The sequence below is a fragment of the Ruditapes philippinarum genome, unplaced genomic scaffold (genome assembly GCF_026571515.1).
Source record: "Ruditapes philippinarum isolate M1 unplaced genomic scaffold, ASM2657151v2 ctg2960_1_1_1_1, whole genome shotgun sequence".
In the NCBI taxonomy this organism is placed as follows: domain Eukaryota; kingdom Metazoa; phylum Mollusca; class Bivalvia; order Venerida; family Veneridae; genus Ruditapes; species Ruditapes philippinarum.
Genome location: NW_026862374.1, coordinates 121832 through 187632, shown reverse-complemented (window position 1 = coordinate 187632; position 65801 = coordinate 121832). Strand labels below are relative to the sequence as shown.

The window sequence follows — 65801 nt, the reverse complement described above, 5'->3', positions numbered from 1 at the left end:
TTTAATAGTTAAGATGGTCACCATTAATTTTCATATTAATTTAGTTTATCAAAAAATCTTTAATTAATTGTTTAATTCTGAAATAAATTAAGCCTGATTTATGTTAATATCATTGGTGTTACTTTTGTTTAACTTAAGGTCCATTTTAACATCGACATTTGAGCCGCGTCACGACAAAACCAACATAATGGGTTTGCGACCAGTATGGATCCAGACCAGCCTGCGCATCCGCGCAGTCTGATCAGGATCCATGTTGTTCGCTGTCAGTTTCTCCGCACTTGTCGAGTTGGTAAGCGAACAGCATGGATCCTGATCAGACTGCGCGGATGAGCAGGCTGGTCTGGATCCATGCTGGTCGCAAACCTACTATGTTGGTTTTGTCATGACGCGGCTCATTTTTCCCTTTTTGAACGTGTTCGAAAACAGTTTTGATCAGTTTTACATGCACTGGTTGTGTGTTGTTAAGTTATCAGGTCTGGGATCCCGCAAGCTCAGAACGTTCGAATCCTGAACTAATGAAACCGATGATATTCCAACACTTTTTACAAGTTCTTTTATGTTAAAGTCACATCATGTTTCGATTGTGTAGAAACCTTAAATCTTATAGACACAGTCTTGAATTCGTTCCTGGAACAACAACTACTGAGCAATGAAGTGTTTCTTGCTCAAAGGAACAACAGCTCGTCACTAATGGGGTTTGAACCCACGTGTAAAGCGATCCCGATAACACTAATCCGTCGCCCTAACCACTCTGCCATGATTCAATACATTTAAACTTATATATCAATCAAATAAATGAATAAAAAATGAAACAAAGGAGTGTCTCCTATCTAATTGAACTGTCTTAAATGGTAAAATTAATTGTAGCACATTTATTCGTGTGTAATGAAATTTAAGGTGTACGCATTTTAGTGAAAATGCAGGAGTATACGAGTTTCTGGAACTATCAACTGGCTGTTCTTATAAATAAATACATCGAAAACATTTAATAACTTACCCCATTTTTATTTAGGTAATTGGGGTATAAGCATTTGTGTATCTGCATATAAATACTTCATGTAGGTAAAATTTATATCTTTATAAACAAATATATTGTACATTGTTTTGAAAATCATTTACAATATAAGTGCCCTTAAAGTTAACATAGCTAATAAAGTATTAAAAAACATTGATTTTCTTGATAAAACTTACATTTCTGTTATAAATTACCTACTTGATTCTATTCGATTGAACACTTTTTATCTTGGATATGTGAGCTTGGTCAGTTAACATTAACGTGTGCAATCTATCTAGGAGTATAAAACATTTGAGTGGTCACAAAGTGGTCACAAAGTGGTCACATATCAAAATAAAAACAAATCAATGCACATCATAACAGTTTATTATCAAAAAACGTTATTGTAAAAATGTTGTACAAGTCGTGATATTATTTATTGCACAATACATATATTTAACAAGAGCTGTCGGTAGGACAGCATGCTCGACTATTCTAAGTGCTTGATAGTAAAAGATCCTTGATAATGTTAAATTTTTTAAGTTCACAAAAGGGCTAATTTTTTTTTATAAATTCATGTTATAGGCCTTAGAGAGAGTCTAATTATACAGAATTGGCTTGACTATTCGGAAGGTAATGTCACAAGGGTTTTTTACTGAGTATAATAATACTAATGTAACCTATGAATACATAAATTTGACAGAAAAGGTACAAAGGCTTGTTATTAAGATGTTTTATCAAGTAAATCACTGCTTTATTATTATGAATGCATAAAATTGTCCCAAAAAAGGCACAAACCCTTCAGTAGTTATTGAGATAACAGCTTACAAGCAAAACTTTACCATGAATTTCTAAGTTGAAAAAAGGGAGAAAAATCAGCCTAAATGCAAGATAGAATTATGGATCTTTGTCAGTGACCTACAATTATGACCCTAAATGCATATGTGAAGTTTTAAATAAATATCTTTCATAGTTATTGAGATATGTAAAACTTGCATGTAAAGATTAACCAAGAGACTAAGTAGAAAAGGGGATATGAATCAGCCTTAATGCAAGATAGAGTTATGGAACTTGGTCAGTGACATACAATTATGACCCTCCAATTATGACCCTAAGTGCATGTGTAAAGTTTCAAGTAAATATCTTTAAATACCTTTAACCTTTAACCAAAATTTCTAAGTTAAAAAGGGGCAAATAATTCTGCAAATATTGCAGACAGAGTTATGCAATTTTGCAAACTGATGTACATTGTTACTATAAATAAGTATTTTAAATGAATATCTCAAGCAATAATTGAGATATTTGACTTTACAAAAAAACTTAAACCAAAATTTCTAAGTTCCAAAGGGGCATAATTCTGTCAATATTGTAGGCAGAGTTATCCAACTTGTCAATCTGATGTACCTTGTTACTATAAATAAGTATTGTAAGTGTCAATTGAATATCTCAAGCAATAATTAAGATATTTGACTTTACAAAAAAACTTTAACCAAAATTTCTAAGTTAAAAAGGGGCACAATTCTGTCAATATTGTAGGTAGAGTTATCCAACTTGTCAATCTGATGTACCTTGTTACTATTAATAAGTATTGTAAGTTTCAATTGAATATCTCAAGCAATAATTGAGATATTTTACTTCACAAAAAACTTTAACCAAAATTTCTAAGTTAAAAAGGGGCATAATTCTATCAATATTGTAGGCAGAGTTATCCAACTTGTCAATCTGATGTACCTTATTACTATAAATAAGTATTGTAAGTTTCAATTGAATATCTCAAGCAATAATTGAGATATTTGACTTTACAAAAAACTTTAACCAAAATTTCTAAGTTAAAAAGGGGCATAATTCTGTCAATATTGTAGGCAGAGTTATCCAACTTCTCAATCTGATGTACCTTGTTACTATAAATAAGTATTGTAAATTTCAATTGAATATCTCAAGTAATAATTGAGATATTTGACTTTACAAAAAACTTTAACCAACGCAGACTCCGACGCGGACGCTGACGCCGACGTCGGGGCGACTACAATAGCTCTCATATTCTTCGAATAGTCGAGCTAAAAACAGAAAATTATCCCTAAATTAACACAAGAGGGCCATGATGGCCCTGAAATCGCTCACCTGTATATAGGCCCCTGGGGTAGGGCCAATTTTAACCAAAGGGCTTTTATTTGAACAATTGTGGTAGATACCTATTAGAAGATGTTTCATGATAAATATCTAAGCTCTAGCGCTTTGGAATTTTTAAAAGAAAAAGAGGATGTTTTACCTGGGGCGGGGCCAATTTTGACCATAGGGCTTTTATTTGAACAAACTTGGTAGACACCCACTACCCACTACCTAAAATATAAGCTATAGCTATTTGAATTTTTTAAAAAAGATTTTTTAAGTTTTTACTATATACATGATATACAAATAAGAAAAATCAATGACCCCCCGGGCAGGGCCTCTTTTGACCCTAGGGCTTTTATTTGAACAAACTTGGTAGACTCTGACTAGATGATGTTACATGCCAAATATTTAAGCTCTAGCTCTTTTGGTTTTTTAAAGAAGATTTTGTAAGTTTTTTCTTCTGCATGGAATTAAATTCTTTGAACAATTTTTACAGTTCACTACCAAAGGAACATTCCTGTGAAGTTTGGATGAAATTGGCTTAGCTGTTTATGAGATGTCGTTTAAAGAAAAAGTTTACGGATGGACGGCCGGACAAAAAGCAATCACAAAAGCTCACCATGTCATGTGACAGGTGAGCTAACAACACACTCATTTGCAATTTCATGAATTAAATAATTTTTATCTTGATTACAGATGCAACCAATCAACAATTTTACTTACAGATGCCTTCATTCAAATTTTCTAAACTTACACACAGATTGTTAAATTCAAACACTCCAAACTTACAGATGCCTTCATTCAAACATTCTAAACTTACAAATGATTAAATTCAAACACTCCAAACTAACAGATGCCTTCATTCAAATATATCTTAACTTCCAGATGCTTTCATTCAAACATTCTAAACTTACAGATGCTTAAAGTCAAATACTACCAAGTTGATTCCTACAAACTTAATTCAAACGTTCCAAACTTACAGATGCATAAATTAAAGCACACAAAACTTACATAATGATGCATAAATTCAAATACTCGAAACATTCAGACATCTGAATTCAAATTAACAGGAGAATATAGCCTTCCCGACATAAATATAACATTCAGCTAAAGGCTCAGGTCATATTTATTCTCCCGTAAACACACCAAGCTACTTGCATTACTTTAATATACTTTTCTGACTGGAACTACATACTTTACACCGCATGCTTTATAAACAAAGATGTCATTCTGCTTCATTTATAGCTTTTTTATAAACAAGATGATATCATTTCATAAAATATATGAATATTGTTTAAACAAGAGATAATATTTCATACAATGTACATGTATAAAAAATATTTAAAATAATTAAATATTGTTCAAACAACCTATGGAAAATGTAAACCACAACATATTTTCTTAAAAAAAGGATAAACAATTGTTTGTAAACGTATAAAATTAATTAGCTATTTAGCTATGATATTATTTTTTTACTTCCTTATTTAGATATACAACATATTAGCTATTTGTAAATTTCTTTTTCATAATACATCTTTGCATAATGCATCTTAAGTTAATTGTAAAGTTTTCATCAAGACATAAACTATTTCTTCTTACAAAACCAAATATATTTCCTTGCATCTACTTAAATGTATTATATAAATGTTTTATATCAAAGCATAAAAATAAATTCAGCATTTGTATATTTTTTATTAAAGCAGCATGCTTGCAAATATGTAAATTTTGAAAATGTTAAATATTGTGAAACAAACATAGCAAGTAATTTAAACATGGCAAATGGCACTTAAAATTTGCATGAATTACCAAAAAGACGTCAAAATTATTAAATATGCAAATAAAAGGCTTATTGCATAGGCCACACAGTAAAAGTATGGTGATAAATATTACAAAATCAGTTCTTAATCGCACACAACCTGTAAGTTATTACTTTAATCTTGAATATTTTCATTTTTTCTTAAAATCTAAGTACATTTTTCTCAAGTTTGATTTTCTTGGCTCATTTGGAGGCATGCAGCTTTGAAGCTTAGAACATTTAGCAGTTTTCTATTATATTACATGCATTTTTCATTTTAACTTTGACATTTAATCATCTTTTATTGTCTCTAAAAATTGAAGGTAGGAAGACACAACTCCATTTGGATATTCCCATTGTGGGTAATGTCCTATATCAATTGGTAACACTTCTATATGTGGGTTTGGAACTACTTTCCTGAAAAAAAAAATGAAATAGAAATACAGAAGTTATTAGAAACAGTTAGTAACTAAAAGAAGAATACATTAACCTTTATAATGTGGGATTTTAAATTGTACAATTACAAGTAATTTGCTTGGAACATCTGTAAGAATTACAGGACTGTATAATGGTAGGTTGATACTGGGGGTAGGTGGGTGTTAGTAGTTTTACCCCCTGAATCATGATGGCGAGCTATGTTGAATTCACTAGATCATAGTTCAGCCACAATACCTTTCCTGGGCAAGCTGTCAGGCAGTTTATCAGTACTAGATGCCTTAACTTTCGCAAGGAACCGATTACTTCTGTGCATGCAAGACCAGAGGTACAGTGCAAATGACAGTATGAACAATCACAACAGTGAACAGCTACAGTGAAACACTAGACTGACATGTACTAGTCCTATAATTTACACCATCAAACATTATCATTACACACCATCCAGTCATATAACAGTGCACTGACACTAACTTGACAAGTTTCTGTCCTCTAATTTAGACATTTTGTACAGCAAGCATGCAAAAGATATACTTGTGATGCCTTGTATACTAATCTTTCTTATCACATAAACCGCAGCCAGTGTAATAAAGCCATTTAATAAAAACGATATTACACTGGTGTAATAACACTTTGACGTGACGTCATTTGCGCTATATGGAAACATAGCGTTAAAGCGCGCTAATGTTAGCATTACACTATGGGCGCGTCATTGAAAAATTTCTCATTTTAACAGTTTACTGTTCTTATTTTACATATGTGATAAATAGAATATTATATTCGTGTAGATTTAATACTAAATTTATTGAACTCGTTGAATAAAACGATATTATGCTCGCCAGAGGCTCGCATAATATGATTTTATTCAACTCGTTCAATAAATTTAGTATTAAACTACACTCATTCAATATCCTCTATTTATGACCTTGTTGAGATTTAAATCTAAAACCTCAGAATACAACTAGTTGCTGTGGATGCACCACATAAATAACATATGAGAATATTACAACTTACTTATAATGGTCAACAAATACAGGAGGGTTCACAGGATCAGCTGGACCATAAATCATATGTACTGAAACAGTGAAATATATCATACATAATTCATTGATAAACAAGAGGGCCATGATGGCCCTAAAGTCGCTCACGTGTATATAGGCCCCAGTAGCGGGGCCAGTTTAAACCCCACAGCTTTTATTTGAACAAACTTGGTAGACACCCATTAGAAGATGTTTCATGCGTAACATCTAAGCTCTAGCTGGTCAAGTTTTTTCTTTAAACATATAGTTAAAAACAATGACACACCTGGGGCAGGGCCAGTTTGGACCAAAGGGCTTTTATTTGAACAATCTTTGTAGACACTTACTAGAAAATGTTTCATGCTTAATATCTGCACTCTAGCTATTCGGATTTTTCGAAGAAGATTTTTAAGTTTTTGCTATACACATATAAGGAAAATCAATGACCCCTGGGGTGGGGCCAATTTTGACCCCAGGGCTTTTATTTAGACAAACTTTGTAGACACTTACTAGAAGATGCTTCATGCTTAATATCTAAACTCTAGCTATTTGAGTTTTTTCAAAGAAGATTTTTTAAGTTTTTGTTATACACATATTAGGAAAATCAATGACCTCCGGGGCGGGGCCAATTTTGACCCCAGGGCTTTTATTTGAACAAACTTGGTAGACACTCACTAGAAGATGTTTCATGCTTAGTATCTAAACTCTAGCTATTTGATTTTTCAAAGACGATTTTTTAAGTTTTTGCTATACACATATAAGGAAAATCAAAGACCCCCGGGGCGGGGCCAATTTTGACCCCAGGGCTCTTATTTGAACAAACTTGGTAGACATCCATTAAAACATGTTTCATGCTAAATATCTTAGCTCTAGCTCTTTGGGTTCTTTAAAGGAAGATTTTTTAAGTTTTTACTATATGCATTTAGGGAAAATCAATGACCCCCTGGGGCGGGGCCAATTTTGACCCCAGGACTTTTATTTGAACACTTGGTAGACACCCATTAGAAGATGTTTCATGCTAAATTTCTTAGCTCTAGCTCTTTGGGTTCTTTAAAAGAAGAATTTTTAAGTTTTTACTATATGCATATAGGAAAAATCAATGACCCCCCGGGGCGGGGCCAATTTTGACCCCAGGGCTTTTATTTGAACAGACTTGGTAGACACTCACTACAAGATGTTTCATGCCAAATATCTAAGCTCTAGCTCTTTGAGTTTTTTAGAAGAAGATATTTAAAGTTTTTTCATTTGGTTGCCATGGCAACCAGAGTTCCGCTGGGAATTAAATTCTTTGAACAATTTTCAAAGGTGACCACCAAAGGAACATTTCTGTGAAGTTTGGATGAAATTGGCTCAGTGGTTTATGAGAAGATGTCATTTAAAGTAAAAGTTTACGGACGACGGATGACGGCCGGACGCCGGACGAAAAGCGATCACAAAAGCTCACCCTGTCACTTTGTGACAGGTGAGCTAAAAAAATACTGAGGTCAAAGGGTAAATGAATAACACAAACTCCTGAAAAAAATATTCATATGAAAGTGTTTCTTTCATAATTTCATTTTAATCTGAATAAAATCAGAAAATGTCTTGGACCAAGCTGTTATGTTTGCAGAGTTTTAAAGTAATTGGTCTATAACAAAAGGTCTGTGATACAATAAAAAATTAAGTTGATAGTATCTAGTATCACATATAACAACAAACCACAAAATAATTATTCTGGGGAGTTGTTGGCATGAGCAAATATTACATATATCTATACTGGTTGGGGACCACCAAAACCGGACAACCATCAAAACCGGACGGCCCCGAAAATGCTTAAATTTAGTATTTTCTATGTTCAGTGGTTGTCAGTCACTTTTTCATCAATAAATGTATGTTTCTTCTAAAATTAAGTAAATAAATTTATTTCAACCTCCGTAAATGGTAATATTAAATGTCTATTTCAAGAGTGTTGACGTTAAAATTTGGGGGGTCCAGAAATCAATGGCTGACCTCAAATACCAGTTATAATCATTTGCAGGGTAAACAATAGAATATCCAAAACTTCAGCATTTGTTGCTGAAATATTGTATATCATGTTAAAAATCAAAACACCCAAGCTTTTACCTGATTTAAAACAAGTAATGTACAAATCTGTCCGGACACATGGTCCTGTAGTGTAGACAATTTAGTTAATTTTGAGACCCCCCTTGTCGAGCCTCAGATATTAGTGTCAATACAATCAGAAATAAACAAACTAGTTTGTTAGTTAGAAAAAGAACCTAGCTGAACTGTGCGAAATATTTTAATCTCTAGATTTAAAATTATGAAATATGTACGGTAAAATGCTCAAAAAGTGTCCGGTTGATGGTCCCCGTCCAGTATAGCAGATAATAAAGTGTTCATGTTAAATCACTTACAACTTAATTAACATTTTTCCTTTTAGGCAATATTTTATAAGAATATCATTATGATAGATTTCTCTAGTTTTTATCATTATTGAAATACTTATAGAAAATGTGCTCATTGTAGACCAATTCACTTTAATCCTTCACAGTCATTAAATTAATTCTTATATAGACTTCTATCAAGTAGAGTAGCTACCAATACCAGTCCATCTATTGTAATCTATAGGTATAAAAGACCTCCAAGTTATCCATGGTAATGCATAGGTATAAAAAGTATCTATAGTAATCCATGAGAATCTATAGATAAAATGGCCAAATTACTTACCTGGTACTTTTGTTTTCTGCAAGGCTCCTACCCAACGTTCCTTGTTCTCATTTCTCTGAGTAATGTAATGTATCAGTCTTAAATAGAGAAGTAATAAGGTATTTTACACCTGACAATGCTGAATTCAAAAACAATATTAAACCTACTTAAATGACAAGAATTGGGAAATTTGAAAGGTGATCTTTGGTGAGAGCTGATCTCCGGAAAGGTTAATTTATCCAAAGTAAAACTACAATACTGGCTTATAGCAACAGGTTTTTCTACACATGGCCTGTATGCTGAAGTGGTTTCAAAGTACATTGCATATCATAAATTACATAAAAATCAGTCTTATATTATATTTTAAATATATTATTCTACCCACTTTTCATAATCAAAATTTCTGCAAACTACAAATAAATGAATTTCAGTTGTTTAACACTAGTGTAGTAGATGTTTTTAAACTAAGATACCACACTCTCCTAAACCTTTATTTTAGCAAAGTTCTATCCAGGTTCAAGATGATAATTGATTGAATTAATGTACAGAAAGAAATGCCTAACATTATGTCACATATAAAGATGAAGTCATCATTCAAGCTTAAACTGATAACCTGCTGGCACAGAAAGTATTCAGCCTTTGCAACCAGTATAGAGCCAGGCTAACCTGCACATACCTACAGTCTGACCAGGCTCTATACTGTTGGCTGACCAAATTTTCAACTTGATATCCTTAACATTGATATACTTGACATATTTACCTTGACATGACAACATTTCCCTCTTTGTATCTTAATACTGTATAGAAATCTCTCATATCTGTCTCAGATGGCTGTGTTTTGGGGCCAAATGTACTCCCTAATCTAAACAATGAATTACAAGATATAATATACCGTATAAGTGGTTTTTTCTGCGGGCTCCAAATTCTGCGGTTTTTCAAAATTTTGGCATGTTTTTATTTCTGCGGACTTAATTTCTGCGGCACATTCTTTGGACAAAATGTGATTTAAATTCTGCGGCTCATCTTATCAAAGTCTAAGTCACATTACTTTACCTATTTTATTTGCATGTACACATTCGCATTAAAATTTTGTTTACCGTCGTCACCGCAGAACTATATTATATAGTAATTACAAACAATTATATTGTTTGCTTGCAAACAAATATAATGTGCATCAATAGACAGTTTGCATCTTTAATTAGTGTGAAATGACGTGTGAAAAATATACCACGGTAGTATCTTTAATTTTATAAAATTGATAGACGTTTATCGTAAATCAGACAACAATTAATGTATACGACGATTATTTAGCAGTATAAGGGTTTAAATGGTTTTAATGATTTAGTGGTAAACAAACCCTTTAGCGTACAGGCAAACACTATGATGTTTGAATTTCTTTGTTCATAAATTGGCATAATTAACAACAATTACATCCTTACATGCACATATTGCATATTTAGCCGAAATCAATTTTATATAACTCGATGACCCGCTAACCGTTATAATCCGTTAGTCTTTATTCCTTTAAAGGAAACAGGTCATAATGTAGGACTCATTTCTTTAAAAAAAAAACTAGAAATGTGTCCATAGGACACGGATGCCCCCACACGCCACTGTTCTGTCAATCTTATGACTCTAGGTCAAATATTTTTTGGACTACATGTGCCACAAGTTGAAAACTAAAAATCAACAAAGGGCCATAATTCTGTAAAATTTGGTCGCAGCAAAAATTCCTTCCTTTACTACCATCTACACATTAAGGTTGTTAATCCCTGGAAGTTTAAGTAAAATCTGCCATCCAGTTTAAGAGGAGTTGCGTTCACAAAATTTCTACATAGTATATAATGAAAAAATCAACAAAGGGCCATAATTCTGTTAAATTTGGTTGCTGCAAAAATTCCTTCCTTTACTGCCGTCTACACATTAAGGTTGTTCATCCCTGGAAGTTTAAGCAAAATCTGCCATCCGGTTTAAGAGGAGTTGCATTCACAAAATTTCTACATAGTATATAGTGAAAAAATCAACAAAGGGCCATAATTGTGTAAAATTTGGTCGCAGCAAAAATTCCTTCCTTTACTACCATCTACACACCTTAAGGTTGTTCATCCCTGTAAGTTTAATCAAAATCTGCCATCCGGTTTAAGAGGAGTTGCGTTCACAAAATTTCTACATAGTATATAGTGAAAAAATCAACAAAGGGCCATAATTCTGTTAAATTTGGTCGCAGCAAAAATTCCTTCCTTTACTACCATCTACACATTAAGGTTGTTCATCCCTGTAAGTTTAAGCAAAATCTGCCATCCGGTTTAAGAGGAGTTGCGTTCACAAAATTTCTACATAGTATATAGTGAAAAAATCAACAAAGGGCCATAATTCTGTTAAATTTGGTCGCAGCAAAAATTCCTTCCTTTACTACCATCTACACATTAAGGTTGTTCATCTCTGTAAGTTTAAGCAAAATCTGCCATCCGGTTTAAGAGGAGTTGCGTTCACAAAATTTCTACATAGTATATAGTGAAAAAATCAACAAAGGGCCATAATTCTGTTAAATTTGGTCGCAGCGAAAATTCCTTCCTTTACTACCATCTACACATTAAGGTTGTTCATCCCTGTAAGTTTAAGCAAAATCTGCCATCCGGTTTAAGAGGAGTTGCGTTCACAAGATTTCGGGACGTACGGACGGACAGACTGACGGACAGACTGACGGACAGACGGACGGACGGACGGACGGACAAGTGCAACGCTATATGCTCCCACATTGTGGGGGCATAAAAAAAAAACGTGGAGAAATATTCTGCGGTTTTTATTTCTGCGGTGCTGAAACTGACCGCAGAAAACGCAGAAATAAAGTCACCGCAGAAAAAACCACTTATACGGTATCTATCATAAATATTAAGGATGTTCACTTTAATATAATGAAAACTGTTTCACAGGATCTTTGCATGGTTTTAGAATATGACAAAAGAAACATAATTGGGGGTCAATAATTTTGTTTCCGAGTTTCTGTCCTTGAATTTGAATTAAACATGAACACAATTTTTAAGCCATCTTGATAACTGTCACTGACTTAATGACCTTAAATCAAATAGTTGTCATCACCTTGCCATGGGCGATGTCCTAACAAGTTTCACAAACATAGGCTTCCTCCAGTAATTGATCAGACTTGGATTTTCCACTCTGTGTCACTGTCACCTTGACCTAATGACCTCAAAATCTACAGAGGTCATCAACCTGCCATGTGCATTGTCCCTACAAAGACTCACCAACCTAGGTTTATTTCTTATCAAGTCATTGAGCAGACAAGGATATTACACTGTCACTTTGACTTTCAATTTTGAACATAAACCAAAAGTTCATAAACCAATATATCTGACCGTTCTGACAGATGAACAGCAACAAGTTACCTTCAGGCAAAGATTATATTCTCTTCATGCAAGTGTTATTGATTGCTGCACACTAGTGTTTAATGTTCATTAGCTATTCATGACAAGGTTCTCATTATTATTTTTATATTAAAATGAGATTATTCTGATATTAAAAATGAGATTATTTTGATATACATTTATTTTATACAAAATCAATTTTATTGTCGCAGCAATATATGTTCATTCTCCAATATACTGTAAATCTTTGAATTATATCATGTGTTTATATATTTATATTATTTGATATGTTTAATGTAACAAGATACTGTATTGTATACGTTACGAAATAAAATTTCTGTTCTGTTCTGTTCATTATTTTATACTTTTATGGGGCATGTCCTCTTACAAAGGAAATATGCTTAAATAAACAAATCATGTGAGAGTTAAGTACATGTTTCTTATGCACTTTACCATCAAATTATATAAAGTAACCATTTATACAAACAAAAAGATGTTTTACCCTCGTTTCAATGATCCATAGAATGATAAATGGGAAAGAAGGTCTCCTAGGACAGGTACCAGAAGAGCCTGAAACAAATACATATAACAACATTTAATAATCTACAGTTAACTACCGATACTTCTTTCACATATTTCCACAATCTGGGATAATATGAAATTTTTAAACAGATGTTACTACCCTGTCTCACTAGAACAATTAACTAGTATTTACTGAAAATAGGTGTGAAAATCACTTGTTACATTGCTTGAGGAAGACCTTAGGTGCAACTTCATCCATTATTTCAGGAACAAGCCTGAACCCAAGTAGAACCACTCATCTCACAGAAGCACACATGAAAGAATCCAAAGACCCTAACTGACCTTTGTCAAGACATCTTTGTTATTTCATTAGGACCTTATGTTGAGTTTATGTAAGTCAGTTTAATATACAAACACCTTCCCATTATTGCGAGTGGCCTCTATATCAAGTGGTTTAGTTTTTGGAGTCACTATTATGGGTTTGAATGTTTGGTATGTTAGAAAGCTAACACAACAAGCAATTTCAAAATGATATGTTGGTGCATATAATTATACATACATTTATTTAACTAACCTTTTGAGTAAACAGTGGGAAATTAGTTTCGGGAAATACCCCTGAAATTAAAAAAGTTAAATAATGAGTATAAAATCTTCTCTGAAAGTCTTACTGACCTTTTGAATTAACCTTGGATAATATGTTTCTTGAAATAGCCCTGGAAATATACTGAATATGTACATTATTATGTACTTACATATAAGAGAGAAATCATTTGATTTGTTGTAATAAAATATGGAATATATCCCTACCAGGAGTGAACAATTTTCACAAAAGACATTTAGATTGAGTGAATTATAATCATTCCATCTCATTTCATGTCAGATGTATTCCATTATTTATACAAAACAATCATAATATTTCATTTTCAGAAATATACCAAATAAAGAAAATCAGTTATCTTGTTTATTATGAATTAGTTCAGTGAATTGTATAAACCATATCTCACAGTTAAGATTCCAGCAATTAAACATAGCATAGGAAATGCACTGAAAACTCCTTGTAAGGGAATTCATTGTAAAAACCCATATTATATAACGAGAAATACATTGAAGAACACTTGTATGAGAAATACAACATTAAAGAAAATGTCAAAATCATTAAAAAAAATGTTCACTGAAAGAAACAGAAAATGCACTGTAAAACTTAAAATATGTTAAAAAATCTCATAAATATTTTATTGTCAAATGTTATAGTCAAACTTCTAAAATGAAAAAAGACTGTCAGATTTTTTTAAAACAGAATTGAATATCAACTCAATGATTTATCATTCTCCAAATGAAATATATCATATCACATCATATGTCATGTATTCATTAGATGGATTGACATCTGTAAATACCCAGTGTTGATATATAGTGTTAGTGGTATAAATAATGATAATTTATTATAATGATTAACAGCATGCAAAAAACGAAAGTACATGTATCTACATCTAACACATACATAGAATAAAAACCAATGGTGTCCAATTTGTGACACATTTTGTTGCTTTAAATCAGAATTTGCCAACCAGCCTTCTTCAATCTAATAACAAGTATTTTCTTTCCGAAAATCTGCTTAATTATGTTTTGTATTTTATATTTTTACTTTTAAGAGAAAAAAATTAAAGTGGTTAATCATAAGGCAAAATTTTAGGTAGATCATTTTTTTCAGGTCATCAAAATTTTCTATTAACACCAGGCAGTTTATATCTATTTAACATATAATGACCAAACAGAAATAAGTAAAACTGACCGCCATTCAACATGCACAATGAATTCACCTGCATATATCCACTTCCTGTATTGTGCCTGTAAATGGACATAAAAAGAGGGGTTATTAAAATATTACATATAAAATTCACTTTGCAATTAATTAATAAATACATCATCAAAATCAATACATTTATGTATAGGTTTGTGTTTAAAAGAAAGCATTAATGAAATTAAATCTGTCACGAGGGGCACAGATGTTCAACAGATTTAATGGAATTAATATTGACTTAACAAACAATAACCTACTTTGTTATTGACATGATGTTTTAAATATTTACACTGTGCAAGTATGATATGCTGATTAAACAGAATAGTATTTAATGACAATTTAGTGCTGATTCAATTAATTAAATGTACCAAAGAATTTGAAATATGGAACAATCTCATTGGACAAATTATACATGTAATTTCTAGCACTTGACGCTTCCATATTGAATTTTGATGATGAAATTTAATAGTTATATATGTATCAAACAAAAAATATTTAAGTGAACTGATCAACTTTTTCAAAATCAAGAATTAATGGTCACATTTTTTCTGTTAAAACATCAAAATTAATGATGTTGTAACAGTTGTAAACCTGAAAATAAATTTCCATCTCTTTTTTGTTTAGATTTTCAGTCACAAAAACTCTGTAATGGCCATATTGCAACTTTAAAAATGGTACACAAGTAGAACTAAGGACCATCCAGAAGTTAGCTACATGACCTCATTACTATTTCAGGATTCAAATCACCAAAAGGATTCGAACTCACATTATTACATAGAAACTGTGCATGCAGTATACATTATTGATGTAAACATGTTCTACAAGCTTGGGCTTTAAATGTGTCCTCATGCTTTTACAGATGTAGACCTTAACTGTACTTAAAATGCTTTGTTTAACAATTTGATAATTGCCAAAAAATTATTTCTCTTTTACTACAGAGCAAATATTTTCCTTGAAGTAATTACATCGAAAATTGTTACCGGTAAAGAAATTCTATAGCAAACGTTACCTGTGAAGTAATTCCAGGGCAACTGTATCACCATAATCATGTGACATAATATGCACATCTTTAACTGACAGAGATTTTAATACTGCTTCTAAAATGTCTGCCTGCTCAGTTATCAAGTAGTCATACTGTTTCTAGAATATAAAAAATAATAAACTAAATTCACTTTCACACATGACAGAACAGCACTAATTTCAGAATGTTTCTCCTTCATCAAGCATGAAAATGAAAGTGAATAATTTAATTAAGTGAACAATAAGTTGACAGGGGTAATTGTTATATACAATTGTGTATTATTATATATTAAGAAATCTCATGTGGCAACACTTAAGCTTAACTGATGGATGAAAACTTTTTAGGGCATTATGATGGTGGTAACAGCACTGCAATGTACAGTAAAAGCATGGAAGTAACATTACAACTTCATAAATATGGTGATTGTAGAAACAGGACAATGCAATGATTGTTGCAGGGCTGCATCATACAGGCTGTGTATGGTGATGGTGGAAGCATAATGATGGTTGTAGCATAGTGATGGTTGTAAAATGTTGAAGGTTGTAACATGATGAAGGTTGAAGCATAGTGCTGGTTGTAGCATAGTGCTGGTTGTAGCATAGTGATGGTTGTAGCATAGTGATGGTTGTAGCATGTTGAAGGTTGCAGCATAGTGATGGTTGTAACAAAGTGCTGGTTGTAGCATAGTGATGGTTGTAGCATAGTGATGGTTGTAGCCTAGGGATGGTTGTAGCATATAGTGATGGTTTGTAGCATAGTGATGGTTGTAGCATAGTGATGGTTGTAGCAAAGTGATAGTTGTAGCATAGTGATGGTTGTAGCATAGTGATGGTTGTAGCATAGTGATGGTTGTAAAATGTTGAAGGTTGCAGCATAGTGATGGTTGTAACATAGTGATGGTTGTAGCATAGTGATGGTTGTAGCATGGTGATGGTTGTAGCATAGTGATGGTTGTAGCATGGTGATGGTTGTAGCATAGTGATGGTTGTAGCATAGTGATGGTTGTAACAAAGTGCTGGTTGTAGCCTAGTGATGGTTGTAACAAAGTGCTGGTTGTAACATGGTGATGGTTGTAGCATAGTGATGGTTGTAGTAACAACACTCATCAAGCTACAACCATCACTATGCTGCAACCTTCAACATTTTACAACCATCACTATGCTACAACCATCACCATGCTACAACCATCACTATGCATGGTGATGGTTGTAGCATGGTGATGGTTGTAGCATGGTGATGGTTGTAGCATAGTGATGGTTGTAACAAAGTGCTGGTTGTAGCATAGTGATGGTTGTAGCATAGTGATGGTTGTAGCATAGTGATGGTTGTAACAAAGTGCTGGTTGTAGCATAGTGATGGTTGTAGCCTAGTGATGGTTGTAGCATGGTGATGGTTGTAGCATGGTGATGGTTGTAGCATAGTGATGGTTGTAGCCTAGTGATGGTTGTAGCATAGTGATGGTTGTAACAAAGTGCTGGTTGTAGCATAGTGATGGTTGTAACATGGTGATGGTTGTAGCATAGTGATGGTTGTAACAAAGTGCTGGTTGTAGCATGGTGATGGTTGTAGCCTAGTGATGGTTGTAGCATGGTGATGGTTGTAGCATAGTGATGGTTGTAGCATGGTGATGGTTGTAGCATAGTGATGGTTGTAGCATGGTGATGGTTGTAGCATAGTGATGGTTGTAGCATAGTGATAGTTGTAGCATAGTGATAGTTGTAGCATAGTGAAGGTTGTAGCTTGATGAGTGTTGTAGTATAGTGATGAATTTAACATATTAATGGTTGTAGCATGTGATGGTTGTAGCATGGTGATGGTTGTAGCATAGTGATGGTTGTAGCATGGTGATGGTTGTAGCATAGTGATGGTTGTAGCATAGTGATGGTTGTAGCATGGTGATGGTTGTAGCATAGTGATGGTTGTAGCATGGTGATGGTTGTAGCATAGTGATGGTTGTAGCATGGTGATGGTTGTAGCATGGTGATGGTTGTAGCATAGTGATGGTTGTAGCATGGTGATGGTTTGTAAAATGTTGAAGGTTTGCAGCATAGTGATGGTTGTAACATAGTGCTGGTTGTAGCATAGTGATGGTTGTAACAAAGTGCTGGTTGTAACATGGTGATGGTTGTAGCATAGTGATGGTTGTAGTAACAACACTCATCAAGCTACAACCATCACTATGCTGCAACCTTCAACATTTTACAACCATCACTATGCTACAACCATCACCATGCTACAACCATCACTATGCTACAACCATCACTATGCTGCAACCTTCAACATTTTACAACCATCACTATGCTACAACCATCACTATGCTACAACCATCACCATGCTACAACCATTACATATTAATGGTTGTAGCATGGTGATGGTTGTAGCATGGTGATGGTTGTAGCATAGTGATGGTTGTAGCATGGTGATGGTAGTAGTATAGTGATGAATTTAACATATTAATGGTTGTAGCATGGTGATGGTTGTAGCATGGTGATGGTTGTAGCATAGTGATGGTTGTAGCATGGTGATGGTTGTAGCATAGTGATGGTTGTAGCATAGTGATGGTTGTAGCATGGTGATGGTTGTAGCATAGTGATGGTTGTAGCATGGTGATGGTTGTAGCATAGTGATGGTTGTAGCATGGTGATGGTTGTAGCATAGTGATGGTTGTAGCATAGTGATGGTTGTAGCCTAGGGATGGTTGTAGCATAGTGATGGTTGTAGCATAGTGATGGTTGTAGCATAGTGATGGTTGTAGCATAGTGATGGTTGTAGCATAGTGATAGTTGTAGCATAGTGATGGTTGTAGCATAGTGATGGTTGTAGCATGGTGATGGTTGTAGCATAGTGATGGTTGTAGCATGGTGATGGTTGTAGCATAGTGATAGTTGTAGCATAGTGAAGGTTGTAAGCTTGATGAGTGTTGTAGTATAGTGATGAATTTAACATATTAATGGTTGTAGCATTGTGGTGGTTGTGGCATGGTGATGGTTGTAGCATGGTGATGGTTTTTGTAGCATGATCATTTTGCCATTGTGATGGTTGTAAAAGGATTTTGTCATGCAGGACATGCACAGTGATGACAGAATACTTACAGGTTTATCTGTGAATCCAAAGCCTAGCATATCAGGTATAATAATCCTACTGTACTGTTCCTTCATATCATCCAAAATCTGGAAAGAAAAGCACAACAAATGGTTATGAAAACACAAACATACCCTATCCTAGTCTAAGTTATGATTAATATAAATTATGTGCAGGACCACAAAGTAAAGCTACATGTACATGCTGATTCAATAGCTATGATCTTGTCATTCTGGGTCTTTCTAATTGATTTTTAAAGACCCTGGGTCGTTGTAGATTCTGAGAAATTTCAAACTAAGTGACCTTGCAGTTGGGTCTTTTTTACCCGGGGGCATTATTACGGTAACTTTGTAGAAGTCAACAAGGCAATACTACAAGCCACATGTCTAAGCCTTTGGTATTGTCATTTTACACAAGCAGATTTTGTAAAGGTTTAAAAAATGGTGCTACATACCTAATATTAAAGCTCTAATCATTTTAATTTCTGGGGAGATGTAAAATAGTTGACCCACAGGGTGGGACAATTTCTGGCCCCCATTAGCATGATTTCCACAAATTGTGAAAAGATCCACCGGGCATCATAAAATGACAACTTAAGCTATGGGCAATTGGAGTTTCATACAAAAATATTTAAATATAGTTTCCTATATAAGTCAATTACACGTCTATCTAATCTATGTGATCAACAAAGCAGGGATTTTTATATTGGGTTTTACATCATACCAAAATAGACAAAAAAACGCCCTAAATAACACCCAAAATGACAAAATTGAAATGTTGAAGGCTTGGTTTGATTGAGCCAGTTCATGGATGATACTGGAAAATATAAGTTTCCGTCCACACCCCCTAGCACCAGCTTAAGCAGAATTAGAAATGTTTTGTAAGCTTTAAACAACTTTTTAGGACAAAAAATAGTGCTACATATCAAATATCTAAGCTCTGGTAATGGCACTTTGAGATGATTTTTAAAGTTGTTGTTTTTTTTTGTTGAGTATTACATGGCACAACTATGTAAAAGTCATATGGCAACTTTCCAGCAATACTGTTCGAGGAATCCTCATGTGTCCTTCAATGCATTATTTCAGAACAAAAAGACACTTTAGAAGAACCATCAATGTTCTGTAACCAAGTTGGATAGCTTTCTCACACAAAAGAGTCTGAAGTCCCTGGTGCAATTTGAACCCATAGCATGAGGGGACAGTCGTTTACAGTTGATGTACTTAACCGCTCAGTCACAAATGACCATTTTTTCAAGTCTGTTTTCTATGTAAGTCTGAGTAAACTAAATGTAAGTGACCCCAGAGCAACTCCATTTCTAATATTTATATAAATACCTGCCAAATATCTTAGCTCTGGGCATTTTAGTTTCTTCGGAGAGGATTTATAAAGACTTTATTTTTAAACTCAAGTTTAAGATAGATTATTTAGAGAAATTGACCCCACCTTTATCCAATCATGACTTGAAGTTGGGAAACCATGAATCAACAACAGTGTGCTGTCATCTGTTAAAATACCATCTTCATCTGTGTAGAAAAAGAGCAATTACATATTTATATCAACATATTATATTACCATTTATATAAACTGAAAATATGGCTCACAGATGTGCAGTCATTTTGTGGTAATTATAACAGAGTTGGGACTTTAAGATATTTTGAATAAAAATTAATACTCATCTAGAGGTAAACATATTTAATTAACAATTATCTTGCTCGAAACAGTGACAAGTTTTTGGCACTAGTAAAGTGCCAGGCCAGGCTCTATTGTGTTGGCTTATACTAGACTTTAAATTATCATCTTAATATCCACAAAATTGATAGTGGACTGTTCCAAAAATAAAAGCTGGAAAAGTCCATTACACAAATTCAGCAGGTTACTGGCTGGTACAAATTAGCTGTAACATGATTTACCTATGTAGAAAATATCAAATTCTTTATATTTCATAAAGTTGCCTTTCTTGTACCAGGTCTTGAGCCTTGGGGATAGATCTGGTGGTGGAATGTTCAAGTAATATACAGTAACCACGGTTACAAGAATAATCCACAAAATCATCATGTATCCCATTTTGTTTTAAGATGTAGATTTTAGTCTATGGCTTCAATAAAGTCTTCTTGATGAAAGTGCATCTGAGGATCTGGAAAGAAAAACAATGCTTTTTATATCAATCTTCATATCAGTAAAAACTTGATTGACTTGAACCGGAAGTGATCAAGCTTTGCCACCAGACTGCATAATTATATCAAAGCTTTGAAGTTAAAATTATTACTACCTGTAACTTTTTTCTTATTTTGGTACAATGAAATCCCTTAAATCTGAACTGACTGTTCCAATTTCAAAGTATGGCAATCCATTACAAGATCTAGTAGATTTAAAGGAACTTCACTGAAGTCCAAAAGTCTAAAACATATTTTTTTGAATTTTTACATAGATCAGCTTGGGCAGTTAAAACAGAAAGATATGAAAATCAAGAAATAAACCTCAGACATAAATTGAAAATTTTATTTTTGATCTATTCCTATACAGATTTGAGTTAAAAGGCACTGCAACACTTTCAAATTTTGTCATTTTTCACAGTTCACATAATAATTCTGGAAAAACCTGAATGAACAGTTGATCTGAAGGTTTACACACAAGTTTATTTTGTCTAGGAGAATTAATCTTAAAAATTATTTCCAGTCCCACCATGTCAAAAAACTTCATTGGAGTCACTTTAAAGGTTAATAAATCTGATGAATCATGTAGGAATGTTTATTTATTTCATTACCTCGAAAGCTAACATGTAGCTACTGTATACAGACTTTATCTATGTTTACATATTACACTCAACTTAAAAATATACCAGCCTTGAAAATAGGTTTTCCTCGAAATATGCCACTAAATTTCTTACCAAAATTTAAGGGTAACATATATACAAAATACTTTTTTATATCAAAGATAAAATAGATGTTTAATTATCTAAATTTTTACAATTTGTTATTTTGTTGATGTTTATACTGTATATAATGTACTAGTCAGGACCTGAACACTTTGAGACAACATAACAATCAACATTCAAGTATATTATTTTATATCTAAATGTCTTACGAAGCCAATTTAAAATTTGTTGACATAAAGTTGACATAACATTACATAATTCCCCATTTAGTAGCTAAATTTCAACAGTATAGAATTATTATATTATAGGAATATCTTAACAAATAATAACATTATGATGCTACGTACTTTTTACAACTCAAAGGGGCCTCGGACAGAAGACTGGAAAATAACATTGTACAGACTGTAAACAACCAGACCATGATGGATCTTATAGAAAAGAGATAACCTAGCATCTATATGTCTGTGTTCCAGTTTATGAAGCTTAGTATATAATATAGGTGTGAAGCATGTCCGTGACGATAGAAGTCTGACCATAATCTAGCTTGATCCATCGGGCCGCTCTTCATTGGACATTTTTAATTTGATCTATTTGAATTTTGGTGTGGGGAGACCATACTTGATTTTGTCCAAGAATATTTATAGAGATTAAAAATGAAAAAAAAAATGTGGAAATGTATAATGTTTATAGTGTAATGGACACATTACTTACGGTTAATAATAAGCTGTTTTAGTTACTTTAAACGGACTGATGTTGGCATGAGATGCTATACTGAAATAATGGTTGGCATACTAATATGAAGTTAAATGTATTACTATTAGCACGGATTTATATTACAATATTGTAATATCAGGGTTAGAATTTAGCAAAATTTTCTACTTGCAGATTTTTGCAAGTGATCAAATGTTTAACTGGCAATATGAGGTAGTCAACTGGCAATTCCATGATCACGTATCTTATTATTATTATGATTTTTATAATACACATTGACAAATTATGCGTATTTTGAACATCTGGTATGACAAATGATAATAAGTTTGAATGTCTATTGAATATCAGAAACATCTTTTTCACTGGTAAACACAGATGTCTTCTTGTAACGAAACAAAAACATTTCAACTCGTTAATTTATAAATGTCATAAACAATTGTTTAGGGATCAGATTAGATATACCAGAGGAACACCCACTGGTGCCAATGTACATTTATAAACTTGTTCATGTTATGTAATTAATTAGGACCTTCATTAATTTTAAGATATTTTGTACTTGATTACACCAACAGCCTGAAAACTCAGAGGCACTGATCTACTATTTCAGCTTAAAAGTAAACACTTTACAGAGGAATGCTACAAATTTACATTGGACCCTGATATAACATCTTGGATGCTCTAACCAATAGTGTTTGGCTGTTATACATAGTCCATCAAAATATAGTCACAGAAAGAATAAATAGAGCAACCAAAAATTGATTTTTAAGTTTTTAAGGTTACTGCATCTGGCACAGTAAACATCAGTTTCTACAGCGGGCAGTTGCCAAGCATCATCATAAGCTATGAGATATCAATTATGTAAACGTCCAAAATGAACAGTCACTTGCAAATAAATGCCAGCTAGAGTATTTTTTACTGGTATTATTAGATTTTAACTGGCATTTTGCCAGTATGCCAGCTTAAATTCGAACCCTGAATATAAATCCGTGCTATTAGGTATGTCTGCATCTGTCATATAGCTAATAAAACTTGGTTTATACAGAATTTATTTTTTGTTTGATTGTGTAGGAAGCTATAAGCTTATAGACACACTTTCGAATCCGTTCCTGGAACCAACCAGTACTGAGCAATGAGTGTAAAGTTTCTTGCTCAAGGAAACAACGACTTACCCCCCCCCCCCCACCCCGACAGCCTTTGAACCCATGCATCTAGTCCCAAGCGTTAACCACTCGGCCATGCTGCCACTAATTAAACTTATTTCAACAGTTTACAAAAACATTTTACAAAAAGGACAAAACAGTCTGTAAAATGGTTTAAACTTGTGAAGTGCCTCAATCACCATTCTTAAATTGACGGGTGAACTGCCCGAGGTCTGAACTGTCTACAAAATAATGGCCTAGGGTGAAGTGTCAGAGGGGTAAACTGTCTGTAAATCGTCGTAAATTCGTAAAGCCTTTGAATCAAACTAAGTTTTGGTGGTTCAATATTTTCAAAAAATGTGATAAATTTACGTGTAGATCTTCTACGTTACTTTCATTTTCATTCAGGGGTTTAGCAGTGATTATCTATCTATCTATCTTCCATATAGTCAAACCCCTGCTGGGGACCTAGACTTGACGCGCGTCAACTGACAAGAATGTTAGTAAAAGAGTTGAAATAAAAGAATATAAAAGTAAAGGAAATGAGTATATTGTTAAAAACAGGTTAAAAACAGAAAAGGTATTTTTAGGGAGACGTATGTTCAATCCGGCTTACAGCCAGACTGAACTCGGGGCCAGACAAGTTTATGATTTCAGGTGGTAAAGCATTCCAGTGGACAATTGTTCTTGGGAAAAATGAATATTTATAGTAATCAGTTTTAGTTTGGACTTGTTGGAATGCATGGAGATGGGATGTTCTAGATGATCTTGTAAGAGGGACGATATACTTTGGGAAAGGAATAGCCACCTGGTCATGCAGGATGTTGTGAAACATGACCAACCGTTGGTCAATACGCCGAAGGTCAAGGCGCCTCCATTGAAGGGAAGTCAACATGTCAGTGACACTTGACATACGGCCAAAGTCATGTTTGACCCACCTAGCAGCCCTTCTCTGGACTGACTCTATCTGGTCAATGAGAGTTCCTGTGTAGGGGGACCAGACCGTGGAGCTGTACTCAAGCTGGGGTCTGACAAGTGTCTTGTATGCGGTTGACTTTAACCTTTCTGAGTGAACCTTGATGTTTCGGCGTAGAAAACCAAGTGTTTGATTCGCCTTTGTTGTGATGTTGTTTATGTGTTTGTTCCATGTTAAATCATTTGATATTGTAATGCCAAGGTATTTTGCAGATGGAACTGTTTCTAATGTGGTGTTATGTAGGAGGTATTTTGTTGGAATGACTGTTTTTCGTTTTGTGATTTGGATAACCTGGCATTTTGATGGATTAAATTGCATGTCCCATTTTGTTTCCCATTGTTCAAGTTGGTGTAAGTCATGTTGAAGTAAGCTAGAATGAGAAGCGACAGTCAGAGATAGATAGATGGCTGTGTCATCAGCAAATAGGCGGACCTTAGAGGATTGGACATATTCAGGAAGGTCATTTATGTATATAAGAAATAAGAGAGGTCCGAGGACCGAGCCCTGGGGAACACCGGAGGAGACTGGTATGGAGCTGGATGTGGAGCCATTTACCACCACGGACTGTGACCTGTTATCAAGAAAACCTTTGATCCATTTAAGAGTCTGACCCCTTATACCGTAGAAATGCAGCTTATACAGGAGTTTTTCATGGTTGACCATATCAAAGGCCTTAGAGAAGTCAAGAAGGATTAAGTCTACTTGGCTTCTCTGATTTACTGACTGTAGGATATCATCTATAAGCATTAATAATTGGGATTGACATGACCTTTTTTCTCGGAAACCATGCTGCAAATCATAGAACAAGTTTGATCTAGTAAAGTGCTTTGTTATACTGGAGGAGACAATGTGTTCCAGGGTTTTACACAAGATACAGGTAAGAGAGATAGGGCGATAGTTGGCTGGGTCTGACTTGCTACCTTTTTTAAAGACAGGGGCGACATTTGCCATTTTCCAGATGTCTGGTAGAGTGCTGGACTGCAGTGATTTCTGGAAAAGTTTGGACACTATAGGGGCTAATTCTTTACTGGTATTTTTGAGCACAATGCGTCTAATTTGATCAGGTCCTGCAGCCTTATGGGGTTGAGGTTTTTTAAAAGCTTCTCAACACCTTTTACAGAGATATCAATATCACACATGAGGTTATGTGGGCTAAATGATGTGTGGGAAACCTCTCTACCTGTATCTGCCTGATCCTGTACCTTCATATCAGCAAGGAATTTAAGAGAAACAGGGGATTTAGAAGTGAAAACTGATTGAAATTGTTCATTTAGTACTGTTGCCTTGTCTTGATCTGATGTATACAGTTTATTGTGTTTTTTCAGTGAGTCAATGCCAAAAGAATCTTGTTTTGAATGTTTTAATAGTGAATATAGCTTTTTGGTGTTTGGTCTGGTTTGTGTTTGTTCATGTTCTTGAGAGATGTTGTTGTTAATGTTTAGTATATCTTCTAAGTAATTTTGATAGGCTAACTTAGTTTCTTTTCTGCAGAGATGTTTAATACTGAGATATTTTTCTCTAGATTTATTTGAGTTATGGCTCTTGTACTGCTTGTAGGCTTTGTCCCTTTTCCTGTATAAACGTTTGAGGTTAACCTTGATCCAGGGGAGTTTATTTTTGGAGGATGACCATTTTGATGGGATGAAAGTATTGACCCCTTCCTCAATTGAGCTGGATATTGTTTGCCATAACTCTTCCACTGATTTGTTGGAATAACTTTTTGACCTGGTAAGAGAATCATGAAGGTTGGACATATGTAACCTAAGACCGTCCCAGTCTGCCTTATTATATAAGTGGATCTTACGTGGTTTTTGGAGCTTTATGCGGGCGGAGGTATTTGTGTCGACCAGGACAGCATCGTGATCACTGATACCTGGGATTACGTTGGCTCTGTTAACAATGGAGGGGTTATTTGTCAGGAACAGATCTAAGATATGGTTTTCTCGGGTTGGGTCTTTGACTACTTGAGTAAGGTTATTATCAAAAAGAATGTTAATAAAATCTCTATAGTGTGACTGAAGTTTGCAGTCTGAGGTTGGAGTAATATTTGACCAATCAAGTTTTGGCATGTTGAAGTCCCCGCCTACCCATACTGTTGCATTTGACTTTGTAGCCATGGATAGAGATTTATTGAACTCATCCAGGCTATAGGGGTCATTTTCTTTAGGTTTGTAGTAAGAACCTACAAGCAGTGGTTTGGAACCTTGCATTTCTATTTTGACCCATATATTTTCACAATCAGTTTGGAGGTTGGTAGCTTCTTGTGCTATAATGCAGTTTTTAACAGCAATAAATACTCCTCCCCCAGCCTGCTTCTTCCTATCTCTTCTGTAGGGGGTGTAACCTAGGTCTGGATGAAAGATTTCATTATCAAAATGTTTAGGTTTTAACCAAGACTCGGTTCCAATTATAATATCTGGGTTTGTTGATGTTACCATATTTTCATACTCTAATTTTACTGTCGGAGTTACTTTCCAAATTATCTCTTTTCAAGTTTTTATTCTTACTTTTCTTTTTAATGGTAAAAGGCTTAGTTAATTTCATAATATTATACAATTACGATTTCTAAAAGCAGTTAATATCAACCATGTTACACGAATTTTAACCTTTGTCTATTGGTTGTTGTTGTAAATTGGATTTTTCTAAGGTTTACAGCACGTTCATTCGGAACATCCTCCCAATCTCAATCGCAACTTTTCGGCCCTTTCCGTCAGTCTTCGGATAATGAAATTATTGCCGATTGATTTCGCGGACTTATCTCCCTTTTCAATATGGCTGCGCCCATGTTTTAAGTTTTATTTTCTTTCGACAGTTCAACTCAAAGAAGGGAAAACTGATAGCTGATGTTGTTTTGAAAATATATCGATAAAGGTAGATAATAATGAATGACAGAAGTTACCCCCTCACCAGGGGCACCAGTTCCTCCGTGACAATAGACAAAACATAAAAGAAATTAGTGGTGAGGGTGAATTCGGCCCTATATAGGATAATTAGTCCTTCATTGAAAGACATCTTCGAGGGCTCAGCGCAAGACTATTCTAACTCAATATTTTTCAGAAAATGGTTTTTTGACATTTTCTTGTATAAATTCCTTCAATGCATGTTCTGTTAAAAAGACTTAATTAATTTCCCACTAATTTTTAAGTTTTACACATTTTAAGAAAATATTCTATGTGGTGATATAATATATTCAGTGCAAAACTATTCTAAGTCAAGTAAGAATAGTTTGACAATCACTTTAAAGTTAAAAACTTGATATTCTTTTGTGCAAGACTATGCTAACTTCAGTTAGAATAGTCTAGCGAAATAAAAGATGCTGTTAACAGGAGTTATTGCAATTGGAACTATTCTAACTGAAAATAAACAAAGTCTGATGATGTCATCACAAGCTTTCATGATGTCATAAATTCCAAGAATATTTGTGACACTTTTTCTATGATCATATTTTACAGAATTTTACAGTTTTAAAACATATTCTGATGTGTTTTTGCCTGTTTTTTCGTTGTTTTCAAGATGAAGAAAATTTGATTCCTAATTTATTTATACCAAGTGTAACAATCAATTTCAAACACTTGTAAAGATTAATTTATTTTACTGACTCCATGACATTTCAAATTCTCTGTACAAAGAATAAAAAAAATAAAAAATCAGAACTCAGTATTATACAATTTTAGAAGAAATTTTCCATTTTTAGTCTGAAAATTTTACTTTTTATAGTAATGATGAATATTAAAGTTGCTTACATTTAAAGATTTATGGTTTATGGCCAATCAAGTTCACTTGATGGAGAAAATAGGGAAAAACCCAAAAAAAGGGTAACAAACACAATTGAAAATTTTTGGAGGCTGGGTTTGATTGACCTTTTCTGGAGGGTAGGGGAAAGTGAATTTTAACCGTCCACCCCCCTAAACCGGTTTAAGAGAATTCAACATTTTTTACACAAAAATTTTTGAATTTTAATTTAAAAACACCCAGATGTTTTTAAAACGGAGTTATAAAAATTCAATTTGAACTTTATTTCCCTTTCCCTTTAAAAACCGGCTTTGGTTAGAAAAGAATGTTTTTCCCCCTAAAAAAGGGAAAAAAAAGGGCCCGGAACTAAAAAAAGGGGTTTAAAAAGGGGGATTGAGGTTTATGAAGCTGATATACAGAAAAGACGTCAAAAGACAAATTTAAAAAGCAGGCAATAAACTAAGGGTGATTATACAGTATTCAAGTAGGGAATACTGATTAAGAAAGTGATATTTAAATGTCCCCGAACTGGCTTTCAGTAAAGTTTAAATACAACAACAGAAGAATAAAAACAAGCTTATCTCAATACAATCATTGCAAAAATCATCCTCTGAATTTAAATCTAAATTCAAAAATAAAAAAAATATATTATTTGAATTGAAGTGGTGCAGGTATTTTAATAATGACAAAATTATTAACCTTTTAGTTTATTTTAAACGAAGCTTTGAAAGTGTATTAAAAACATTTCAAAATTACTTGGGTTAAAGGAGACGACTTGTAAAATACACATATCTTGACCAAAACACAAAACTGTTTCAATTATTTGTGTTGGTCTAGGACAATCACAACAGATTGGTAACAAGGCCAAAAATTACCTCGTTGATGAAACAGATTAAAGCATTCACATCCATATGGTTGTATGTTTGAGTCCCCTTGTTCCTATATTTTCTGTATGTGTAACATTTGAGTGTTTACAAGTTTTATCATCATTGTTATACCAATTGTGCAATGAATACTTATGTGATATGATGTTTTTTCAAATTCTATTTAAATACTAATATGGGTAGAAGAAAAAGGAACAAGCAAAAAGGCAACAATATGACTGTAACAGTATTAAAACATTATATAATATTAAATCCCCGGGATAAAGCATGCAAAATGGGGCGATAATATTTTCTGACAATGTTTATGAAAGCATGCAGTTTTTATAGAAAGGGTCCTTTCCAGTCTGACATAAGTTCAGATCTACTTATTTCTTACATGTAGATCTGATTGCCCCCATTTTTATTTAATCTTCATTGTGATTCGGATTTCCCAGGAAAAGCTATTTTTAGCAATGAAATCAAACCGTCTTTACAGATAGGAATAAGACGAAGTATCTTAATATCATTTTCTGTTCAAGTAAAACATATGTGCCATATTATTGATCTTTGATAGAAAACAATTTGTTGAAGTCATGTGAAAAAAAAACTGGAAATTAAAGACTAAATTTTTAATAGACATTGTTGTTTTGCCAGTTTACCTGCCGGCTATCTGGACGATACAATGTTTGTTCTCAAAATTGTGAAAATGACCTACTCAGTAATGGTTTACCAGCCATTAAAGTTAGAAACCACATCGCTTTCAAACATTGTGAAAGCTTGCCGATGATTTGCTGTTCGAAAGGTTATGACAAGATGACAACCAATTGGTGGTCGTCAGATCCTAATGTTAGTGTTAATTAGAAGCTAATTTTAATCAGTATTCCTAAAAATTCTTATTATTCCAGTTTCAAATAGCATGATTTAAGTTTTCAAGCCTGTACATAATTGTTTTCTTTCTTTGTATTTACAAAAGTCTACTTTATAGTACATTTAGATTTATAATTTAGAAATACAATTTAATCAGAGTTATGTGCTTATGAATGTTGAATTTTTTTGAAATTTTTAATCTTGAAAACTTCCAGAACTTTTCACTGAATTTATGTATCTTCAGCAACATTTATTACTAATAGTAAAAAATATTTTGTTTTTTGATGATTTATTTCTTGAAATAAGGATTGTTTTTACTATTTAAAGCAGCACATTCTTTTTACATTATGACAATTAAGTAATACTACAATATTATGACAATTAATTACTGCTAAAATATTTCTAAAGTTCTAAAGAGTATATTAAATTTTGTGTTTTGTATTAAAATACACTTTTAAAATGTCAGTTTCTAAGAAATTTATAAAATGAACACCTAATGCAATTTTTGACACAGCCACAAGTGAAAGTATAACACTGCTGGTGTTCACAAATAAAATGAAATATTTTATGATCTTACATGTAAAATAAACAAATTTTACATTTATTTCATATGTTTTTAATGGTTTTAAGCCATTTTGATTTTTTTTCTGTGTATCATCATATATATTACTTTATCACATTATGTTTATATTCAAAAAATAATTCTGTTACAGTATTTCATTAATTTTGTTTGATTTTTAACATATGTGCAAATATTTAAGTGCCTCTAATCATATATCACATTATACTTATAATTAAGTGTATTTCTCACAATATTACCTTTATTTACATGCTTTTCAGTGGACAGTGAAATTATAAAATATCATTAACAGTAACACAGTAGCCAGACCTATCTGAATGCAGATGAAAAGAATATAACTTAAAAATATATAGAAATACCGTCAAAATACACATCATTATGAGTAAAAGGTGCTTGAATACAAAAAACACATAAATATCTAGTTATCTACATAGTCATATCAATTCAAAAATGTAACATTATGAGTAAAAGTTTACAGGATTATTTTTCAATAAGAACTATGTGACATCATGATTTTATGACATCATTAATGAGAGTGCATGTCGTTATTTGGCAAAAGTCAGGAAAAAAAGATTAAAACTGATAAAACAGGATGGAATAAATAGAAAATTTGTTTTTTTTTATGCAAAATCATATTATATTTGTAAAATTATAGTCACAGAACAATTTTACTATTAATTGAATTAATGATATTATGATTTATATCTTTTAAATTTGTGAAATGTCTAATGTGTTAGTAAATAATTCTGAATAACATCATGTATTTTTTACCAATACCTATTTAAATTAAAATAATAAGAGACTTAAAGCTGCATGCCTGAAGATGAACCAAAATATGTCAATAAAACCAAACTGAACAAAAGTATTCAGTAAAAAGATTTCAAGTTCCAAGTTATGTGCGAATTATGACCGATTTCGCAGTATTTTTCAACCTTAGTTCTATTGCATTACTAATGCAGTATTAAGGGCTATTTTAGCATATTTTGACCTCTTTTTGGTAATTAACATGGGTTGTAAGTACTGTTTACAATGTGAAAGTTATTTTCTTTTTTTCACTTCACAATGTTTTACTTTACTATAACACATTTTCAAATTTTTCATGAAAATTAGCATTAATCTGGAGGCGTGCTGCTTTAAAGGATTTTAAAATTCCTATAATGGAGGGTTAAAGCAGTCCTTTAATTGTGCATCAACAAGGATGCATTCACAGCCCAAGCATGCATGCACAATGCTTTCTAGCACAAAGTACCATAATCATGTTCATCATTTCATTATTTGTGTCATTGCAGTCAGTAATCCGGAGTCATGCATATAAAAAACTTGCAACAAAAGCTTTTGCCTCAACATGAGGATTAATATTAAGAATCTGCAGATTTCACTTTTAAGAATTTGTATTAACACAAAAGATATGACTAGAATGAAAGTTATTATCCAATTTTTGTGTTTGTATGAGGTTGCTAACACTTACAAGTACCAACTATATATTTAAGTAGGGTATAAATCACTGATAATTATGCAAATATGTAACAATATCAAATTATACTTTATATTATGGTCTTAGAACCGCCTGAAACCCTGATATCCCTTCAAAAATATTATTTAAGAAATCAAATTTACTTTCTAAAAGTAAACATGATATTCTAACTTGATAGATAAAAGATATTCTTAACTTTCAAGTTATTGCAAAAGTAATCTATCTTAAGATAGAATAGTTTTGCACGAGATTTAGGAATCAAAGGGACATACTTTATAGTGTTAAAGTATTCTAACTCAAGATAGAATAGTTTTGCACAATAAATATTCTGGAAAAAGTAGCTTTTCTAGTGCAATACTAGGCTATGTTAACATGTAGGCAATAAAATGCATATTTTACACTTTTCTTGAAAAAATGAACATGTACACAACTTATTTCTATTTTTTGATAAGATTGGTTGTGATTTTTTTTTCAAAAAATGAAATCAAAATAAATAACATATTTTTTCCATTTCCTGAAAATTTTTCAAAATACAAGTTAGAATAGTCTTGCGCCGAGCCCTCGTCTTACAGTTTGACGTTTATCGGATTTGGCCCATGTAAAAAATAGCTTCATATCTGCGGTTACGTATAAATATTTGGACTACTCTATAAAAAAACTGTTCAGCAATGAACAGGTCAAGAGCACAGCCTACATGTCACTCGTGCGACCAGGCCTTGAATATTGCTCCACCATCTGGAACCCTTATACCAAGGACCTTACACGCAAGCTCGAGATGGTCCAGAGGAGAGCTGCAAGATATGTGACGAACCGTTACCACAACACAAGCAGCGTATCCTCAATGATCCAACACTTGGAGTGGGAGACATTAGAGTCACGACGGACCAAAGCCCAGCTGACCATGATGTTCAAGATCACCAATGACCTTGTGGACATACCAGTCAGCGATTATCTCACCCCTGCCCGGAGCCGCACTAGAAGTGACCACTCCAAGAAGTTCCATCTACCATTAACATCTACATTGTACTACAAGAACTCCTTCTTCCCTCGTACAACCACGATATGGAACAGCTTACCTGCCTCCGTTGCAGAGGCCCCTGACTTGGTATCCTTCAAGCAGGGGCTATTAGCCCTCACATTCTAAGTCGCCTTAGGGGCCCAGCTACAAGTACCCACTAGTGATATTCAAGGCTGTGCCGGTAGCGGCCACCGTAACCGGAGAGGTTTGGATTGAAGAGGCGAAATATAGCTGGCCATACTTTTTGTCTATATCTCTACCTTTGTACTATCCAACCTCTTCTAACTTTCTATCATTTCTTGTATATTTCTTTTTCTTGACCTAGCACCACCCGTCGCGCCATAATCAAGTGTGATTGCGCCGACGTACAATGTAGATGTAGATGAGAAACCACAGGTGTGTGATTGGTCACCCCCCCCACACACACACACATACTTTTACCCACTCTTTATTTAACACTCCTACATTTCCAAAACAATGTAATCTGCAGTATTTTTCATTTGGAATATGTGTTGCAGGGTGAGTAAAATGTGCAGCCTGTCATACCGGGACTCAAACACATGACACTTCAGATACCTTTCCGCTGCTCTACCGACTGCTTATACATCTTGAACAGTTCTGAAATGTGACATATGTTTTGATAATTGATTATATATGCTTTTCATTCAATTTCCTTCATACCCCACAAAAAAATCATTTAACCCTTTACCACATATATACGCGAAACAACGCATTTTCGACCCCCCCCCCCCCCCCCCTTTTTTTAGGCCTGAAATAGTGAAAAAATGTCATATTTCGGCCCCAAACACATGTTTTCGCTTGAGAAATGTTGCTAAAAAAAATGAGCACTTTTTCGGCGCCGCCCCCCATCCAAAAGATACATCAGGGGGTTGCCAGAAGGGGGATGTGCCCCCTTCTTTTATAGGGGTTTGAAGGGGGGCGGAGTCCGCCTCATCGCCAAGAAAATTTTGGACTTGTGAGAGGCTTAAAATGACCCCAGGTCGATCATAAGGTAATGTGTAACCAACGCTGAAAAGCCTTTGACTCTATCTCAATCCCTTGACAAGTGACAGGGCTAGCACTGGCAAATTTTTTCTTTGAGCCAATTTTTCGCTGCGAAAATTGCCTGCCTGTATTTTATTTTCAAATCAGGCAATCAGGTACGGCATGAGATATTTCGGAAAACATAACTATATCCAGCTTTATTTTGGTAGTTTCCTTTTTTTTTATTATCAAATTAACAAATCTTACATGCATAATTTACAGTCAGTAATCATTAATGTCAGTCATTATAACATTTGCCAAAAGTCAGGCAGCAAGGTTCCCTTTATAGCATGACAATAAGGTCAATCTTTTTTTTTTTTTCAAGAATACTCTGTAAAGCTTCAAATGTCAAAAAAATTCCTTCTCATTTTTATGTTTTTGGAGCCATGATTAAGTCAGATTTAATTGACAATAACCCCCCCCCCCCCAAAAAAAAAACAAAACAAAAAAAAAAACCAAAAAAAACAAACTCATAATTCCTTTGATCTGTTTATCAATAAAATTTACTGGTCAAGTCACTAACTGCAGTACATAATATGTCGCTATTTCATACACAACTGCTGATTTGATTAGTGATAATCTTCAGATGCCGCTAGTTATTGTTTTATATTGAATATGAAGACCAATATTATCGTGTGCTTATTCAACAATCGGCCAGGTATTTTCAATAAGTGTCAAATTTATCAGTTCGTTGTGCTAGTATAATAAGGTCCTAAGTGCCATTATGTAACATTGCGGGAAATCGAGCTTAAAAATTTAGTTAACAAAAATATTAAAACAAAATAAAAATTTTCTCTTTAGAATTACAATACCCTATCTCCAGGAGTAGTGTTTATAACCATTTATATTTTAAAGGCGGTAACCATATATAATGGCATTATCTCTTTTAAAAGAATTAAAGGTTTTGCTTTGACTTACTGGTAATATTTCCTAGCAATTTATCAAATATGATACTAAACAAGGGTGCCATAGTCACAAAATACGCCCGTTTACGAAAGCTTTAGATGGAGATGGGGGCATTATGGATAAGTGTTATCTAGCAAGCAAGTTTTTATTCTTGGCACTGTGTTGTTAAATGAACCTTAAAACAAGTCAGTAGGGAAGATATGCACAGGATGTGTGACCTTGACCTTGGTCGCAGGGACCTGAATTTTATGCACGGCACTCAGCCTCACAATGATGAACATTTGTGCCAAATTATATTGAAATCCCAGACAAGCGTTTTTCTATGAGCTCTAACTGTGGCCTTCACCTTTGACCTAGAGACTTGGTTCATGTGCAGGGCACTACGTCTCATGGTGGTGAACAATTCTATAAAGTAACATTAAAATTCCTCCATGCATGTAGAAAATATGCTCCGGACAACATCTGGATATTTAATCATCTCCAGTGACCTTGACCTTGCAAATATTAACCTAAATTAAATGTGTCACACCTGTAGTCATGATAGTTACCATTTATGCTACAATCCATCAATAAATGATGACTAAATGGTCCCTATACACATCTTTAAATTTTTATCTGAACTTTGACCTCTATGTGTAACCTTGACTTTTACTGTGATGTCACGTATTTATATTTTTCTAAGTATTCAAAGTAGATGTGAAATCCCAGAAATACACTATATATTTTAAGTCCAGGGATTTTTTGGCTTATTTTATAGCTGATATTCGGTCATATTCCCAATTGAAAATTGACTTTTAATAGTATAATATTTCCCAATCCACAGTAAAAAATTCTCAATTGAAAGTTACTACTCGGGAGCCCTTTCATGCCTGAAATAATGCACAGATTGACACACAAGGTGTTTCTTGCCCAGTAAAGCTGGAAAGTTGTCATATGACCTCTATGTGTGGGTGCAACGTAAAATCCAACCTGAGAGATAATAAGTAAATAATTTTCAAATTATCTTCCTTTATGTGCTTATTGCTTCTTTTATGTGCTTTAATAATGCTTCTTCTATGTGCTTATTGCTCAAAAGTATTTCTATTGACACATACCAAAACTTCCCTTAGGTTGGGATGTTGGTAACTTTTTACAAATTCTTGTTCAATACCCAGCAGTTAACAAAACATGAAATTAAAATAGGATATGTTTATTTTCAGTGAATCTGTAATGATGCCACCCATTGGAAAGGTCGTAACAAGTCCTTGTTGCAGAACCACTGTAATTGACTTTATTAAAAGAGGTAGCTGTGCGTTTTTCAGTACAAGTAGATATAGAATGTATGATAAAACCCGCTACAGCCCGGATTACTACAGGTATAAGATGTCAATAAACAATAAGAGAAGTTTCCAAAATCATTTGATTCTCGGCCCAAATAAAATGAAGCGTCTGAAACGTTTACAGATGGAGTATGAAATTTTGAAAGCTACTGGAGAGCATGAGGTATGTTGATAATCCCATAACGTTTTGATCATTTTTAGCTCAACTATATGAAGGATATGGAGAGCTGTCCTACTGGCTCATGCGTCGACGTCCGCGTCCAGATTTCAGATTAAAGTTTTGGTGCAGTAAAATATTTTTCACTATAACTTTATCATTTCTTAAGGGATGAACTTCATACTTCAAATATATATTCCTTATCATCAACCACATCTTAAGTGACAAGATGCATAACCCTAGAACCAATATTTTAAGATTTATCTCCCCTAAAACTTAGAATTGTCCTTAAAAAATACTATATTTTACTGTTACTTCTTTATTTCTTAAGGGATGAATTTCATACTTCAAATATATGTTCCTTATCATCAACCACATCTTATGTTACAAGGTTCATAACTCTAGCATCAATATTTTCAGATTTATCTCCCCTTGAACTTAGAATTTTCCTAAAAAATATTATTTTTTACTGTTACTTATTTATTTCAAAAGGGATCAATTTCATACTTCAAATATATGTATCATATCATTAACCACATTAATGTGACAAGAGGTTCATAACTCTAGCACCAATATTGCAAGAATTATCTCCCCATAAACTTAGTTTTTTTTTACTAGAATAATGTTATTTTTTTGCTATTTTTAGCTCGACTATTCGCAGAATAATCGAGCTAATGCAGTCACCCATTTGTCGGCGTCGGCGTCCCTGTGGTTAAGTTTTTGTATGTAAGCTGGTATCTCCATAACTACTGAAGGGAATGGATTGAAACTTCACACACTTGTTCTCTGTGATTATCTAAGATGATTGGCACAAGTCCCATAACTCTGATTTGCTTTTTTTCATAATTATGCCCCTTTTTCAACTTAGAAATTCTTGGTTAAGTTTTTGTATGTAAGCTGGTATCTCCATAACTACTGAAGGGAATGGATTGAAACTTCACACACTTGTTCTCTGTGATTATCTAAGATGATTGGCACAAGTCCCATAACTCTGATTTGCTGTTTAACATAATTATGCCCCTTTTTCGACTTAGAAATTCTTGGTTAAGTTTTTGTATGTAAGCTGGTATCTCCATAACTACTGAAGGTAATGGATTGAAACTTCACACACTTGTTCTCTGTGATTATCTTAGATGATTGGCACAAGTCCCATAACTCTGATTTGCTTTTTTTCATAATTATGCCCCTTTTTCGACTTAGAAATTCTTGGTTAAGTTTTTGTATGTAAGCTGTTATCTCCATAACTACTGAAGGGAATGGATTGAAACTTCACACACTTGTTCTCTGTGATTATCTAAGATGATTGGCACAAGTCCCATAACTCTGATTTGCTTTTTTACATAATTATGCCCCTTTTTCGACTTAGAAATTCTTGGTTAAGTTTTTGCGTGTAAGCTGGTATCTCCATAACTACTGAAGGGAATGGATTGAAACTTCACACACTTGTTCTCTGTGATTATCTAAGATAATTGCCACAAGTCCCATAACTCTGATTTTGCTTTTTTACATAATTATGCCCCTTTTTCGACTTAGAAATTCTTGGTTAAGTTTTTGCATGTAAGCTGGTATCTCCATAACTACTGAAGGGAATGGATTGAAACTTCACACACTTGTTCTCTGTGATTATATAAGATGATTGGCACAAGTCCCATAACTCTGATTTGCTGTTTAACATAATTATGCCCCTTTTTCGACTTAGAAATTCTTGGTTAAGTTTTTGCATGTAAGCTGGTATCTCCATTACTACTGAAGGGAATGGATTGAAACTTCACACACTTGTTCTCTGTGATTATCTAAGATGATTGGTACAAGTCCCATAACTCTGATTTGCTTTTTTGCATAATTATGCCCCTTTTTCGACACATGAATTCTTGGTTAAGTTTTTGCATGTAAGCTTGTCTCTCCATAACTACTGAAGGGAAATCAATGTATTGAAACTTGAAGAGTTTGTACCTTTTCGGACAATTTTATGTATTCATATAGGTAAGCATTATTATACTCAATGAAACACCCTTGTGACAAATTTTCGAATAGTCGAGCGTTACTGTCCTCCGACAGTTCTTGTTAACTTATTAGTTTTAAAGGTATCTACCTCGAACTTCAAATCATCAATTACATTTTAAGTGACAAGGTTCATAACTCTTGAAGCAATATTTACAGATTTATCTCTCTTTGAATTTAGGATTTTCTTTAAGAAATATTATAACTTCTTTACTTTTTAAGGTATCTACAGTAACTTAAAACTTTAAATATATATTTCTTATCATTACACACATGTTGTGTGACAAGGTTCATAACTCTAGCATGACTATTTCTAGAATTATTCCCCTTGATCTTGGAATTTGTGTAAACAAAGTTATTTTTTTACCATATCTTAATACATAATTATACATAATTGATTTTTTTTTTTCATAGTTTTGTCTTCCTTACTGCGTCCAGTATTTTATCAGTCCAGCTTCGCTGTTTTCTGTGACATCTCTTGCTCACTTGTCAAACATATTGCTCTGCAAGGTTTGCTTTGTTGTTTTCTATTGTATGTGACAATTCACAAAAGAGTACTATATTTAAGTATGTCATTTTTAGATAAATTGTTTCATATAATTGTCCAATCAAAAGAATTAATTTGCCAGCAATATAACGGCCATCAATTCCCTCTTGTTGAAAAATCATGATGGAGTATTCTGTTTCAGTTACATGTATATACAAATAGGCATGATAAATATGTCATTTCATAATTATAAGTGCAAACTCATTATTGTAAATTTGACATCATTTTCACACACACACATTAATACATTATTTACTTGGCAAGTTAATGAATAATTAATAATATGAGCTGCGTCACATCAAAATCAACATAATGGGTTTGCGACCTCCGCGCAGTCTGATCAGGATCCATGCTGTTAATTCGCTATCAGTTTCTCTACTTGTAATAGGGTTTGTAAGAAAACAGCATGGATCCGGATGCGCAGGCTGGTCTGGATCCATGCTGGTCGCAAACCCATTATGTTGGTTTTGACGTGACACGGCTCATATGTCTTGATCTGATATCTGATGTCACATGATCTTTAAACTTGGTTTATGTCAAGATTACTTCCAGAGGTTTGTGTGATACATGTTTAATTATTTATTTCAGGTACCATATGAAATGAATACTTACTTGTGGAGAGACATTGTACTAGCACAATCTAAAGACCAGAGGATGCTTCTTTATAAAGATATCTTGTCCGAACAGAAAGACTTATATGTAATGGAGATAAGAATGTCTGAAATAGAAGTTGAAATGTTATCTTACATCAATGCAATAGAACAGAATGGATATACTGACAAGTCAATGTTGCTTGTTGATGACAACTGCGTCAGAAATAGGCAACATATTCAAGATATAAGTACAGATATGTGTAATTACAATTTAAGTCAAGATCTTGTTATTGACTTTGGAGTTTCAAATAGGAATCTTGAACAAAATATGCCTAGGAAATTAGACGATTTACGACTTACTTTGGAAATGAATAGAAGACATGTACAGTCTTTTAAAATCCATATTGCAAACTGTGGTCAGGTGGAAAAATGTGATGAAGATTCAAAAATTGTTTTTGATAACATAATGAAAGATTTTCCACTTGTGTCATATCATGACGGCCATATCTTCAATGAATTTAAAAAAGAAAGACTTGTGTTTTTAACTCCGTGGGTAAAAGATGATATTAAGGAGATCAATGATTGTGTTCCTGTATTACTTCTGGAGAATCAAATGTATACTAACGGTTATGATGCTTATAATGCTGTTTTAAACTCGCGTGGTATTAATAAAGCCAGACTTCCAGTAAATCAATATGTAAGGTATGTTAAAGGTTTTTACATGAACTAGCTTTTAAGCTCACTAGAACCAAAGTTTTAGGCTGAGTTATTAGTGTGGTAAGGGGGGGGGGGTACTCTGGAATACCATGATGATTCTTGGTCATCTTAGTGTATGAAACTTCTGCTCAAAATAACTTTATGGTCAAACAGAATCAGATGTTTTCCTTTAAATTTCCTTGACCTTGAAATTAATGAATTTTGCTATAATTATGGATAGGTTCAATTCATACTTAAACAAAATAACACAATTAACTTTAGCAACTCAAGTTGACCTTGATCTTCAAATGCCCTTAACCAAATTGTTAAATTTTGCTAAAATTGGCCATAATTTTGTTATTAGTAGATGCATTTGATTGATATTGGACATTTAAACACTGTCATGTTGAGATTTATCTCAACCTGTGAGGATAAAATAATAACTTTTCATAAAATGGGTCAAAACTTATTTATAATTATTTCATTTTTTTGTGCTTGGACATAACAAGCTTTTGATTATTAATTTTAAACAGGTAGAATTGGATTTAACTTTAACCTTAATAATGCTGTTTACCTCTATAGTAATTGTTTTTCTAAATATAGCCATACCTTTTTATTTATTAATGAATGGATTTGAAGATTGCTTGGACAAACCAACACTTATCATACATTTCTCAAGCTAAGACTTGGACCTTAAAATGACTATGACAGTTAGTCCAAAATCATTAAATTTTTCAAAAATTTCCATTATTGTGTTATTAATTGACTGGTTTGATTTAAATGTAGACTAACAAATAAAACCATCAAGTGAAGCAATTTGAGTATGACATTGACCAATAAATGACCCTAACCTTTAAAGTCAAATTATTAAATGAAATTATCATAAAATTAGCCATATATTTTTAGCTCGACTATTCGAAGAATATGAGAGCTATTGTAGTCGCCCCGGCGTCGGCGTCCGCGTCTGCGTTGGTTAAAGTTTTTTGTAAAGTCAAATATCTCAATCATTACTTGAGATATTCAATTGAAACTTACAATACTTATTTATAGTAACAAGGTACATCATATTGACAAGTTGGATAACTCTGTCTACAATATTGACAGAATTATGCCCCTTTTTAACTTAGAAATTTTGGTTAAAGTTTTTTGTAAAGTCAAATATCTCAATAATTACTTGAGATATTCAATTGAAACTTACAATACTTATTTATAGTAACAAGGTACATCAGACTGACAAGTTAGATAACTGCCTACAATATTGACAGAATTATGCCCCTTTTTAACTTAGAAATTTTGGTTAAAGTTTTTTGTCAATTATTGCTTGAGATATTCAATTGAAACTTACAATACTTATTTATAGTAACAAGGTACATCAGATTGACAAGTTGGATAACTCTGCCTACAATATTAACAGAATTATGCCCCTTTGGAACTTAGAAATTTTGGTTAAAGTTTTTTTGTAAAGTCAAATATCTCAATTATTGCTTGAGATATTCAAATGAAATTTAAAATACTTTTTTATAGTAACAATGTACATCAGTTTGCAAAATTGCATAACTCTGCCTGCAAAATTTGAAGAATTATTTGCCCCTTTGAAACTTAGAAATTTTGGTTAAAGGTCTTCAAAGATATTTACTTGAAACTTTGCACATGCACTTAGGGTCATAATTGGAGGGTCATAATTGTATGTCACTGACCAAGTTCCATAACTCTATCTTGCATTAAGGCTGATTCATATCCCCTTTTCTACTTAGTCTCTTGGTTAATGTTTACATGCAAGTTTTACATATCTCAATAACTATTAAAGATATTTATTTAAAACTTCACATTTGCATTAAGGGTCATAATTGTAGGTCACTGACAAAGATCCATAATTCTATCTTGCATTTAGGCTGATTTTTCTCCCCTTTTTCAACTTAGAAATTCATGGTAAAGTTTTGCTTGTAAGCTGTTATCTCAATTACTACTGAAGGGTTTGTGCCCTTTTTTTGGGACAATTTTATGCATTCATAATAATAAAGCAGTGATTTACTTGATAAAACATCTTAATTAGAAGCCTATGTACCTTTTCTGTCAAATTTATGTATTCATAGGTAATTAGTATTATTATACTCAATAAAACAACCTTGTGACATTACCTTCCGAATAGTCAAGCCAATATTGTATAATTAGACTCTCTCTAAGGCCTATAACATGAATTTATTAAAAAAAAATTAGACCTTTTGTGATCTTAAAAAATTTAACATTATCAAGGCTCTTTTACTATCAAGCACTTAGAATAGTTGAGCGTGCTGTCCTACCGACAGCTCTTGTTATTAATGAACTGATTTGATTCATATTTTGACATAACAACACTTTGGACAAAGTCTTTATATAAAGAATAACCTTGACTTTAAACTTTCCTTGACCGTCAAGGACAAATATGAAAATTTCTTTGAGTTCTCTAAGTAACTAATGCACAAATATAATTGACATTTTGACCAAATGACATGTTAGACAACATATTATACTGCCTGAAGTGAATACAATTTTAAACTTTAAATTAATTATCTTCAAGGTCCTATTAGCTAATGTCTGTATTGAACAAAAAGTAGAGCTATGATAACCGCTGCATTGTCATTATCTTGACATGGTGCAGTTGTTACACAAGGGGCATATTTCTGAAAGCAATATTTTTGGAGTTATGTCCTTTTTAGCTCGACTTTTTTTTTTTTGAAAAAAAAAGTAGAGGTATTGTTATAGTCAGGTCGGCGTTGCCGTTGCCGTTGCCGTTGCCATCTCCGTTGCCGTTGCCGTCCGAAAACTTGTACCTGGATCATAACTTTTTTATTTCTTGATGTATTGTCTTCATACTTGGCCACAACAACCCTTGGGACAAGACCTTTCAGTAGACCACACTAACCTTGACCTTCATCCATAAAGGACCTTGACCTTCAAGGTTAAAAGTCCAATTTTTGCTTGTTCATGCTGTTATTGGCTGTTACTTTGTTATTTTTGAATGGATTGTCTTCAAACTTGAACATAATAATCTTCAAGGATATCCCTTAAAAATAACCATTCAGACCTTGACATTCACTCATCAATGACCTTGACTTTGAAGGTCAAATTATTGAAATTTTCATTTTTTTGGCTATTATTGGCTGTAACTTTGTTATTTTTGAATGGATTGTCTTCAAACTTGAACATAATCTTCAAAGATAACTGTTAAAAATATACCGAAAGACCTTGACCTTCACTCATTAATGACATTGCCTTTGAAGGTCAAATTATTGAAATTTTCATTGTTTTGGCAGTAACTGACTGTAACTTTGCTATTTTTGAAGGGATAAACTTCATATTATAACAGAACATTCTTAAGGACCAGACCTTGTTGTTTATCAAACCCAAATTTGCTTGGGCTCTTTAATGACCTTGACCTTGAAGGTTATATTACTGAATTTTCTCAGATTGTGCATTTATTGGTGTGTGTGTATGTATAGTATATGTATTATATATATATATATATATATATAAATGTGTGTGTGTATATATATACATATATGCAGGTATATATATATATAAATATATATATGCATGTATATATATACATATATAGATATATATATATATATATCAAATATATATATATCAAATATATATATATATATATATATATATATATATACATATATATACATGTATATAATTGCGTCATGTTTTTCTATTTTTAGAAATTGCGTCATTTTTTCTATTTTTAGAAATTGCGTCATTGTTGCTATTTTTAACCAGGTTTTCCGAAGGAAAAAACTGGTTATTAGATTGAGGTATGTCGGCGGGCGGGCGGGCGGATGGGCGGACGGGCGGGCGTAAACAATTTCTTCTGTGCGCAACTCCTCCTACATTTCTCAACGGATTTTGACCAAACTTTCACAGAAGCTTTGTCATCAAGTGCCCTGGCGCATATTGTCGGGGTTTTGCGATTAGAAAATATTTGACCTAATTATGGCCCTTTGTTTTTTTTCCTTATATAAAATATATAGTGAACAATTTCTTCTGTGCGCAACTCCTCCTACATTTCTCAACGGATTTTGACCAAACTTTCTCAGAAGCTTTGTCATCAAGTGCCCTGACACATATTGCCAGGGTTTTGCGATTGGTATATATTTGACCTAATTATGGCCCTTTGTCTTTTTTCCTTATATAGAATATATAGTGAACAATTTCTTCTGTGCGCAACTCCTCCTACATTTCTCAACGGATTTTGACCAAACTTTCACAGAAGCTTTGTCATCAAGTGCCCTGGCGCATATTGTCGGGGTTTTGCGATTAGATAATATTTGACCTAATTATGGCCCTTTGTTTTTTTTCCTTATATAAAATATATAGTGAACAATTTCTTCTGTGCGCAACTCCTCCTACATTTCTCAACGGATTTTGACCAAACTTTCTCAGAAGCTTTGTCATCAAGTGCCCTGACACATATTGCCAGGGTTTTGCGATTGGTATATATTTGACCTAATTATGGCCCTTTGTTTTTTTTCCTTATATAGAATATATAGTGAACAATTTCTTCTGTGCGCAACTCCTCCTACATTTCTCAACGGATTTTGACCAAACTTTCTTAGAAGCTTTAATTTGTTATCAAGTGCCTGGCACATATTGTCGGGGTTTTGTGATTGGATAATATTTGACCGAATTATGGCCCTTTGTATATTTTTTCCTTATACAGAATATATAGAGAACAATTTCTTCTGTGCTCAACTCCTCCTACATTTCTCAACGGATTTTGACCAAACTTTCTTAGAAGCTTTGTTTTCAAGTGCCTGGCACATATTGTCGGGGTTTTGTGATTGGATAATATTTGACCGAATTATGGCCCTTTGTATATTTTTTCCTTATACAGAATATATAGTGAACAATTTCTACAGTGCGCAACTTCTCCTACATTTCTCAACGGATTTTGACCAAACTTTCACAGAAGCTTTGTCATCAAGTGCCCTGGCGCTCACTAAATTCCCATGTTTCTTCCAAGACATCATTCAAGTATTTTTTTAAAATTGTGAACATACTTTTCTTGATATCGCACAAAACACCACACGCCAATATTGTTGACAAAAGAAAATGACAAGAGACGCAAAAATGTAAAAATTAAGCAAAAATAAAGTACTGTTTACCTTTCTAAAACATTTGGGAAAAAAAGGCGAATAGACAACATAAAATTTCTCAATCATTTTTGTTTGAGGAATATTAAAAAAGCCATAATTCCTCCTAAAAGTTCAATTAAAAACAAATGCCCCTTCATGACAAAGCTTCTGTGAAATATTTTGCTGAAAACCTGGTTGCATCGCATTGCGATGTTTCTTGTTAGAATTTGCGTCATTTTTTTCTATTTTTAGAGATTGCGTCATTGTTGCTATTTTTAGAAATTGCATCATTTTTTTCTATTTTTAGAAATTGCGTCATTTTGGTTCTATTTTTAGAAATTGCGTCATTGTTTCTATTTTTAGAAATTGCGTCATTTTTTCTATTTTTAGAAATTGCGCCATGTTTTTCTATTTTTAGAAATTGCGTCATTTTTTTTCTAATTTTAGAAATTGCATCATGTTTTTCTATTTTTAGAAATTGCGTAATTTTTTTCTATTTTTAGAAATTGCGTCATTTTTTCTATTTTTAGAAATGGCTTGATTTTTTTTCTATTTTTAGAAATTGCGTCATGTTTTTCTATTTTTAGAAATTGCGTCATTTTTTTTCTATTTTTAGAAATTGCATCATGTTTTTCTATTTTTAGAAATTGCGTCATTTTTTTCTATTTTTAGAAATTGCATCATGTTTTTCTATTTTTAGAAATTGCGTCATTTTTTTCTATTTTTAGAAATTGTGTCATTGTTGCTATTTTTAGCTCACCTGTCACAAAGTGACAGGGTGAGCTTTTGTGATCGCTTTTCGTCCGGCGTCCGTCCGTCCGTCGTCCGTCCGTCGTCCGTCCGTCGTCCGTCCGTAAACTTTTGCTTTAAAAGACATCTCCTCATAAACCACTGAGCCAATTTCATCCAAACTTCACAGGAATGTTCCTTTGGTGGTCACCTTTAAAAATTGTTCAAAGAATTTAATTCCATGCAGAACTCTGGTTGCCATGGCAACCGAAAGAAAAATCTTTAAATATCTTCTTTTAAACAACCCTAAGAGCTAGAGCTTAGATATTTGGCATGAAACATCTTCTAATGAGTGTCTACCAAGTTTGTTCAAATAAAAGCCCTGGGGTCAAAATTGGCCCCGCCCCAGGGGGTCATTGATTTTCCCTATATGCATATAGTAAAAACTTAAAAAATCTTCTTTTAAAGAACTGTAAGAGCTAGAGCTAAGATATTTGGCATGGAACATCTTCTAGTGAGTGTCTACCAAGTTTGTTCAAATAAAAGCCCTGGGGTCCAAATTGGCCCCGCCCCGGGGGGTAATTGATTTTCCCTATATGCATATAGTAAACACTTAAAAAAATCTTCTTTTAAAGAACTGTAAGAGCTAGAGCTTAGATATTTGGCATGAAACATCTTCTAGTGAATGTCTACCAAGTTTGTTCAAATAAAAGCCCTGGGGTCAAAATTGGCCCCGCCCCAGGGGGTCATTGATTTTCCCACTATGCATAAAGTAAAAACTTAAAAAAGCTTCTTTTAAAGAACCCTAAGAGCTAGAGCTTTGATATTTGGCATGAAACATCTTCTAGTGAATGTCTACCAAGTTTGTTCAAATAAAAGCCCTGGGGTCAAAATTGGCCCCGCCCTGGGGGGTAATTGATTTTCCCTATATGCATATAGTAAAAACTTAAAAAATCTTCTTTTAAAGAACCGTAAGAGCTAGAGCTTAGATATTTGGCATAAAACATCTTCTAGTAAATGTCTACCAAGTTTGTTCAAATAAAAGCCCTGGGGTCCAAATTGGCCCCGCCCCAGGGGGTCATTGATTTTCCCTATATGCATATAGTAAAAACTTAAAAAATCTTCTTTTAAAGAACTGTAAGAGCTAGAGCTTAGATATTTGGCATGAAACATCTTCTAGTGAATGTCTACCAAGTTTGTTCAAATAAAAGCCCTGGGGTCAAAATTGGCCCCGCCCCAGGGGGTCATTGATTTTCCCTATATGCATATAGTAAAAACTTAAAAAATCTTCTTTTAAAGAACCCAAAGAGCTAGAGCTAAGATATTTGGCATGAAACATCTTCTAGTGAATGTCTACCAAGTTTGTTCAAATAAAAGCCCTGGGGTCAAAATTGGCCCTGCCCCAGGGGGTCATTGATTTTCCCTATATGCATAAAGTAAAAACTTAAAAAATCTTCTTTTAAAGAACCCAAAGAGCTAGAGCTAAGATATTTAGCATGAGACATGTTCTAATGGGTGTCTACCAAGTATGTTCAAATAAAAGCCCTGGGGTCAAAACTGGCCCCGCCCCGGGGGTCATTGATTTTCCTTATATACATAGCAAAAACTTAAAAATCTTCTTTGAAAAAACCCAAATAACTAGAGTTTAGATATTAAGCATGAAACATCTTTAAGTAAATATCTACAAAGTTTGTTCAAATAAAAGCCCAGGGGTCAAAACTGGCCCTGCCCGAGGGGTGTCATTGTTTTTAACTATATGTGTATAGTAAAAACTTAAAAAATCTTCTTTTAAAGAACCCAAAGAGCTAGAGCTAAGATGTTTAACATGAAACATCTTCTTATGGGTGTCTACCAAGTCTGTTGAAATAAACAAATAAAAGCCCTGGGGTAAAAATTGGGCCGGGGGGGGGGGGAGGCTATATACAGGTGAGCGACCTTTAGAAATTGCGTCATTTTTTTCTATTTTTAGAATTTGCTTGATTTTTTTTCTATTTTTAGAAATTGCGTCATGTTTTTCTATTTTTAGAAATTGCGTCATTTTTTCTATTTTTAGAAATTGCGTCATTGTTGCTATTTTTAGAAATTGCGTCATTTTTTTCTATTTTTAGAAATTGCGTCATTGTTTCTATTTTTAGAAATTGCGTCATTTTTTCTATTTTTAGAAATTGCGTCATGTTTTTCTATTTTTAGAAATTGCGTCATGTTTCTATTTTTAGAAATTGTGTCATTGTTGCTATTTTTAGAAATTGCGTCATTTTTTTCTATTTTTAGAAATTGTGTCATTATTTCTATTTTTAGAAATTGCGTCATTGTTGCTTTTTTTAGTAATTGCCTCATTTTTTCCTATTTTTAGAAATTGCGTCATTGTTTTTATTTTTAGAAATTGCGTAATTGTTGCTATTTTTAGTAATTGCTTCATTTTTTTCTATTTTTAGAAATTGTGTCATTGTTTCTATTTTTCGAAATTGCTTCATTTTTTTTTCTATTTTTAGAAATTGCGTCATTGTTTCTATTTTTAGAAATTGCGTCATTTTTTCTATTTTTAGAAATTGCATCATTTTTTTCTATTTTTAGAAATTGCGTCATTTTCTCTATTTTTAGAAATTGCGTCATTGTTGCTATTTTTAGAAATTGCGTACTCTTGCTATTTTTAGAAATATGCTTAATGTTTCTATTCATATATATACAAAATATATAAACAAAACTAATGTGACAAGACAGACCAACTAAATTTATAAAAAGGAAACATCAATATATGTTCAAACCTTTCTATGTTTGCGTTTAGAAAAAGTAAAAAGTCGAGCGTTGCCCCCGCCCGGCGGTGGCTCTTGTTACTTAGATTATGTTTGTCAAAAGTGGAAATATTTTAACAAACAAACATTAACACTGCATATTGCACTCTTGTTTATTTGTGAAATTTGCTGTTTTTGGTTCATTCTTGGACAGAACAACATTCAGGGCAAAACTTTAAAAATTGAGTTGTTCAAAATATGACCTTGATCTTTGACAGACCTTCACTCATAAAGGCCTCTATCAGTGTTTTTGCATTTGAATTTATGAAAAAGTAAGGTTTGTCTCCTGTTTGTTTTGGCTCTTGTTTTATTTGAGAGGGTATTTCTCACATTAGGTTATAAAGTTCTAGATTACTCTTTACTGTAAGGCAAGGTGAGGTATCTAATGCCTACACTCTTCAATTTAAACACTGTTTTGGGGTATATGATTTACCCAAAACACATTTTCAATGAAAAGTTTCTCAGGTTTGGTAGGTTTTCTTTGTACATGCATTTATATAGTAAAAGCTTAAGATTCACTCTTGAAATAACAAATCTAGGCCTTAGATATGTGACATGAAACATTGTCTCTTGGGCCTCAAGCTTGTACATGTACAGCCCTTAGGTCAATATTGGCTCTGTCCTGTTGTTATGGGTTTTAATTATAACATATGAATATTGTAAGATCTTCTTTAAAAAATCCTCTCGACATAAACTCACAAGGCCCTGCTACATTGAAATTTGCCCTCACATATTGTATGGATACAGGGACCCCTTCTCAGTGCCTTGGGATATATACCATTTCAGCCCGATGTTGGGTTCCAAATGTCGAAATAAATGTACCGCCTGACTGGTGCTTAAACCAGGGACCCTCAGAATGCTTTACCTTGGTTCAACTGACTGCTTTACCTTGGTTCAACTGACCGCTTACACATTTTCCTCCCAAATTAGTGGACAGTTCAATAGTGTGACAATTTGCCAATTTAAATGAGGTTCAATTTTAAGATACAATAGTTAGCATATGAGGCAATACTTCATGCACAATTAGTACTGAGCAGAGGTAAAGTGACATACTTTAGAGGTCAAATTTTAGACTCGAGCATTTTGTCAAGACTAAAGTAAATGCTACCTTAGAGGAGGAGTTGCCTTCTTATTTCTATTTTTATATTTTCCTATATTTAGGCCATGAAAATCCTATATTTTAATTACATTCCTATATTTTTGTGATGGGAAATGAGTGGACATCCTGTATAATACACATATAAAATGATAAATATTTTCAAAACTTCTGCTATTGCTAAATTGCATTAATATACAATGCACCTCTGTTGTTTGTACAACAGTACTTAATTCAGAATAAACTAACACTCTCTAAGAGAAATGTCTCACATCAAATACATGAACAATAATTTTGTCTCTCAAAGATTGTACTTGGTTTTACTGTATATTAAATTCACTACCTTCTGCTATTATTGAAACTTTAAAACAAATTGCTGTATTCAAGATTATATGTGTTTGTTTTAAAAATGTTTCTATATATCTGATCAAATAGTTAATATATCTTAATATTTATTAATTTGTTTGCAGGTTTTTAGGAGCCAACAATAACTATTTTTTCTCAGTGGTAGAAAATATTGGAGTGTTACAGGATATGAACGTACATCATGACTGGCAAAAAGCAACCATAGACAACATGTTATTACCCAGCTATAAGTATGAAATTAAAAAGGATGAAATGAAACCTACATACAGAAAAAGTAACAATGACACTATTTATGATATATTAGAATCAATACAAAGTAAAAACTGAATAAATCCAACCTCATTAATATGACTGACTCCACACTGTTCAATGGCAGATTTAACATTTGTTATGTTGTAACAACTTTAACCATAAGCATTGTTTTATTTCTAATTTATTCAATATTTTGTTACTTACTTTCAGTGTTAGTGGTACTCTAAATTTCATACTTCAATTGGTCTACAATGGGCAATTTTTATATAAGTATTTCAAATGTTAATAACAACAATAGAAATGTATCAATTTGATATGCTTATAAGATATTTCTATTATAATATTGACAGAGTTGTAAGTGATTTGCTAAAGGCATTATACTCAACATCACTAATTTTGCGTCATTACTTTTTTCACAATAATGGCACATTTCCATGTAAACAGGGCCTAAAAGTAACCCTACATTTTCTTGGAGAGCATGTTTCCCTAACAACACAATTATTTTTTTAGACCTAGTGTTAAAATTGGTCAAAATTGACGTATTATAGTTATACCCCTAAACAACAAAGTTTTTGTGTAAAAATTTAAAATCTGTAGATTTTTACTAGAAATAGAACTGCATTTTACTCATTTCTTTGATCTACTGACTACATCTTCACCATTAAATAAGTAAGGATAATAATGCCACTGGGAGCATTAGGTCAAGGTCATTTGCTTACAATAGAATATTCAGCTTCTACTCAGTAACTTCAGTGCACTTTTACCTATTAATTGCTGTCACATCAAAACTTGGTCGTTGAAAACCTGGTTATCGTCGCTTTGTGGTGCTTCTTATTTTGATTGAAATGTTGTAACGTTTTCTTGAGTCATTTAGAAGAAAAATGACAATTTTTTATACTGTAAGTTCACTGTTTTTCTTCTTGTTTTGAAGTGTTAAGTACCATGAACTAAAAGAAGCAAGGTCATGTATATGATAAATAACAATATTTATTTTTTGCTATATATACTAATAGATATGTTTTATTTGATCATGTATCTCACACTAACAACATACATATATAATTCTTTTATAGTTTGTCACATATGATTCTCAATACTATCAAAATTACCATTGGACCAGTTCACTTTAATATGTTCTTATAAGAAATTTTATTCACTGTATAAACAATATGATTTTATAAGACTTTTACACACTGAACATGGGGCGTCCATATCTGAGTGGTTAAGGTTGTTGAAAATGCGGCTTTCTTTACACCTGTTTCAAAAGCATTTGCTATCAAATTTTATATAATCAATGGAATTATTTCTATTGCTGGACTTTTAGCTGGACTGTTCAGAGCTGGTATTCTCTATAATTATTAACATAATGGACACACATCCCATAACTCTGGGTTACCTTTTAAGAGAGTTATGCCCCTTATCTTACTGTTGTGCAATGAGAATTTGCTGCGTTCATAATCTGATAAATTAGGTCTGTTGAACAGAACACTGGTATTCTTAGTTAATGTATATACTAGGCATAATGATAAGTTCATACAAAACTAGCAACATGTTACAGTATAGTGGGTGTCAGCGTTTCCATTATTTACTAAATTTCAGAATGTACAATTTGTTTTTGAGAAACAATTCAAACCGTTACCCTTTTATATGTATTTTTATAGATTTTATTAGTCTTACTTTTCTTTTCTTTTATTTCATAAGTCCAAAATGCTATAAAATATTCTAAACCAATAAATAGTGACAATTTCCAATTTATTAAATTTTGCAAACTTTTGTAAATTGAATTCTGCAATCTTTTGTAAATAAAATATATATTTCAAATAACTTTCTTGTTTCATTGAAACCCTCAATACACTGTGTAATGATATCCTCTTACATTGTTTGCAATGCCATTTTGTCATGCTACTATTTTATGTTATTTGTCAGAACCCTGATATAGCCTTTGACTCAATAAACTTGTAAACTAAACTTGTAAACTTGAAAATACAACTATTTTCCAAACTGCCAGACTGTCTGTCAGACCATCTGTCTTTCTGTCCGTCTCTAAAAACTGTATATTGAGATAAATTTTAAAGTACTTTCCAACAAATAAACTTAAACTAAAGCAAAGTTGACACACAAGTTATACATATTCATCCTGAGAAAATTTGATCTTTGATTATATACTACTCAAAATTTGCTAAGTATCACTTTTTCTACAGTGCCTTATTTTGAGCTCAGCGGAAGGCTCAGGGTGAGCTTTTAGTATCAAAGGGGGATACTCCGGCGTCCGTCGTCCGGCGTCCTTCATCATGCGTCAACAAACAATCGTCTTTTTCTCTTTAACTGCTGGGCAGATTTACTTCAAATTTGGTCTGTAGCATCCTTGTGACAGTCACATTTGAATGTGCTCATGTCATTTCAATTGGCTCCTTTTAGGGGTCAACAGAGCTAAAAAATAGAAAAAAACCTTTAAACATCTACTACAGAACTGATTGATGGATGATCACCAAACTTTGTCTGTAGCATTCTTGGGTAGTCTTTTATCAAGTTTGCTCATATTAATTTGATTGGCCCCTTTTAGGGGTCTCTAGGGCTTAAAATAGAATAAAACCTTTAGACATCTTCTTCTACAGAACTAATGGATGGATGATTACCAAACTTTGTATCATTCTTGTTTTAGTGGTCTATAGGGCTAAAAATAGAAAACCCTTTAAACATCTTCTACAGAACTAATTGATGGATGATCACCAAAATCTGTCTGTAGCATTCTTGGGTAGTCTTACATTAAGTTTGCTCATATTATTAGCTCACCAGAGCCAAAGGCTCAGGGTGAGCTATTAGTATCAAGAGGGGGATACTCCGGCGTCCGGCGTCCGTCGCCATGCGTCAACAACCTACTTTAGGTATTATTGACATCATTTGACCTACTTTCTTGTTTTTGACATTCAGATTTTAAATTAGGACCAGGTTTGCAAATTCTGATGCCGAAATCAATTTTGATATCAACTGACCTACTTTTGATATTTTTGATATAATTTGACGTTCATTCTTGTGTTTTTTGACATACAGACTTGAAATTTGGACTAGGGGTGTAATTTCTGATGCTGAATTGAATTTTTATATCAACTGGCCTACTTTTCATATATTTTACAATGTTTGACCTATTTTTTTTTTGAGGTACAGTTATGTTACCATACAGAATGTATAAAAAATTTGTTGTCCCAAACTGTGGACTTTAAACATCTACACCTTACATGTTTTGCATGTGACATTTTGTGTTTTCATTCAAAAAAAGTTATAAAAATAATTGTCCAATCAAAATTAATCCTGCTCTAGTGGTCAGTTATTCTGCATTTATTCTACATAGTCTAATAAGAACACTTGCAACATACATATTTTTAACAAATCCTTTCCAAAATATTAGGGCAAAATATTACAACTTATATAGTGAATAATGAAATGATGGGTTAGATGAGTCATCTAGGGCCATCTTAGTGGCCCTATTGTTTGTTATGAAACAAGCAGTGTTGTTAAAGTATATTACTAGAGGGCAAGTTAAAGTTGAGCTGAACGTGCCGAAAGAGCTGGACTTGTCTTTCAGCAAGTTCTTTTGAAAAATAATTTCCAACAATGAAAAGCAGTTGTTTCTGGTGAGCGACTCAGGGCCATCATGGCCCTCTTGTTGTGATTGGCCCCTTTTAGGGGCAGCTAAAGCTAAAAATAGAAATACCTTTAAACGTCTTTTTCTACAGAACTAAGAAAATATTGACAATGGATAATTTACAACACTGAAAAGCAGTTGTTTTTGGTGAGCGACTCAGGGCCATCATGGCCCGCTTGCTGTGTATTTGTAATTAATGTGAAAATTGATTAAAATGAATTAAATATAATTAATTAGGAATTGATTTTTATGAAAATAGTGACAATGGAAGTGTTCCTTGTCGTGTGCCTGTTGCGGAAAGAGTGTGCTGGACGAAAATCAACATTTTAGAGATCACATAGAGGAATAAAAAAATCTTGCAAATCAGGAAATGGTTGGCGTAGGGTGTCTAATACCCATTATGGTGTCCGCGGGCATTAATTACGGCCTGGCATCGCCACTTGATGCTTATGAGCCTGCAGACCTTGTGATGAGGAACATGGGCCCATTCTTCTATGACTGCATGTCTTAACTCCTGAACTGTTGTTAAATCCAATTGAGCATACTTATCAAACTCATATTGACTTGGGCTCTCAAATTACCTTGACTTTGTGTCACAATAGGGTCTGAAAAGCCTTTTCCTGACTTTCACCCCATTCAATACGATTTGGTTGAAACTTTTTTGTCAAATCGGTCAACGGAACAGCAATGGCGGCAAAGTTAGGGATGAACTTCCGGTACCAAGACACAACCCCTAAAAATTGCCGGACTCCTCGCTTAGTCGTGGGTCTCTCGGCCTCCTGAATTGCATTGACCTTACTGAGAACAGGTTCAATGGACTTACTACCTCCTATCATATGACCTAAACATTCCAATTTTTCAAAACATATGAAACACTTGGACGGTCTAGCAGTAAGCCTAGACTCTCTTAATTGGGTAAATAACTCATACAATGCATTGATATGCTCTGGCCATGTGACTGTATAGACCAAAATATCATCTATAAAACTATCTGAGTGACCTAGATCTTTCAAAACCTTTCTCATCAGTCTACAGAACGTTGCAGGGGCATTGACTAAACCAAAGGGCATTTTCCGGAATTGAAAAAGTCCCGACGGGGTTTCAAATGCGGTCAAAGGTTTTGCATTGTCAGACAAAGGAACTTGCCAGTATCCTTTACTAAGGTCAATTTTCGAAAAATACCTGTATTTTGATAATTTCGAAAATATCTGTTCCATATTGGGCATCGGTTCCGCATCAAATACCGTGCATTTATTGATCTGTCTAAAATCAATACAGAACCTAATCGTGTTATCCTTTTTCCTGATAAGGACAATTGGACTAGAAAACGGAGCATTAGAAGGTTCGATAACTCCCAACTCTAGCATTTTATCAACTTTTTCCTTTACTATCTGCTGTGAGTGAAAAGGAATAAGATAACCCTTAGTCCTTACCGGTTCTGACGTAGTCAACTTAATGTCATGCTGAACTAATGACGTATTTCCGGGTATATCTGTTAAAACATCTGAAAATTTCTTTAACAAGGTTGCAATCTGAGTCTTACAATCTGTTTGTAAGTCAGGATTGACCTGAACATCTTTATATGTCTCTGAACCTTTCTTCAATGGACATAACAATATGTCACTATCATCTTGGTAACTTGTTTCTAAACTATCATCTTCCTCTAATCTATCATACCCATTTTCCGCTTCTACAACAGCTGCACTTACCTTTGCCAATGCACCTCGTTCTGGTTCGAAATTTCTTTCAACATACTCCTTCAGCATATTGGCATGGAAAGTTTTGATCTTATTGTTACCTATGTCTATCCGATAATCTAATTTGTTCACGACCTCGGAAACTACAAATGGACCTTTCCATTGTAACAACAACTTATTGCGTTTTGTAGGTATAAGAACCAGTACTTTACTTCCCTTCTTAAAAGTTCTATCTCTAGCTTTCCTGTTGTAATACTTTCTATACCTAATACTGCTCTTCTCTAGCTCCTGCTGTGCTATCTTACATGTACTTTCTAGTCTTTCTTGCAAATCAACTACATACTGATAAGTTGTCTTAACTTCGTCATTCTCTGTTTTTTCCTGACCATAACTCTCTCAAAATGGTAATTGGACCTCTTATACTACGTCCATATAACAATTCAAATGGCGAGAATCCTAAACTCTCTTGTGGAACTTCCCGATACGCAAACAACATAGCATTCAAATACTTATCCCAATCTGTAGGTCTTTCACTACACATCCGTTTCAACATCTGCTTTAAACTACCATTAAATTTCTCCACTAAACCATTACACATCGGATGATACGGTGTAGTTGTTAACTGTCTAAGAGACAGCAACCTACTAACCTCATTCATAATCTGTGAAGTAAATTGTGATCCACAATCTGTAAGCATTTCCTCTGGAACACCTAATCTACTATACATGTCAACTAATGCTTCGGCTACTCTTTCAGTCTCTATACTAGGCAATGCAATTGCTTCAGGATATCTGGTAGCATAGTCTACCATGGTCAAAATATATCGGTTCTACCTATCAGTCATAGGTTCGATCGGACCAACAATGTCAACGGCAACTCTCTTAAAAGGAGTATCAATCAAAGGCATCTTACCTAAAGTTACCTTACTTATTCTACCTTTAGAAATAGTACGTTGACAAATATCACAAGTCTAACCTCTACAAGAACACCTGGCCAATAAAACTCCCCTAAGACTCTATCACTTGTCTTCCTAATACCAAGATGTCCTGCCAAAAGCGAGTCATGCGCTACTTTTATCACAGTCTCCCTAAGATCCTTAGGAACTACTAACTGCCTACTTACGTCACCATTTCCTGCCGTAAACTCTCTAAACAACATCTTATTCCTGATCTGAAACTTCACTTGCCCTTTACCTCTACAGTTTCTAACAGTACCTTCCTCTGCTTTCTTTCTACATCCATCTAATGTACTATTTGCCTGCTGCTTCTCTACAAACTCTACATTAGTGATGTCTAAAATCTGTGAAGGAACTTTAAGTCTTCTATGAGCTTTAACTTTACTCTGCAATCTTGTTTCTACTGCTGAAGCTAACTTACCAAAATTTGGTTCTACAGCACCCTCTATGTTACCGATAATTACATCATTTGTAGGATTATCTACACATAGTGCTTCTACAGTACCCCTGTAATACGGACAATCAAGATCAATTAACGCCATGTCTAATCTGTGCTCACTACCATCAATGTACTTACATCGTCTGGACTTCCCTAACAATTGATTTGCATTTACCAAATTCCTTCGTACTATGACACATGTACACCCAGTATCTCTCATTGCAACTATAGCTTTACCATTACATATACCTCTAGTTGTCGGACATGAATTTATAGTAACTGTACCCAAGTCTTCAAAATCCCCAAGTTCTATCAAACTACTACCACTATCTGATCTCGGCATCGAAATTTTCGAATCTGCATCTCTATTTCTTCATCTACCTCTACTCCTACCTCTATAACCTCCTCGCCTTCTATTACCCTGATAACTATTTTCATTCTTACTTGGATTCATTGAGTTCGGTTCTATGTCTTCCGCTGCGTTAGCTTTATTTTTTAGCCTTATTTCTACAGAAAAATGCTGTATGCCCTAAACGACCACAATATGTGCATTTATAACCTTCATACTGCTGAGATACTCTACCTCTATTTACCAGTCTATCGTTACCTCTTTGCATACGATAACTACTACCTTGATTTCTATCTACAGGTCTACTCGGCAGTGCATAAGGCTTAGCTCTTTCTTTAATTCCATGATTCACTACATACTTCGGACCTCCTCTAGTCTTGGCAAACAAATCTGCATCTTCCGCTACTTCACGGGCTGAAAACAACTTCTTACTACTAAGGTTCTGATATAGTTCTCTATTGCAGATATCTAAAAATTGATCCCTTACTATGAAGTCTAACAACTTTTCATAAGTCTTCTCCACCTTACTCAATCTTAGCCAACCATCTAAGTATCTAGAAATTCTAGCTAGGAACATAACAAAAGTCTCATTTTCACGGGGCCTTTCAGTCCTAAACTTCTTCTTATACCCATCATCAGTCAACTCAAACTGCCTTAACAAAGCATCTTTCAGCTTATCATAATCCGTCCTATCTTCTAATGGAAGCCTATCAAATACCTCCCTAGCAGTACCTTTTAACAGAAACGGTAAGTTTAGTGACCACATTTCATGTTCCCAATTCTGAGCAGACGCAAAAGTTTCATAAACATTCAAATACGCATCCATAGAATCAATCTTTTCGTCAAATGGAGTCATCTTAACCTTAACCTTACCTACACTCTTCTTACCTAACATATCTAACTCTATCTTCATCTTATGTTCTGTATCTAACTTCCTAGTTTCTGCTTCCTCCTTCTCTCTTTCTAACTGACGAGCATAATCTAACTTCTCCTTTGCAACCCTAGCCTCATTACTTAACTTCTCTTTTTCCATTCCTATCTCTATTTCTAACTTCTCTTTTTCCATTCCTATCTCTATTTCTAACTTCTCCCTAGAAATCTTAAACTCATAATCTAACTTCTCTTTTGCTAACCTAGCTTCTAATTCTAACCTATCCTTCTCAGCTTCTAAACGTTCCTTCTCAGCTTCTAACCTACTATGTCTTTCTTCACGCTCCCTTGCTTGCTCCTCTTTAACAAAGTTTCTCAAAGCCTCATCTGTATACCCTAACTCCTGACCTACCTTCATCAACTCATTTACACTAGTCATCTTGAACTTATTATGTATATTTCCTACACTGTAACACTACTACAACAACAACTTAGGATACAAGTAAAATCTTACCGTGAGGTAGAACAATGATATCAAAGTATCATTAAAGGGTAACACTACAACCCTTAAACACAAAACGCTATATTCACTAAGTGCAATCACGGTGCACTATAACACTACACTTCAGTGTAACACCATATAATTAAACGCATTTATCACTCTAGCGCTATAATCAAAATGTACCTTCACTGTACACAGTACTAAAATGAACAATGTATCATATATTCTAAACACTATACCTCACCACTACAAACACTAAGTTTCAAACTCATCTAAGTATCTCACTAAGGTTGTATAATAATAATCTTAAGTGTACAGTAGACAGTAGGCAATAATTAAAACTGTTCAAAATACTTTAAACTTCAAAGTCCAAACTACGACCCAAAACTCAATGTCGCGTAGCACTTTTACCCCACAGTGCAAAAATATAAAAGGTATATGGCCAGTTTCAATATACTACAGCCACAAAGTAAACACAAAGTAAAATTGTAAATGACACAATAAATTAAATGTTCACCTAGATAACAGACACAGTTTCTTTATCTAGAAAAAGTACACAAGGCGGGTAGTACCTTAAATTGCAGAGTGTATGTGTGTATATGTGTACTTCCGGTGTTTTACCGAAAGGTCACTTTCAGATTACAAAACTGGTGGTCTCATCATAAAGTGACACCTAAAAGGAGGAAAATGGAACGAACTCACCCTAAACGTCCAAACGTCCACTGTCGGGTCTGTGTGGCTGTTATAACCTCTCAGCTGGATAGCTGTCACACACACAAGTCCGTTTCATTTGTCACGGTATCAATCTGAAAATGTTAAGAAATTATAATCACACTAAATATAAAAAAAAATAAATAAAAGTGATACAAAATTTAACTACCTTTAAGTAAACTAAATTTAACTTTTAATTGTAAATAAAACTTTTACTTAAAATAAAACCAAAGTTTCTAGTGTTAACTATATAACCTAGCTGCAGTAAAATGAGTGTGGTTTGTTTCAAATAACAACTATAGTCAACCGGTATCCAATCACGTCGAGGTCACCAAATGTCACAATAGGGACTACGATGGGATACCAGGCCGACCACAATTGCTATCTAAAACAACCAACAACTCAGAACAGAAAAATATATACAAATTTATTTACAAGAAATGAATATTTATAAATGAAAAATGATTATATATGAAAAATCACTGCGCAAACAAACACTATCAACGTATCTCAGTCTATTTCTCCCGTAAAGTTTCTGTCATGATGTAAATAAAGTGGTTGAGTTGTTCGTCACAATGGCGGGCGTCTTGTATAAAATCTTATCAAGCGTAACTGTACTTCCTACAGTGCTGGCACAGTTGATAGGATCCTGAACAAGGACATGCGTCACCCTTTAGCCATGGACATACGTGTGGAGGGCCCGTGTCATCTTCGGGTGTGTCCTCAAATAAGAAGCTTGTACAAGCTGTAATTTTATGACAAATATAATTTGTCTGTCACCGTCAGTGTGACCTGTATAACGTCCAGTGCATTGCAATATATCACTTAAAATTTAGTCATTATATAGCAAACTACTGAGTACTGAGCGGGAAAACGGATCGTGCAAAACATGAAAAATCGATTTGCCCGAAATAAAGCATGGACGGCGGGAAAAATAGTTATGTAAAATAAAGGCCCGTCCTTCAAATACAGACATAATACATATATCTGGTTCATAAAACAAAAATGTAACTTTCTTATTACTGAAAGGATTTTTGTGAAATAAACGGCAAGATGTTTAAATTGAGACATGGAAATTTATGCAAACCATAAAAATACTCTAAATAATAATTTCACCCGAAAACTCTAAATTGAACAAAATGAATATAGAGTAAAAATGAGGTTCGGCGTGAAAATATAATGCAAGATTTTACAAACGTACTTTCACTTTGTGACACTTTGAAAGTTAAGTTAAATTTTCACAGATTTGTGCATTAAATGACCATATATATATTAAAATAAAATAAAATTTATAAATCACTTTAAAAGTGAATCTTTTATTTTAAGTTTAATGGCAATGAGGATGTAAGTTCAGTATTTTCTTCCTTAAAACTCTTGTTGTTATTATTATACCTAGAAAGATATGATATTTTTCTGAAATAACAAGTTATGCGACCGAAACATTCACTATCTGTGTAACGTTATATATGATCAAGGAAATACATGTATCTACTTCAATAGTTTCATTATGTCAGCCAGTGTAAGAAGGGAACAGGAAAAAACTTTTATTCTCTTTACATTGTTTGTTAAGTGTCGAAAATTATAACATCAATGATTCATGCAATGATAATTGAAATATCTTAATTGTAACCGGATATATTTTCATTCATATTTTCCTGTTGATCAGCTTGTAGTTTGCCGCTATATTTCAAACAAAGCTTAGTTTATGCTATGTACAATCATTTTCAAACATTATCTTATTACTGATATTTATGGTGGCTGATTTGTGCCATTCGTGTTTTCGTCCCGCGACCCCGCCAAGCGAAAAGTCGAGACTTAACAAGTTAAAATGGCGGGGTCGCGGAGCGAAAACACGCTAATTAGCGGGAGCGTGCGGCGAAGTTAAACAAATAAAACTTCGCCCCGCGAGGGCGCGGAGCGAGAATTAATAAATAAAACGGCGGGGGCGCGGGGCGAAGTTTAATATAATAAAACTTTGCCATGCGCCCCCGCTAATTAGCGTGTTTTCGTCCCGCGATCCCGCCAAGCGTAAAGTCGAGAATGAACAAGTTTAAATGGCGGGGTCGCGGAGCGAAAACACGCTAATTAGCGGGAGCGCGGCGAATTTAACAAATTAAACTTCCCCCCGCGAGGGCACGGAGCGAGAATTAATAAATAAAACGGCGGGGGCGCGGGGCGATGTTTAATAAAATAAAACTTCGCCCCGCGGCCCCGCTAATTAGCGTGTTGTCGTCCCGCGATCCCGTCAAGCGAAAAGTCGAGAATTAACAAGTTAAAATGGCGGGGGCGCGGGGCGAAAACACAAATGGCACAAATCAGCCTCCATAGATATTGAAATGATATTTCTGTCTGACGCAGCAGGATCTTATGTGTTTCCTTTATCTAAATTTGGAGGATCCAATGCAATTCCTGTATTTATTGCATTAGGATCCAATACGTGTCCTGTATTCTATGAACCATTGCAAACTTTTTTAGTATCTGCCTGCAGGGCCAAAATAATTCTTTTATTGAACGCTGCAAGATCACAAACATTACCTATATAAAACTGCCATATCTAATATAATTGTAGTAGATAAGGCTGTAAGATTACAGTCATTTCCAGTATCTGACTGCAGGATTAAATATAATTCCTGTGATCACAAATATTTCCTGTAATTTATGCTGTTAGATTATATATTAGAAAAGATAAAACTTATGGGCAGATGGTCATCTAGTGCATTTAAGAAATATATAAGAATTCCTATGTTACAAGTGTAATTAGTGGTAAATGGATAGCAGTCCTCTAGCAAGTGCACATGTTTTAATTGTCGGCTACATTCACGAGATTTTGTTAAAACAAATTTTTAACTTTGTTGTCATAAGGACAAGGGCCTTTGACATATAGCCATAGTCATTGCGTTGATTACACTTTCTTTCAACTTAAGATGATATCAATGTACAATTCTGCACAATAATGCAAATAATTTGTAAACATGTGTTTTCTAGCACTACAACAGTTACTAATTAAGTTAATGTCATGGGGATAGGGACCTCTGACAGGAGTTTTTAAACGCTATTTTAACGGAGTTTTCAAACAATATATATTTGTTAACTATTGTGCCAATTTTCAGCATTTATTACAATCACATATGACAATCACAAGATCAATTTCTGTCATGGGGACACGGGCCTCTGACAAACAATTGTTTCAAACACAGACAATCACTTGTCGGTTCATTGTGCCAATAATATGTTATATGTCCATATTAGATATTAGAATTTGTATGTCTCTTGTTATGTACATAATGTTCAATTTTAAATTCATGATTCCTCCTTTGTGTTAAGGTAAATTAAAACTTCATGTCTTAGTTTAAGATGCCATCATGGTTATATTTTAATTCTATCGATTTAAGATCTATTTGGATATTACACATATGTTACAGCTTTACTTTCAAAAGGTAATTTTAATAAGGACAACATTTATTTCAGTCACAAGTTTACTTTATGTCATGGAGACAAGGGCCTCTGACATACAAAGTGCTTTCTAACATATAAAGTCAATTAAATCCAATGTGCCAATAAAAATGTTGTCTTATAATAGGTTGTTTTGTTTCCTTATCATCTTGTGATGTATATATTTTTAATATTCTTCTTTGTTTTCTTTTTAAGTTTATTTTTCATTAGCATTGTTTCAGACATTTAAAGAATAATTTTGTTTTCTTCCTTTTACTTGACTAGTCAATTTCATTCAAGAAGTTTTGGTTGGGGGAATTGTGTTTTACACAATTTGTGGCAATATTCTTAGAACCCAACCTTTGATAATTTTTGGGATACGTGTGTATATATTTTTATATACATTTTTCAGAAATGTTTGCTGCTTTGTATACAATTTTATGTTATATTATAACTTTCATATTGTTATATATGTTTTTACGTCATTTATTATTAAATGGCCATTTCACAATTTTATGTTAGTTTGATAACTTTCATATCAACATTGTTTATATGTTTTTTCCGTCATTTATTATTAAATGGCCATTTCAATTTCAAAGTGTAGTTGTTATTCTTGAAAATTATCAAACAGAGAAAACTTCTTAAGGCAAAGATACAACAAATTGAAATGTTGACATAAAACTTAATTTATTGCAAAATAAATGTTTTTATGGTCACTTACAAGTTTGATGGTGGGTTTCATTAGGTCTTTAGTCATAGGTCGAAATATATTGGGTTCGAAAAAGCCGTACTAGTAAGTACACTAAGTTTATCGTTATGAGTAAATACAATGTGATAATTTATGCTGATTAAGTCCGCCATTTTAGAAGAAGAAATAATTCATAACAATTTTCAATAACCCACCATCCCACCCACATTCAGTATTCAATTTTTAACAAACTGATAAACATTCAATAACGTTTGGTGTTTGTATATAATTTTATATACAAATGTTTTTTGGCAATATTCTTAGAACCCAACCTTTGATAATTTTTGGGATACGTGTGTATATATTTTTATATACATTTTTCAGAAATGTTTGCTGCTTTGTATACAATTTTATGTTATATTATAACTTTCATATTGTTATATATGTTTTTACGTCATTTATTATTAAATGGCCATTTCACAATTTTATGTTAGTTTGATAACTTTCATATCAACATTGTTTATATGTTTTTTCCGTCATTTATTATTAAATGGCCATTTCAGGCAATATTCTTAGAACCCAACCTTTGATAATTTTTGGGATACGTGTGTATATATTTTTATATACATTTTTCAGAAATGTTTGCTGCTTTGTATACAATTTTATGTTATATTATAACTTTCATATTGTTATATATGTTTTTACGTCATTTATTATTAAATGGCCATTTCACAATTTTATGTTAGTTTGATAACTTTCATATCAACATTGTTTATATGTTTTTTCCGTCATTTATTATTAAATGGCCATTTCAATTTCAAAGTGTAGTTGTTATTCTTGAAAATTATCAAACAGAGAAAACTTCTTAAGGCAAAGATACAACAAATTGAAATGTTGACATAAATACATTTCCTGTATCTGACTTCATGATCCAACACAATTCCTTATTTAACGCTGCAGGATTAAATTTGTTTCATGTATCTGCCTGCAGAATATATTTCCTGTATTTATCGCTGCAGGCTCAAATACGATTCCTGTATTTGACTGCCGGATCACAATTTTTTCTGTATTTGACTTCAGGATCCAATACAATTCCTGTCTTTATCGCTGTAAGAACACTTATTTTTTCTGTATCTGAGTGCAGGATCCAATATATTTCTTGTATATTTTTCGCAAAAGAATCCAATACCTTTCCTGTATCTGACTGCAGGTTCACATGCATTTCTAGTATCTGATTGCAAGATCCAATATAATTTCTGTATTGAACGCTGCATGATTGCCTATATTTCCTGTATCTGACTGCAGGATCCAATATATATATTCTGTAGTTACGTTGCATGATCACATACATTTCCAGTTTCTGACTGCAGGGTCAAATATTATTTCTGTAATTAACATTGCAGGATTACACATGTTTCTTGTATCTGGTCAATATAATTCCTTTAGTTAAGGCTGCTGGATAAATTTTGTTTCCGGTATCTGCCTTCAGGATATATTTCCTGTATTCATCGCAGCAGGCTCAAATACGATTCCTGTATTTGACTGCCGGATCACAAATATGTCTGTATTTGTCTGCAGGATCCAATACAATCCCTGTTTTAATCGCTGTAGGAACATTTATATGACAATGACATTGAATTGGTCCTGATGGTCAAGGTCAAGTTATTGATTGTCCTAACTTTGTTATTTACTCACATATTAGATTCATACTTCGACTAAAGAACACATGACAAACCCGATTTTTTCTGATATGAGTTGGACCTTTAATTGACCTTGACTGTGAAGTTCAAAAAAGAAAGAGATTATTT

At 33.5% G+C, this 65801-nt stretch overlaps 3 protein-coding genes across 7 annotated transcripts; 1 reads left to right on the top strand and 2 right to left on the bottom strand.

Moving 5' to 3' along the window:
• Positions 1-5106: 5106 nt before the first annotated feature.
• Positions 5107-27267, bottom strand: LOC132718915 (mesoderm-specific transcript protein-like). Of its 5 annotated transcripts, XM_060702618.1 has the most exons (13): positions 27012-27144; positions 23949-24002; positions 20762-20985; positions 20295-20374; positions 18863-18940; positions 15759-15889; positions 14741-14796; positions 13621-13661; positions 12929-12996; positions 9804-9905; positions 9065-9141; positions 6351-6411; positions 5107-5318 (listed from the first exon to the last, which is right to left on the bottom strand). In XM_060702618.1, the coding sequence occupies exons 3-13, from the start codon at positions 20913-20915 to the stop codon at positions 5192-5194; spliced, it is 975 nt and encodes a 324-aa protein (XP_060558601.1). In that variant the 5' UTR covers positions 20916-20985; positions 23949-24002; positions 27012-27144; the 3' UTR covers positions 5107-5191. The 5 variants fall into 5 exon arrangements, with proteins under 5 accessions (XP_060558601.1, XP_060558599.1, XP_060558598.1 ...); XM_060702616.1 differs by lacking the exons at positions 13621-13661; positions 23949-24002; positions 27012-27144 and adding exons at positions 13523-13563; positions 27159-27267; XM_060702615.1 differs by lacking the exons at positions 13621-13661; positions 23949-24002 and adding an exon at positions 13523-13563 and having other exon boundaries at positions 27060-27178.
• LOC132718916 (uncharacterized) lies at positions 25569-26990 on the bottom strand. The gene has a single exon (XM_060702619.1). The coding sequence runs from the start codon at positions 26988-26990 to the stop codon at positions 25569-25571; it is 1422 nt and encodes a 473-aa protein (XP_060558602.1).
• A 32-nt stretch (positions 27268-27299) lies between the features above and the next one.
• LOC132718914 (uncharacterized) lies at positions 27300-53017 on the top strand. The gene is made up of 4 exons (XM_060702613.1): positions 27300-27423; positions 36236-36518; positions 39649-40355; positions 50560-53017. The coding sequence occupies exons 2-4, from the start codon at positions 36246-36248 to the stop codon at positions 50780-50782; spliced, it is 1203 nt and encodes a 400-aa protein (XP_060558596.1). The 5' UTR covers positions 27300-27423; positions 36236-36245; the 3' UTR covers positions 50783-53017.
• The last annotated feature ends 12784 nt before the right edge of the window (positions 53018-65801 follow it).

What these genes read in the sequence shown, in the direction of transcription:
- LOC132718915 (XM_060702616.1), bottom strand. Translation starts at nt 20,915, where the DNA reads ATGGGATACATGATGATTTTGTGGATTATTCTTGTAACCGTGGTTACT. An exon ending in CAAGTCATGATTGGATAAAG is followed by an intron (nt 18,941 to 20,294) that starts GTGGGGTCAATT and finishes TTTTCTTTCCAG; the next exon opens with ATTTTGGATGATATGAAGGA. An exon ending in TCCCACTGTTTACTCAAAAG is followed by an intron (nt 12,997 to 13,522) that starts GTTAGTTAAATA and finishes TATTTGTTTCAG; the next exon opens with GCTCTTCTGGTACCTGTCCT.
- LOC132718914 (XM_060702613.1), top strand. Translation starts at nt 36,246, where the DNA reads ATGATGCCACCCATTGGAAAGGTCGTAACAAGTCCTTGTTGCAGAACC. An exon ending in AAGCTACTGGAGAGCATGAG is followed by an intron (nt 36,519 to 39,648) that starts GTATGTTGATAA and finishes TATTTATTTCAG; the next exon opens with GTACCATATGAAATGAATAC. An exon ending in CCAGTAAATCAATATGTAAG is followed by an intron (nt 40,356 to 50,559) that starts GTATGTTAAAGG and finishes ATTTGTTTGCAG; the next exon opens with GTTTTTAGGAGCCAACAATA.
- LOC132718916 (XM_060702619.1), bottom strand. Translation starts at nt 26,990, where the DNA reads ATGGTAACATCAACAAACCCAGATATTATAATTGGAACCGAGTCTTGG.